We start from the raw sequence: 72,089 nt of genomic DNA on the forward strand, positions 1-72,089 counted from the left end.
ATTTTACCTATTTTGTTTACTTATTGCTAAAAAATGTTGACGGTGGTTAGACATTTGGAATAGGTAAACTATTTTTTTACTTTTTTAAGCTAGTATATTTAATATTTAAACATGTATTTTAACATAATAAATGTAGAATAAATTAAAAATAACATTACATTAAATTATAATCAACTAAAATTACCATAAATTGAAAAAAATAAAATTACATTAAATTAAAATAAATTAAACTAGTCTTCGTTCGAATCAACCAACAGGAGAGGTAAATCTTGACTTGCGAGATGATTCATAAGATCGTGTTTTAGTCTCTAATGTGTGTCTTCATCCATCAGCTCGTCCAACACCGTATCGTCTAGAGCGGGCTCGACCAGAGGATCCCAAATTTGTACCGGTGCTATCGCGTTTCCGTCGTCTTTTAAAATCATGTTGTGTAAAATAATACATGTGTACACAACATTCCTAATTTTTCTAACGCTACTTGCTCGCATTGGCCGACTCAATACACCCCATTTCGACTTTAAAACACCAAAAGCATGTTCGACGTCTTTTCTTGCAGCCCCGTGTTGCCTCTTGAACTTCTTTTCGTCTACTTCGTGAGGGCATGGGATCGATTTCACAAACACGGACCATGTTGGGTAGATTCCATCCACGAGCAAATAACCACGTTTGTATAAATGGTTATTAACGTAAAATGGACATTTAGGAACGGTTCTATTTTGTTTCGTTAAAAATAACGGAGATTGTTGTAGTACATTGATATCGTTTTGTGAACCTGGTGGACCGCAAAAAGCATGCCAAAGCCATAAATCTTGAGATGCAACCACTTCGAGTATAACAGTCGGGTATCAGTGATCTCCTCACATATACTGTCCTCGATACTTTGTGGGACACATTCGCCAAACGGAATGGGTGCAATCAAAGCTACCAAACATACCTGGAAGGTGATATTTTTCCTCATTAGCTTCGTATAAAAGTGTCATGTTGTGGCTTGTCGGTCTACGTAAGAACTCCAGAGCCTATATTTTGCAAACCGTGTTGCAAAAATATTCTAGGCACTCACGGGAAGTTCTTTCGGCCATATGCAAGTACTCGTTGTTCTCGTCTGGAGTGCTACCAGTTGCGAGTTGTTTAATAGCCGATGTAACCTTTTGCAACGATGTAAAGCCCTTCCTACCATGCGCATCGAAGGCCTCTTGAAACCACGAGTCGTTCGCTTCCACGTCGCTCACAATTTTTTGAAACAAACATTTCGACATGCGGAACCTATGCCGAAAAATATCTCCGTTGTATTTCGGGTCTTCGACAAAATAATCCGCCATGAGTGTCTCATGCCCCACCTCACGTTGACGTTCAATATATCTCCTTCGGTTAGATGTGTCCGTGTCTTGAAGTTTGCCTTCTTCGATGAGATTTTGAAAAAAAAAGAATTCTACTATCGGATGATTCGTCGCTACTATCGGGTGGAAAAAACAACGGGAGTTCATCCGCCATTTTTGTTTTGGAATGATTGGGTAAAAGTTTGGTATTTTTTTGTTGGGTTATTGGATTTTATCACCCCCAACTATCGGCCTTTGGCCGTTGCCACCCACAACCAACACTTTGACACCCGGCACCCCCAACTTGACTTTTTATTTGCATTGGCACCACCCAGTTAAATCTGCTCTAACTTTGTTAGTTTTTTGTCCGACGTGGCACAATTTTGCTGATGAGTACATGATTACGTGGCTCGTGATGTATTATATCCCTTCTCTCCTTTTATAACACAGAAATCCCACAAAGGTATAACCAACCTTTTCTTCTCAATATCACGATTCTTGATTCAATTAACCATCAACGAATTCTGTTTCAGGATTAAGTTCCTATTGTTTAAAGTTTGAATCGAAGGGAAATGCTAAACAAGAACGAATATGACCACTTCATGAATTCCGGTCAATCTTCAGGGGATGCCGCAACACATGAATATGAACTTGAGTTGATCTCTGATTCGTCAACCATGATTGAACCCATTAAATCTCCTCCTTCGCCGCAACAACCTACGCCCTTGAAGTCAAATGACAAATTAGGGCTTTCGGAGCGTGCTTTATCCGCTGCTGGCGCCGCCGTCCTCTCCGCCGATATCGTTAAGCCTCTTGATGTCGTCAAGGTATGCAACTTTAGGGCTTATGTTTTGCTTCTAATGTTTTTATTTCGATAAAATCCAAACCGACGTCGTTTCGGTTTTGTCAAAACCTTAGCTTTGATATACCGCTACTGCCTCCTGTATCATCAATCATCTACTTGGAAACATTATATTGCCGGAGATTGATATGTTAAATGGTTTGATAACATCATCGACGGCTAATTTACCGCCAAAGTTTAATATATCTAGCAGCATTTCGCCGTTTCGGTTGCATCACACTGGCAGGATCATGGAGAGTTTAAACGTGGAGCAGTAGCATTGGATGGTTACGGAAATACGACGTCGGTTGAGTATTCCGATTTGCCAGAGAAGATGACTGATGGTGGAGTTGGTACAATGGAATAATTGTATGGATCAAGCATTGTTCGATTTAACTTGAACTTTTGATTAGTCATTGTTGTGGTGGTCGTGGCAGGAGGTTGTGATGGTAGGAGGCAGGTCATGGTGGTAAGATGCAAGTCCAGGTGGTGGTAGGAGGTGGTAGGGGTGATGGTGGTGGTGGTTTTTAGGGTGAGGAGAGAGGAAGGGTGGAGCTTGGGGTTTTTTTTAATCAGATTTGAAAAGGAAAACAAGTTTTTAAGAAATATATATATATATAATATTTTACACCTCAGCGTGACATGTCATCAAAAACCAGCCACATCATCAAAAAATGGCCACATAGGATAAAAAATCTAACTGAGTTAGTACTCAGTTAACGATGTGGTGCCATCACAAACGAAATGTCAAGTTGGAGGTGCCGGACGTCAAAGTGTTAGTTGGGGGTGATTAAATCCAATAACCCTTTTTTGTTTGGTTTGGGTATGAATTTGAGTGTGTTTGGGTATGAATTATGTTTGGTATTTATAGTTAAATTTAAAAAAAAAAAATTTGTTTTGAATGGCTATATAGCCGTTGAATGTCTCCAACGGTCACATCTTTAACATTTGTCGATCAGTATAGTTTCACCGAACCATCAAACATACCGAGCAGTAAAGAGGGTTGGCGGCGGTGTTACCGCTCGGTAAAGGAGTTTACAGCTCCCCTTTACCGCCCACTCCACTCACCCTAAGTTAACTGAATTTATTTAAATCCTCCCACCAGAAGATATTGGTGTGCTTAATAGATATATAGTAATGAAATGAAACTTACATATTGTGACGGGACTACCAAAAAGCAATTAAATCATTCCTTTCACTGTCATTCTTTTTATTATGATGGCCCCATACTTTTTTAGCTTAGATCCATAATCAAATTTACCATGTCCTTTTCAATGTTATCATCTCTTCCCACTTTTAACAGTGATATTATATACCAATAAAAAAAGACGGTGTCCAATTTCGAATCAAACTGATACATGAATTTAACTTTTGTATATTAAAAAATGTGATGTGATGGTTTCGGGTAGACGACACTTTTTTATGAGAACGCATATTAAAAATGGTTTGCATAGTACGTGCATTTATAAACCACTTGTAAAAATTAAACGACTTAAGTTTGTTTGTTTTATTACAATAATTTAGTATTCTATAATAAACTTTGATGTATAAATACACACCCCCACACACATATAGTTACTAACAGGTACATCCACACTACACGATGTGATAATGCCTTTTGCTATGCTACACTTGGTTGTCTTTGAATATAACTAATAACTAATGCATGATCAGTTTCTTTGTTCATTAGACGCATTTTTGATTGGTTATCGTTTTTTTAACAGTAAATTTCTTTTATTTGTTTCGTCTGTGAGACTTAAACCTAAGACCTCTCTTGTAAGATTAAATATTATTATGTTTAATATTTAATCTATAGCCATTATAATCATTTACATGATAGAGATCAAAATATATTAGAACCTATTAAATAATTAGTTGGTAATTGTTGATGGACCATATTACCCTTAGTAACTAATTAGGTTTCCTCCTGGGTGCTTATATAAGGAGAGTTATGTGGAGGTTTAAGGGTTACTCAGTTTCACAATTCACACCCCATAAGCCATAACATCATCACGAAACCTCCTCTCCTAACCGATACCCTTTTCGGTTTCTAAGTCACCATCATCAGTCAGCACCCTAAGGAGGAACCGAATCAAGATGACAGGCATGTCGAACTCTCTCACGGGATTCTCCTCTGCACTATCTGCTGTGACAGGTATGATTTATTTGTTTTCCTTCATGCACAAACAGAACTGAACCAACATGTGGTATCAGAGCATATGTTGATTAGTCAGTTTTGTTTTCGTATCCATAATTCTGGGATTGAAACTTGGAAAACGGAATTTTTGAAACCTTTAAAACCTTTAACAGCCGGTTTCGAGTCATAAGAATCGACTCGAAATCATGATTTTCGATGAAAGGATTAATTGTTTGTTCACCGAATTAACTGGATCATGTTTTAGCCGAAATCTGTTTAGTAAAATTATTAAAAATTCAGGTTTTGGGTTCCAGAATTTTATTTTTTATGATTAGGGTTCATCATGTTCATGTGAAAATTCGAATATTCTGTTATGTTTTGGAATATGATTTGGATTATTAAGTGTTTTTCCTGATTTTGATCTAATTTTGTCCTCTAAATTTTTACAAAAACTGTTAAAAGATAAGCAGATTATAATTTCGAAATCTGTTAACAAAATTAGATCAGCTTAAACAGGAAAGGATATCTCTTAATCCCTTAGATTTCGAATTTTCGGTTATGATATCACAATTACAGCTGTTAACGAGGTTGCTACTCGCAACCATGAGGTTGCTACTCGCAACCACGAGGTTGCTACTCGAGACCACGAGGTTGCTACTCGCAACCATAACGTCATTAGTCGAGACCATGAGGTTGCTACTCGCAACCATAACGTCATGACTCGCAACCATGAGGTTGCTACTCGCAACCATAACGTCATTAGTCGCAATCATGAGGTTGCTACTCGCAACCAGAATGTCATCACTCGCAACCGTAGTTGCGACTCGCAACCATAACGTGACTAGCCGAAACCGTAGTTGCGACTCGCAACCATAACGTCATTAGTCGAAATCGTGGTTGCGACTCGCAATCTCATTATTTTAAGCTGTTTAAATGTGAACTAAGGAAAATTTTTTTTTTCGGGGCCCCGCCCCGAACCCCGGGCGGGGGCACGCTGTCCCCCGCAACCCCCAGCGAACTCACCGCGGAGTTCGATCCGCGCTAACGGGTGATTTGCTATTAAATAAATGGTTTTGTAATTTACTTAGTTAATTAATCAGAATCAGATAATGTAATGTTTTACAAAACCAGAAATAGCTTAACTTGGATGAGCTTTTGATATATCATTTCTGGCCAAAGCTGACTTGATACATCTACTTATCATTCAAGTATTACGAAAGCTATGCTATGTGTGCATCATAAGCATGAATGTTTTAATATCTGGCCAAAGCTGATTTAATTCTTTCATAGATGGCATACTTAGCAAGTGCATAACTAAAGTGATTGTTTCAATTTCTGGCCAAAGCTGATTTGTTACAACCACTTTGCACATATGCTTAAATGATTACACTTCTGGCCAAAGCTGTTTTGTTTTCGTTTAAGTAGAAATTTTTTAGTTAAGTCTATTATTTTGATGTTAGTAATAGACATTATCACAGCTTCATTATGTAAAATGGTCATTATTTTGCCTGCCTTAGTTTAACGTGCCCATAGATCACATTAGAATTTCTTCCTTAGTATCATAACTTGCTCATCTTATTTCCACTATCAGCACCCAACTGCGGGATTCCACCTTTGACTGGTGATAACTTTGCTGCATGGAAGGATGCTCTCATGCTTACTCTCGGATTGCTTGATTTCGATTATGCTCTAAGAGAGAAAAAGCCAGCGGACCTTACCACTCAAAGTACTGCTGCTGAGCAGTTAACTCATGAAAAGTGGACTAGGTGTAACCGCATGTCTCTCATGTTTATGAAGCAATCCATAAGCAATGCAATCAGGGGAGCTATTCCTGATTCTGAAGATGCTAAAACCTACTTGGAACATGTGGAGGCTCAGTTCAAAGGGACGTCTAAGGCGCACGCTAGTACTCTTATTCTCAAGCTGGTGACAACTAAGTATGATGGGAGGAGCGGCATTCGCGAGCACATAATGATGATGAACGACATGGCCAATAAGCTGAAGGGGCTGGAAATGGAAATCAGTGATGGTTTCCTTGTTCATTTCATCATTACTTCGCTTCCTTCTTCTTTTGAAGCATTCAAGATCAACTACAACACTCAGAAGGAAAAATGGACGATGAGTGAGCTGGTCGCCATGTGCGTACAGGAGGAGGAGCGCATGAGGATGGATCGCACTACTGATGTTGCCAATTTCACTACCTCCAATCCTAAGAAAAGGAAGAACAATTATCAGAGGAAGGATGCTTCTAAAGTCCATAAGTCTAATCCTAACACTAATGCAAGTGCACCTTCCAGCTCTAAGAACTCCTTAGGCAGTATCCGCTGCAAGTTCTGTAAAAAGACAGGACATATGCAGAAGGAATGCCCTGACTTTAAGGAGTGGCTGGCTAAGAAAGGTAACGATTATTTTATGATACTTGAGTCCTATAATTTAAGTGTTCCTGCTAATTCTTGGTGGTTTGATTCTGGTTCTATGGTTCATGTTACCAATTCTACTCAGGGATTCCTTTCAATCCGGAAGCTGGAAAGAAACCAAAGAACGCTTAAGGTTGGGGATGATCGAGAATTAGAAGTGAAGGCCATTGGAACATTACAATTAGTTATGAAAACTGGTTTATGTATTAAACTTTATGATACCTTATATGTTCCCGAGGTAACTCGGAACCTTGTATCAGGACCAAAGTTAGACATGGACGGTTTTATTGTTTCCCATGGTCATCGCCAACTCTCTATCCATTATGATTCTGTTCTTTATGGTACTGGTGTTCTGGATGGAGGTCTCTATAGATTAGAACTAGATGATGGCTTTTCCAAATCTTTGTTGTCATATAACATTAATGAATCACTCACAAAGATGGAAGAGAAACGAGACTTAGAGACTTCATCCATGTTGTGGCATCAGCGTTTAGGCCACATTTCAAAAGAGCGATTAAATCGTCTCGTAAAGGATGAAGTCTTACCTCCTCTCGATTTCTCTGACTTTGGAACATGTGTCAAATGTCTTAAAGGTAAAATGACATTAGCGAATAAGAAAGGTGCCACTAGGAGTTCTAATTTATTAGAACTCATTCACACTGACATTAGTGGTCCCTACCAAATCGCTGGCATAACAGGACATACTTCATTTATCACTTTTATTGATGATTATTCTCGTTACATGTACTTGTATCTTATTAAGGAGAAATCTGAATCTCTAACAACTTTTAAAGATTATAAGGCTGAAGTTGAAAAGCAATTAGATCGTCAGATTAAAGTTGTGAGATCAGATAGAGGCGGTGAGTATTATGGAAGACATACTGATGTGGGTCAAGCTCCTGGTCCATTTTATGAGTTTTGTAAGGGCCAGGGGATTGTGAACCAATACACCATGCCTGGTACACCTCAGCAGAACGGTGTCGCTGAAAGAAGAAACCGTACCCTTATGAACATGGTGCGCAGTATGTTAGCCAACACTAACTTACCATTATTCCTCTGGACTGAAGCGTTAAAAGCAGCTGTTCATATACTCAATAGAGTTCCTTCTAAGTCTGTCCCTAAAACTCCTTATGAACTTTGGACAGGAAGGAAACCGAGTCTTAAATATATGAAAGTATGGGGCTGCATTGCTGAAGCAAAACTTTACAATCCTTTCCTAAGGAAACTTGACCCTAAGACAGTTACCTGTTTCTTTATCGGGTATCCTGAGAACTCTAAGGGTTATCGTTTCTATTGTCCTTCCCATGTCACCCGTATTGTTGAAACCAAGCGTGCAGCGTTCCTGGAGAATTTCAAGGTCAGTGGGAGCAGTACCAACCCTTACGAAGAATTGCAAGAAGTACAAGACGCGGGGGGGAGAGACTCGTCGCTTACCATTACTCCGATTACTCCTCTTGTACCCAATGCAACTATTGTTCCTGAAGCTACTGCACCAACTGCAAATTCACCTCTACAATCAGAACCCATAATACCTCATGACGAAGGCACATCAAACGATCAAAACCAAGACAACGCTGAACCCGATAATCTACTCAGGAGGTCATCCAGGCAAAGAAGGCCTCCTAATTTGGGATGATTATGTTACCTACCTGACTGAAATGGATCCCGGAAAGCTAAATGATCCTATCTCTTACAATGAAGCCATTAGCAGTGATCAGTCTTCCGAATGGAATAAAGCAATGATTGATGAGCTTGATTCCATGAAGAAAAATGACGTTTGGGATTTGGTAGAATTACCCAACGGAGTCAAACCCGTAGGATGCAAATGGGTGTTCAAAACAAAACTGGATCCGAATGGTAACGTTGAACGCTACAAAGCGAGATTGGTTGCAAAGGGCTACACTCAGAAAGAGGGAATTGATTATCAAGAGACGTTTTCACCTGTCTCTCGTAAAGATTCATTAAGGATCGTCATGGCCCTAGTAGCTCATTTCGACTTAGAGCTGCATCAGATGGACGTTAAAACCGCTTTCCTTAACGGAGATTTGGACGAAGATGTTTACATGAAGCAACCTGAAGGCTTTGAGCCTGAAGTCACGTCAGTGGTACCTCAAGTTTGATGAAGTCATGAAGAAGCAAGGTTTTGTGAAGAATCAAGTGGATCAATGCACCTACCTCAAGATGAGTGGGAGCAACTTTACTATACTTGTCCTTTACGTTGACGACATTCTATTGGCAAGTAATAGTTTAGACATGTTGCATGAGTCGAAGCGGTTACTCTCGCATAACTTCGACATGAAGGATCTCGGAGATGCATCTTACGTCATTGGCATCGAAATTCACCGAGATAGAAACAAAGGGATCTTAGGATTGTCCCAAAGGGCCTACATAAATCGTGTCCTTACACGATATAACATGCAACAGTGCAAACCCTCCATCGCTCCAGTAGTTAAGGGAGATGTTTTCGGTTCGTTTCAGTGTCCGACAACAGAGGTTGAGAAGGAGCAAATGAGCCAGATACCTTATGCATCAGTAGTCGGGAGCTTGATGTATGCTCAAGTCTGTACTCGTCCAGATATCGCTTATATTGCTGGAATGCTAGGCCGTTATCAGACTAATCCTGGCCTAGATCACTGGAAAGCAGCTAAGAAGGTACTTCGATATCTGCAAGGGACGAAAGACTATAAGCTGACTTATAGAAGAAGTGATCATTTAGAAGTGGTGGGCTATTCTGATTCTGACTTTGCCAAATGCAAAGATGACAAGAAATCCACTTCGGGCTATATCTTTATGTTAGCAGGCGGCCCTATCTCTTGGAAGAGTCATAAACAACAGTTGACCACAACTTCCACAATGATGGCAGAGTACATTGCTGTCTATAACGCAACCTGTCATGGAATGTTGATTAGAAATCTGGTCACTGGACTCAAAATCGTAAATTCCATTTCTAGACCATTGAAGCTTTACTGTGATAATTCAGCTGCCGTTAGTTTCTCGAACAGTAACAGTTCGACTGGAGCTGGTTTATATCTCGATACGAAATATCTGTTTGTACGTGAACGTGTTGAGGAAAATAATCTTTGTATCGAGTATATTAGTACTAAGGATATGCTTGCGGATCCGATGACTAAAGGTCTCCCTCCTAAGGTTTACGAAGAACATGTTCGGAATATGGGATTATGTAAAGACCTTATTTGAGCATATTGTACTAGCTTATGTTTTATGTTTAATGAAATTTCCTCAAGTTTGATTTTGTATGTCTATTAGAATATGTTCAACCGATATAATGGCATATAGACAAATAAAAAGTTACAAATCAAACAAAGGGCTTACGCGTATTTTGATCATAACGACTAGGTTTTAAATTAAGGCTATAGTATGATTAATGGGGGTCCTGAGTCGCATAATGATTCAACGGCTGTATTTCTCTGCTATAGTACTTGTTTAAGGCTAAAATGAGTGTTAACTCCTGATCAGGCTTATCTAATACTCATAGTAAATGATTACTCGGCTAAGTGGGAGAATGTAAGATTAAATATTATTATGTTTAATATTTAATCTATAGCCATTATAATCATTTACATGATAGAGATCAAAATATATTAGAACCTATTAAATAATTAGTTGGTAATTGTTGATGGACCATATTACCCTTAGTAACTAATTAGGTTTCCTCCTGGGTGCTTATATAAGGAGAGTTATGTGGAGGTTTAAGGGTTACTCAGTTTCACAATTCACACCCCATAAGCCATAACATCATCACGAAACCTCCTCTCCTAACCGATACCCTTTTCGGTTTCTAAGTCACCATCATCAGTCAGCACCCTAAGGAGGAACCGAATCAAGATGACAGGCATGTCGAACTCTCTCACGGGATTCTCCTCTGCACTATCTGCTGTGACAGGTATGATTTATTTGTTTTCCTTCATGCACAAACAGAACTGAACCAACACTCTCTCTCCTAAGGTGTTTAAATGTTTTGTCTTTGCCAATGGACCACCACCCTATTGGTTAGTTATTGTTTTTTTTTAAATTGTTTATGGTGAAACAACAAATCGAACTCTCTGTTTATTAAATATTTTAATAATATTATAACTCTTTAGAAACATTAATGATACTTATAATAAAATTTAACTTTTAGTGTGACCATTGTAAACGGGTTAGGTTTTTTTAGTTGAGTGAATTAAAGAGTAAATGATATGTTAAATGAGAAGCATACACTTTTTTATGTAACACCCTTCATTCTCCCTCATCTAATTCTATGTAACAAGATTTTAGCACAATGACAACTCAAAAGGTAAAAAAGAAAAAAAAACAAGGGTGTTTATCATAACTATTTACTAACTTCCATGTTGTTTTTTAGGCAATTAGGCTGGAGGGTGTAGGATGGAGTCCTTAGGGGCTTTATCAAGACACATTAGTGTTATCTAAGATCTACGTCTGTCAAGGGGCTTTATCACGCCTCCTTTAACTTGCATGGTGTGGAATGGAGCCCCTTATTAAACAAAATTAAAAAAAAATTATTGGCTGAAATGATGTGGGCCCCACCTAATAAAGCCCTTCTTCCTCGTTACCATGATGAAGCCCCATCAATGACGCCCCGGTTTAATTTGCATGGTGTGGATAGTAGCGTTGAGGGAGGCGCTATAGGTGGTGAAGTGGCATGATAAAGCACCCACACCCTCCGTCCTTAGGGTGTCGGCAGCACCCTCGGTGACCCCATGCGGGGAGTTTGTTTGCCGTGCGGGAAGGGTGCCGCCATCCAAGAGGGGAGGCAAATCGGGGAGGATGTGAGGGGAGTGTTCACCGCATGAAGGAGAGAGGAGATGGTGGGCCACCCTAATTTTCAACCAATCAATTATTTTCTTTTTTGAATAAAAAACAAATCCCCCAAGAGAGGAGTGCCGCCATCAAATTGAGGGTGTGAGGGGAGTTTAAGAGGGGAGTTGACGTGGCATAACCTGATTGGATGTGTGTAAGAGAGGGGACTCCCCTAAGGGTGAGAGGGGCACTCCCCTCTTAGGGGAGTCCCATCTCTTACGCACACCCAATCAGGTTATGCCACGTCAACTCCCCTCACACCCCAATTTGATGGTGGCACTCCCCTCTTAGGTGACTTGTTTTTTTATTAAAAAAAAGGAAAATAATTGATTGGTTGAAAATGAGGGTGGCCCCACCATCTCCTCTCTCCTTCTTCGGTGAAACCTCCCCGATCTCCCTCCCCGCTCCCCCTCCCCGCACCGATGGCGTCGGTGTTCCCGAGCAGTGAATTGAGTCACCGCATCTACTCCCCTCGAGTGCCCCGATCACCCTAAGAGGGGAGTGCCCCTCTCACCCTTACTAATTGAGAAATTTGGACCTCATGTTATCCCAAAAGGTCATTAAGAAAGTAGCCAACAATTGGGAAAATGTGAGACGTGGCCTTTTGTGGTGGGTGAATAAATCATCACTCACTAGTCACTATCCTTTCGAGAGTCAATAGGGTTTAAATTTGATAGTATGAGTTGACACGTATATATCGGTTTAAACGTGGTTGAAGGTTGGTACTCGGTAGTCTTTCATTTCATATCAAAAGCCCAATATAAGACCTTTTTGAATATTCCACTATTTCATCACTTTCTGCGTGTATATCATTTAATGAAGCAGTTTTATCAAGATTTACTTCAAACCACCTTTCACACTTTATATTTTGATTGTAATAATATACATGATTTTATAGCAATGTGTCTAGTTTTACTCGCATATAATTATTTAGGGCGATAATAATACATTTTTTTTTTTTGAATGGCTAACGTTACCCTCACAAACTCCTATATTTACAAATAACTAACATTTGCTTGGGATTGAACCCAAGACCTCCCACTAAGAGGCAAGAGCCTCTACCAAATGAGCTAGCCCTTCTTAATGATAATAATACATAGATTACAAGTTATGTTAGTAAAAAGGTAGATATTCGAATCAGATTCGCTATCCTTGTTTTTCTTTGCTAGTTTTTAAGATTCATAGGATATAAAAGTATTATTAATAATGTTTGAACATATAACAAGGTTTTGGATTTAACTTTTTTTTAAATAGTTTTTTTTATTGCAAGAACCGCGAGTACCAGTATGAACAGAAAAAAAAATACTTAAAATATCTAAAAAACACACAATTTTTTAAATATTGTTTTATAAAAATAACTACTTTTCATTAATTAAAAATAATTTTTTTCTGGATACTAAAAGTAGCGATTTTTATAAAAATGAATTAATGTCATTTGAATCAACATCAATCATTTAATGCAACTTGACAAAATTAGGCAATTAATGTCATTTGCATTTAATAAATAGATAAGAAACAAAAAGAAAAATAAAACTGAGGACACCAGAACTAGAACCCGTGTCTTCTTATTATTAAAATGACTTTCAAATCATCAAACCAAGTGCTTCAAGATGGTATTTTTACGATTCATTACGTATATATTATAACTTAAAGTGTAAAACTAATATAAAAAAAATTAGGCCCCCAATGGGTTTGGGCCCTGAGCTGTCGCCCATTCCGCACACCCTTCAGGCTGCCCCTGGTAGAACGATCTTAAGGCGCATTATTAGAAAATGATAGATCTATTTAATTTTAAATTTTATCCAGCCGTAAGTTCAACCGACTAAAGGAGATTTGTAGTTTCCCCACTACTTCTCAATCTATAAAGAATATAGGAATCAAATTTATTGTAGGATTTGGGTTATGAAATAGAATCTTTTCGTTACACCAAAAAGAGAGAAGCCTAGGCTATGGGGTATGGTGGGGCTTGGGTTGGGGCATTTGTTGACACGTGGAATGGGAGGTCTTCCACCACTTAAACACACGCCCAAGGGGTATGGTGGGGCTTGGGTTGGGGGCTTGGGTTTAGGGGCATGATTTTGGTTTGGCCATTGAGAGCCTGCCATGTCATTTACTACCCCGCCCCACGCCCGGCTTCAAACCCACGCCATTGGGGCCACGCCCCAATACCACGCCCCAACCCAAACCACCGGGGTGGTGGCTTGGGCGTTTTCAGCCAACCCACGCCCCAACCCCCACCCCATACCCCACGACCTTATATACTACATTACTACTAAAAGTCTAAAATCTACTTTTTGAATCACGAAAAGGAAAAGGGACATTCTTCTCATGATACATTTCCCATTTCGTTGCAAGTTCGTTGCCTTTCTTAAGTTTTAACAATCACAAACCACAAAATCCCGCTTAAACACATCTCATACTTTGATATTGGATTGTTCACAAGCTGAACCAAACCGATCGGACCTTTCTTCTTTCGATCCAAGCATTTTTCGAGCTAATGTCAAGTGAGTATCGGGCATCGCATAACAAAATGGGAAAGTAACGATGAGGGTGTTATTTTTTAGAGTAAAATTAAGTTTTCATCCAAGAGGCTTCATCTAATTAAAACACATGTAAAAATTTAGCACGTAACATGCATAAATGTAACAAATAATAAGGAAAAAAAAAACTAGTTCTATCGAGATCAATTGAGCGGGAAGATGAATTGTCGACCGATTGAAACAGGCCCTTGTTCTATCGGAAGTTCAAAATCGAATGAACCGACCGAAGCAAAACCATTGGTGAGTGGCGACGAAGAAATCGAACAATGATGACCAAGGGGGAGTTTCGATGATTATTTTGTACTTCTAAATCGAATAGCGGGTTGAGACTCAAGTATCGATCGACGCTTCACATTTTGATATATTACATTTTGGCTCAGTTACTCAAATAAACATTGGAGTTTGGACAATGCTTCCACGTCTTAACCTTCGTATAACAAGTTAAGATTAAATATTTATAACGAACTAGTCTGATTCCCGCACGTTTCGTTGTGGGCTTCCGGTCATTATCGGTCCAATTCATTGCACTACCAGTATGATACAAGTACTCGGCATTGTCACAGCCCCCAATCCCTAGTTCCCGGGAACGGGCGGCCGTGAGCCAGTTTCGGTGGTATCACATTTATTTATCCAATTTGGCAGCGGAAATTTTCATCAGGACCGTAGTTAGGAAATATTTTAATCAGAGTAAACCACCATGTTTTATAACATTAAACATATGGGTAAAACCCAAGTTTTCAATACACACGTTTCATAGGAATAAATCCTATTTATTTGAATAAAAACATCCATTTTATTATTAGGTAACTTTATTGCCACTTTTCCAAGCCTCCAGTGCTGTCCAGCTGGCTTCTATTTGGCTTTCACATTTTGTTACCTGAAACGCGTTTTAAAAACATTTTGTCAGTGGGAAATACTGGTGAGTGATTCCCAGTATAATCAAGTTTAAGTAAAAACCAATTTGCAGTATTGAGGGCACATCCGCAATTACATTTGTATCCAAGACATCACAATTAACATTAGTGGTACGGTCATACTCAACATATGGGATGTTACCACGCCAGTAACCAATTTTGTATACAAAACCCCAACATACCCACTATAATTGTATTCTTTACAAATACTCAATAACTGCTTTGTATATATTTAATTAAGTGAGGTTTTTTAAAAACAATAACAAAAAGGTTTACAAAAAGTGAATCAACTCACAAAAATGAGTATATAAAAAGAAGGATCAACTCACATTGCTGTTTTAGGTTTTTCGTAAGGGTTTCCTGGAGATAATCTATAAATTACACAAATGCACGTGTGTTAGTATAATAACCCATTTTAACATTAGTAATACCCTCCCCGAGACGGCATTCCAACGACTACGTCGGGCAGAACCACGACAGCCGTTACGGAACCCTAGATCAATCGGGCAGCGTATCTAATACGTCTCCAGGGGTTATAATACTTACATCGTAGCAGAATCTCGCTATTTTAGGGGGTATAATGCCCGGGTATAGTGTATACTATTCAGAAAATTAAGAAAGAAAGAAAGAAGTGAGCGATCGGAAATGAAATCCCGAGGCTTCCTTATATAGGGCTGAAAACTGGTCCTCTCGCGGCCCGCGTGGGATATGGGCTGGGCTTTACGCGGCCCGCATGGCCTAGGGGTCTAGGCTAGCTGATCCGGGTCACCACCTAGGTTCAACGCGTGTTGGGCCACGTGGCGGCCCAAGGCTGCGCCACAATTCAGGACGCTCGCGGCCCGCATGGACTTAAGTAATCTTGTACGCGGCCCGCCTTAACTTATGGTTTTGGCGAAGTCTGGCTATATCCTCGCGCGGCCCGCGTTAAGTTGAGGTGAGGCCCCATGCGGCCCGCCTCAACTTAATTTTTATTGTTTTTATTTATATTATATGTTATTTTGTATTTTGGGCTCGGTTTTCACATACGGGGCACATATAAAGACACATTGAGATATTTAAAATATATTAGGGTGTCGGAAATATTATGAGGGTGTCGGTTTTATCGAGGGTTGTTATATCCTCCCCACCTTGTTTTAGAGCTCGTCCTCGAGATCTACTAGAACAAGTGTGGATATTTCTTTTGCATTTCTGATTCCAGTTCCCACGTGTATTCAGGTCCTCTTTTGGAATCCCATTTCACTTTGACCAGAACTAATCTCTTATGCTTGAGATTTTTAATTTTTCTATCTTCAATCTGTAGAGGCTTCTCTACAAATTTGAGTTGTTCATTAACCTCTATATCCTTGAGAGGTACTACGAGTGATTCATCAGCTAAACACTTTTTGAGATTAGATACATGAAATACATCATGTATTCCCGCCATTTCCTCTGGCAGTTGTAGCTGATAGGCTACAGGTCCTATTCTTTTAAGAATTTTGAAAGGTCCAATATACCTAGGACTTAGCTTTCCTCTCTTGATGAATCTTACTACTCCTTTCCAGGGAGAGACTTTCAATAATACTTTATCTCCCACTTGAAATTCTAATGGTTTGCGTCTGTTATCGGCATAACTCTTTTGTCGATCACGTGCTGCTTTCAGTCGTTCCTTGACTTGAATGATTTTGTCAGTTGTTTCTTGTACTACTTCAGGTCCAGATAATTGTTTTTCCCCAATTTCTGCCCAACAGACTGGGGTTCTGCACTTTCGTCCATAAAGTGCTTCGAATGGTGCAGCATTGATACTTGTGTGATAACTGTTATTATAAGAAAATTCTATTAAAGGTAAGTGTTCGTCCCAATTACCTCCAAAATCAATTACACAAGCTCTAAGCATGTCCTCCATTGTCTGAATTGTCCTTTCACTTTGTCCGTCCGTTTGAGGATGATAAGCTGTGCTTAGATTTAACCTGGTTCCCATTGCTTTTTGGAAACTTGACCAAAAAATGAGAGGTAAAACGGCTATCCCTATCAGAAACAATTGATAAAGGAATGCCATGTAATGAAACAATTTCATTTACATACAATTTGGCTAATTGTTCCATACTAAAGGTTTCTTTCATTGGTAAGAAATGAGCTGATTTGGTTAACCTATCTACAATCACCCAGATTGTATCATTACCTTTCCTTGTTTTAGGCAATTTGGTAACAAAATCCATTGTTATCAATTCCCATTTCCAAACTGGTATTTCTAATTGTTGTAACAATCCTGAGGGTTTCTGATGTTCAGCTTTAACTTGTGAGCAAGTTAAACATTTAGAAACATAAGCTGCTACATCCTTTTTCATTCCTATCCACCAGAAATTTTTCCTTAAATCCTGGTACATTTTATCACTTCCTGGATGCATCGTATATTTAGACTTATGGGCTTCTTCTAATATACGGTGACGTAAATTTCCTAATTTAGGTATCCACATTCTCTTTTTATGGAACCTCCAAATTCCATCTGTTCCTTGTTCTAATTCCTTAATCATTCCTTTTAATTTTTCAGTATCCTCCTTGATTACTGGTTCTTGTGCTTTTCTAATTTGATTGTTTAAATCTACTTGTAGATTTAATTTAAGAGAACGTACCCTTTTTGGCTTTTCGTGATATTTTCGACTTAAAGCATCAGCCACCACATTGGCTTTTCCTGCATGATACTGGATATCACAATCATAATCACTAAGTAATTCCATCCAGCGTCTCTGTCTCATATTCAATTCTTTTTGCCCGAAGACATATCTTAAACTCTTATGATCCGTGAATATTGTAAACTTACTACCATAAAGATAATGTCTCCAAATCTTAAGGGCAAAAATTATGGCTCCTAATTCCAAATCATGGGTCGAATAATTTCCTTCATGACTCTTAAGCTGTCTAGATGCATAAGCTATAACCTTTTTGTCACACCCCAAACGATGGCGGAAACATCGGGATGAGACGAAGTGTGTATAGATTGCTAGAGACTTCATAACACTATGTGACAATATTTAATTAAATTCAAATTTCGTTTCAAAACTAATTTGTCATACAAGATTCAAATAGAAATAACAACATAGTTTCAAATTGTAACATAACAACAAAAGATAGATTAATCTAGGTGTGTATCTAGTCCACCCTAAATCTTGTTTCGTCTTGAGTATCATCTCAATAATTAACCTGCAACATGTATTAAAATAGAGTTCAATGCAAAAGCAAAGGCGAGTATACAAGTTTGACTACATAGCATAATAGAATAAAACTCATATCCAACATGTTACTAAGTGAATAAATTTACTAGCAATGCAATTTTTGGCGTACAATATGATCAAACCCATGAATACAACGCATAAAAATAGCCTAATCCCAATCGTTCAGCGGGGTGGTAATGTTTAACTTAACAATACCCAATTAGAATAGCGGGCGGGGCGTTAATCCTATAGCGCTATAATTGTTAAGGTGGGCTAGCAAAGTTAATGAGCATATAACGTTCCAAATCGTTCATAGAGCATACAAGCATAGCAAATATTCATAATAGTTTCATGTCACGTTCATAGATAGAGTATGTTTCGTTTAAGCATAAAAGTTGTTTTGAATAGGTATACATGTTGCGTCCCAAAGTGTAAAGGGGAAAAAGGGATCGAGTATACTCACAAGGCTTGCATATGCTTTCCGATTATCCAATTGTTGACGAGTAGAGATTTAGAGTCCGAATGTATAAGGGTTAAAGTTCAAGTATGTTTAGAGTCGAGATTCGGAATAAAACAACATGAAAATAACATATGAGAATAACATGTGAAAATAATCATCTAATACATATGATACTTGTTCTTGACACTATGTACTCCAAGGAGTTTATATGGTTTCATGGAGCAAGGTTCCATTAGAATCGTAACAAGTTATCATACTATAGGATGATATAATCTAGTACTTGGACATATGAACACTAATTCATCATCTAAGATTCGATTATTTGGATTATGTGTTTATATATTACATATATTATATACATATTATTAAGTCCAATATTTCAAGCATGAGGTAGAAGATTAGGATCTTCATTTAGGTACCTCTAAGTATCATGGAAATCATGTAGGAGGTAGGAAGAACAAGCTCCCATTTAGGTACCTCTAAGTGTTCACCACTACACTTGTTGTAAAAACATACAAGGAGGGTCATGAACTAAGATTATTACAAGTATGTAAACAACAAAACTATGAGAAATCATCAAGTGATGTGGGGATTTTATATTAGACAACTCAAGTTAGTCCATAATCACACCTTCATCAAGCTTGAAGCTTGAACATCACTTGTGGGTTAAAACCCTTGAATAAAACAGAAAATATGTGAGGTTTACACCTCTAATTTAACATTTCTCAGCCTTGTTTTTAAGCCTAACTAACCATAGGAGTGGTTATAAGCATAAGGACATAGGTTTGAGTGAGTTAAACTCATGTCTAAACAAAGATTAATGAAAACAAATTTAAACAGTAGACTTTGAAGCCTTTTTGCCGGAGTTCCAGGGGCTTGTTTGCTGTGAAACACCCCTAGAATCGAAGCCAAGGTCAAGCCAAGCGTTCTGGAAAAAGAATGGACCAAAACGGACAAGAAATGAAGAAGTTATGTTCATTTTCGTAAAGCTCGATGAATCTGTCCGAACCTGAACTTTCAGCAACGATTTTAAGTGATTGAGAGGGATTTGGAAGTGTTTGTAAAGTGTTTTGAGCTTGGAGGAGGTGTGGTATTTATAGGGAATGATTAGGTTAGTTTGTGGTTGAGTAATAAATGTTAAAAATGAGTTTAAAACTCAAATAAGCACAAAACCCCGCTAAAACGCGCTGAAAATGGGGTCTGGTCGCTGATCAGGCCCTTTTTAACGTGTGTATTAAAGATATATTGGTCGGGTTTTGTTCAAAGAGGATTTCCAGCTCAACTGGTCTGCGTGTGTGATTATGAGGCTGCAGACCCGGGTTCAAGTCCTGTGGTCTGCAGTCTTTTCTTTTGATGGTTTTTGTGTGCTGAACAGAGTCCCGTTTGTGAGAGGTTAAAGGTTTTGCGGCTCCGGCTTTGTTCGATAAGGAGGCTGTAGCCGAGTGGTTAAGTGTGCGTTTGTGGAGGCTGGGGATACGGGTTTGATCCCCGTAGTCATCATTCTTTTGTTTGTTTTTTTTATTTAATTATAACCTTATACTTTCAGAAATTGCACAATTCATCCCTGAACTTATTTAACCAAGTTGTTTAAAAGAAGGAACAATTTTATATTACAAACTAACTAGGTTAGTTTACTAACGTTAATTTCTAACGAAACTAACTAGTTTAAAAATAAACCTTTAAATGGTAAAATTAATTAATTTAATTAACTAAACAATTTATAAGTAACCATATTTATAACGAAATAAGGATAAAAGATTTTCGACGATTAATCACTTCGGGAAACCTTCTAGTTTTCATTATTTTACGAGTTTCAACTAGTTTAACGAGTATCAAGTGTTGATAAATAAAGAATCCTTGAATAATATTTCGTTCAAACGAGAATTTCATTGTGATTCAAGTCTCGGATTTTACAAAGGTTACATCGAACGACGATTACGAGAACGCAAATTTTCCAAGAATAGGATTATAAACAAAGGTTTCCAAATATAGAGGGTACGAAATAGCAAGGTGTTACAGTCTCCCCCCCTTTAGAAAATTTCGTCCCGAAATTTATTCAAGAGGAAGACTTGAAAGAGGGTTTTTTTTTTGACAAGAGGGTGATTGTTTAAATTTGAGACTTGAAAATTTTGAAACGTAAAAGGTATGAAATTTTGAAGTGCGACAAGATGGGTTTGTAAAAGAAGTTGTTTGGCTCAAACGATTTGAGGTATCGACATAGTTGAAAGCGTGTAGGTGCGTATGTAGTTAAAGCGATAAGTTAGGTTTCGTTCGTTTAAAAAAGCTTGAGGTTCATATGGAAGAAAAGAATAATGGAGAATAATGAGAGTATGGAAGTGAACGAGTGACTCTTAATGAATGCAAGTATAAGAATAGCATAAGTGTTGGATAGATGAACGTAGCGTGCTTAAGAATGAATTCTCGTCGTGGATAATCGGGTATAATGCGTTTGTGAGTTGTTTAAAGTTGAATTAGGTCCAAAGGTTTGCAAAGCACTGAATTACTCATGGCACGTTCTACGAAAGTTTAGTAATATGGTGAAAACAATTATATATAGAAAGTACCAGCGGCGTATCCACCACGTTTTGACCATATTACGTCCGTCTCGTATTAGGTGTCATGTTACGTTCCGTGTCTTACCATACACAGTAGTACACTCTATGGTTCTCATACGCCCATCACTATAATCCCGTGTGCACCCGCGATTATAACGATCGTCGCATGATCTGCATAGCTTGTACTGGTTGCGTATGATTTTAAGGTATTCATAGGGATGTAGCATATAAGCGCGTTTGCATTCCATATAGTATAACAACGTAAGCGAATCCCTCGGGTTTCACCCGCGTATAGGTGCGAAAGTATAAATTTTGAGTAAAAAGCATGAGCATATTATAAGTTTAAATATAAACACGAACGAGAGCAATAACACAAAACGCATGTAAGGAGTATGAGTAAAACTATAAGCATAACGTGTATGAAAATGAGTATAAATGTGGATACGAATTCGAGCATAAACGAATGCACGTGAGCATAAACGTAAATAGTATAAATGAGAGTATATATATGAGTACGAGTATAACATATATTGTATAAATGCGAGTATCAATATGAATATAAGTGTAATCATAATTAATTTAGTATGAATAAAATAGGTGTACAGAGTGTGAATATAAGTTTAAGCATGGTTGTACAGATATAGGTATAAGTAGGATGTATGAGTGTAAACATGAATATGAATATTAGTGTAGACGTAATTGTATAAATGTGAGTGTAAGTATAATTGGATGAATATGAATATAAATCTGAATATATGTGTAACATATGAGTATAACGTAAAATGTATGAATATGAATATCAGTGTAAGAGATAAGGATTTTGTATACGGTATTAATAGTATATGAAGTTAAGTGCGTAAAAGATTAAGAAGTTTTGAGTATAAAAGAAAACAAAAATGAGTAGTATTTGCGATATTGACGCGAGATATAAACTAAAACACGTAAGATAGTATGCATGTATAGTTGTTTGAGCAAAGCGTGAAGTTTAATTAAAATCAAAATAGATTGAGTCGACATGAAATATAGAATCTAGTTTGTAAATGTAAAGAGAGTATAAAATATATACTGGTTATATGTGTTGTACTTTGTGAAAGAAAGGAAATGCTACTCTTGTTTTAAAAAGGATTTACATACGCTGAAGATGGTTGGTTCTTATGAAGTTTCCTTGCCCACACATTTTGAATTAAATTGGCGTATTAAATAATGGTTGAAAAGGTTCTAGAAGTAAATAAGTTTGCATCATTTTAAATGATCTTGCATTAAAGAAGAATTTCGAATTTTAGATATTTTTGTGACAACGGTGATTCTTAAGAAAAAGGATTTTGGTATACGATCTTAGTGATTGTTGAAAAAGCGTCTTTAATAAAAAATTTTATTGATTTTGAAAGAAAATTTAGAAAATGATTGAATAACACTGGTAGTATTTTATAGGTGTGCTTGAAAAAGCTGGTTTGATTCCCAATTGAAAATAGAAAATCTCTAGTTTAAGGGTATAAGATGAGCCTTTTTCAATAGTTACGTTGAATACAAAATTTCATGGGCAATAGATTTATTAGACCAACTAGGTTGATAAGTAGCATTTCGTGAAATTTTGAATATTGAAGAACAAGCGTCTACGAAAAAGTTAAAAAAATTTTGGGTATGTGAGCTATATGAAAATAGATGGTAGGGTAAGAAATTCCTTTGTATAAATAATGCATTTTGAAATAATTAGAGGTCTGATTAATGATAAACGATTTAGATGTAAACATGATCGGGTTTACATAATATAGTCTATTAAAAGAAAGTATCGGTAACGATCACCAAGGTAAGGGAATCACCCCTAACCCATTGGCGAGGTCGTTGTAAGATGAGAAAAAGAAGCGAAGTTAATCGTCAAGGTAAGGAAATCACTCCTATCTCGATGATATGTCTCCACTTGTCGTTACAAAAAAAAATGTAAATAAAATTACGAGAAATTATGCATGCTAATGATGCATAATCGTACGAAAAGTAATAGTATGATGTATGCGCAAAAGTGAAATCTCACAAATGGTTCAAAATTGACAAGATAGAATTTCATCATAAAAGATCAAAATAATAAAGCGTAAGTTCGATTAAAATTTTGGATGGTTCCAAAATGGAACGTTGACTAACCAAAGTGGTCGAAAGGTCTCTTGAAATTGAGAAGCATGCTTTGGCCTAATAGGTGATATACTCTCGCCGACAGGTCGGTTAACGGTATTCACCCTTCCGGTTACTACATGCCCCAATTCAATCGAAAATTCGAGACTTGGCGGGATCTTTAAAATCAAGGAGTGGGACTAGTCGACGAGGTGCGGGTTTCACCCCTAACTTGACAACTTTGTACCTAAGTGTGGTGGTACTCGTCGGGTCAAAATTAAATTTCGACACGTTGACGAGGGTCCACTAGAATTTGAAATTGAAATTTCCATTAAGATGTGGGTTTCACCCCTAACTTAATGGTGTAATTTCATGCAAAAAAAAAATAGAATTTAAACTGAATGAGAGTCATTTGTATAATATGAGTGTTGTCGGAATTATAATAATCAAGCAAAATCTTAGAAAGCGCGTATGTTAAGGGAATAAACGAACAAGTATAAACAAGTCAAGAATAGCACATAAAGAATAAAACAATTTCTAGCATATAAAAAGTATGTCACGAATAACACATGAAGGAGAGAACAATGAAACAAATATTAACGCATAATAAAACAAGTATAGCACGTCAAGTGTTAACACATAAGTGACGAATCATGCTTAAAAGATCAAAAGAGAATAAATAAAAGCAAATAAAGTAGCATGCAAGTAGTTTCAAGCTCTAAAACTATAGACTAGGTTAAAGCATTCCTACTTTTCCTAATTCCCTATAGTTATGGCTCTGATACCAATCTGTCACACCCCAACCGATGGCGGAAACATCGGGATGAGACGAAGTGTGTATAGATTGCTAGAGACTTCATAACACTATGTGACAATATTTAATTAAATTCAAATTTCGTTTCAAAACTAATTTGTCATACAAGATTCAAATAGAAATAACAACATAGTTTCAAATTGTAACATAACAACAAAAGATAGATTAATCTAGGTGTGTATCTAGTCCACCCTAAATCTTGTTTCGTCTTGAGTATCATCTCAATAATTAACCTGCAACATGTATTAAAATAGAGTTCAATGCAAAAGCAAAGGCGAGTATACAAGTTTGACTACATAGCATAATAGAATAAAACTCATATCCAACATGTTACTAAGTGAATAAATTTACTAGCAATGCAATTTTTGGCGTACAATATGATCAAACCCATGAATACAACGCATAAAAATAGCCTAATCCCAATCGTTCAGCGGGGTGGTAATGTTTAACTTAACAATACCCAATTAGAATAACGGGCGGGGCGTTAATCCTATAGCGCTATAATTGTTAAGGTGGGCTAGCAAAGTTAATGAGCATATAACGTTCCAAATCGTTCATAGAGCATACAAGCATAGCAAATATTCATAATAGTTTCATGTCACGTTCATAGATAGAGTATGTTTTGTTTAAGCATAAAAGTTGTTTTGAATAGGTATACATGTTGCGTCCCAAAGTGTAAAGGGGAAAAAGGGATCGAGTATACTCACAAGGCTTGCATATGCTTTCCGATTATCCAATTGTTGACGAGTAGAGATTTAGAGTCCGAATGTATAAGGGTTAAAGTTCAAGTATGTTTAGAGTCGAGATTCGGAATAAAACAACATGAAAATAACATATGAGAATAACATGTGAAAATAATCATCTAATACATATGATACTTGTTCTTGACACTATGTACTCCAAGGAGTTTATATGGTTTCATGGAGCAAGGTTCCATTAGAATCGTAACAAGTTATCATACTATAGGATGATATAATCTAGTACTTGGACATATGAACACTAATTCATCATCTAAGATTCGATTATTTGGATTATGTGTTTATATATTACATATATTATATACATATTATTAAGTCCAATATTTCAAGCATGAGGTAGAAGATTAGGATCTTCATTTAGGTACCTCTAAGTATCATGGAAATCATGTAGGAGGTAGGAAGAACAAGCTCCCATTTAGGTACCTCTAAGTGTTCACCACTACACTTGTTGTAAAAACATACAAGGAGGGTCATGAACTAAGATTATTACAAGTATGTAAACAACAAAACTATGAGAAATCATCAAGTGATGTGGGGATTTTATATTAGACAACTCAAGTTAGTCCATAATCACACCTTCATCAAGCTTGAAGCTTGAACATCACTTGTGGGTTAAAACCCTTGAATAAAACAGAAAATATGTGAGGTTTACACCTCTAATTTAACATTTCTCAGCCTTGTTTTTAAGCCTAACTAACCATAGGAGTGGTTATAAGCATAAGGACATAGGTTTGAGTGAGTTAAACTCATGTCTAAACAAAGATTAATGAAAACAAATTTAAACAGTAGACTTTGAAGCCTTTTTGCCGGAGTTCCAGGGGCTTGTTTGCTGTGAAACACCCCTAGAATCGAAGCCAAGGTCAAGCCAAGCGTTTTGGAAAAAGAATGGACCAAAACGGACAAGAAATGAAGAAGTTATGTTCATTTTCGTAAAGCTCGATGAATCTGTCCGAACCTGAACTTTCAGCAACGATTTTAAGTGATTGAGAGGGATTTGGAAGTGTTTGTAAAGTGTTTTGAGCTTGGAGGAGGTGTGGTATTTATAGGGAATGATTAGGTTAGTTTGTGGTTGAGTAATAAATGTTAAAAATGAGTTTAAAACTCAAATAAGCACAAAACCCCGCTAAAACGCGCTGAAAATGGGGTCTGGTCGCTGATCAGGCCCTTTTTAACGTGTGTATTAAAGATATATTGGTCGGGTTTTGTTCAAAGAGGATTTCCAGCTCAACTGGTCTGCGTGTGTGATTATGAGGCTGCAGACCCGGGTTCAAGTCCTGTGGTCTGCAGTCTTTTCTTTTGATGGTTTTTGTGTGCTGAACAGAGTCCCGTTTGTGAGAGGTTAAAGGTTTTGCGGCTCCGGCTTTGTTCGATAAAGAGGCTGTAGCCGAGTGGTTAAGTGTGCGTTTGTGGAGGCTGGGGATACGGGTTTGATCCCCGTAGTCATCATTCTTTTGTTTGTTTTTTTTATTTAATTATAACCTTATACTTTCAGAAATTGCACAATTCATCCCTGAACTTATTTAACCAAGTTGTTTAAAAGAAGGAACAATTTTATATTACAAACTAACTAGGTTAGTTTACTAACGTTAATTTCTAACGAAACTAACTAGTTTAAAAATAAACCTTTAAATGGTAAAATTAATTAATTTAATTAACTAAACAATTTATAAGTAACCATATTTATAACGAAATAAGGATAAAAGATTTTCGACGATTAATCACTTCGGGAAACCTTCTAGTTTTCATTATTTTACGAGTTTCAACTAGTTTAACGAGTATCAAGTGTTGATAAATAAAGAATCCTTGAATAATATTTCGTTCAAACGAGAATTTCATTGTGATTCAAGTCTCGGATTTTACAAAGGTTACATCGAACGACGATTACGAGAACGCAAATTTTCCAAGAATAGGATTATAAACAAAGGTTTCCAAATATAGAGGGTACGAAATAGCAAGGTGTTACACTTTTGACGTTGCATCAATACGCATCCATAACCTAACTTAGAAGCATCACAAAAGACTACAAAGTCTTCAGTTCCTTCTGGTAACGCTAGTATGGGTGTATGGGTTAATCTTTGCTTAAGGATTCTAAAGGCTTCTTCTTGTTTTGGTCCCCATTCAAACTTAACAGATTTACAGGTTAACTTAGTTAAAGGAATGGCTATTCTAGAAAAATCTCGAATAAATCTTCTATAATAACCGGCCAATCCTAAGAAACTTCTAACTTCAGTTGGTGACTCTGGGGTTTTCCATTTGGTAATTGCCTCGATCTTTGTTGGATCTACATGAATTCCTTCATGGTTAACTAAATGTCCGAGGAATTGTACTTGTTCTAACCAAAACTCACACTTTGAAAACTTAGCATAAAGCTTCTCTTTTCTTAATAAACTTAAAAGTAAGTGCAAGTGCTTTGCATGCTCATCTTTACTTTTAGAGTAAATTAGAATATCATCTATGAAGACAATTATGAATTTATCCAAATATGGCTTACATATTCGGTTCATCATGTCCATAAATGCGGCTGGGGCATTGGTTAAACCAAATGGCATGACAGTAAATTCATAATGACCATACCTTGTTCTGAATGCGGTTTTAGGAATATCCTCTTCCTGTACCTTTAATTGATGATATTCTGATCTTAAATCGATTTTAGAGAAAAATCGAGCTCCTTGAAGTTGATCAAACAAATCATCGATCCTCGGTAATGGATACCGATTCTTAATTGTGACTTTGTTCAATTCACGGTAGTCAATGCACATACGCATTGATCCGTCCTTCTTTTTAATAAATAAAATCGGCGCTCCCCATGGTGATGAACTTGGCTGTATAAATCCTTTCTCCAACAATTCGTCTAATTGTTTCTTTAGTTCTTGCATTTCAGCGGGTGCCAAACGGTAAGGTGCTTTGGCAATCGGTGCTGTTCCTGGTAACAGATGAATTCTGAATTCAACTTCCCTGTCTGGCGGTAGTCCTGGCAATTCTTCTGGAAAGACGTCTGAAAATTGGGACACTACTGGAATGTCTTTTAATTCTTTTCCTTTAGTGTTAGTGATTATAGAAATCAAATACACTATAGATCCTTTCCTTATACAACTTGCAGTTTTCATTACAGAGATGAATTTAGTGGATCTAGATGGTTTATCTCCTTTAATTGTGATCTTTTCACCTCTTGGTGATTTTATCTGTATTGACTTTTGATCACATAAGATATTGGCTTTATTGGCTATTAACCAATCCATTCCTAATACGACATCAAATCCTACCAGATTCATTGGGTAAAGGTTTGCAATAAATTTTTGATTAAAATTTTCTATTCTCGCTCCTTGCAAGATTTCAGAAATCTTAATGGTTTCTCCATTTGCTGTTTCTACTAGACATTCTTGTGGTAGTTTAGTTAATGATTGATTTAGGAGTTTGCAAAATGAAGTATTAATTAGGGGTGTTCAAGATCGGATTATCCGGTTTTCGGATATCCGAAAATCGGATATCCGAAAATTTCGGATAGTGAATATTGATATCCGAATCCGTATCCGAAATTTCGGATATCCGATTTTCGGATATCCGAAATTTCGGATACGGATTCGGATATCCAAACGGATATCCGAATTTATAAAAAAAAATCAAAAAATCCGTTTCGTGTATAGATTAAAACTAAACTTAAATTCGATTTTATAAATTTCTAACATTTAAAACTAAAAACAATCATAAATTCACACAAATACAAATAATTACTACTTTTTTACTAACTTTTACAATACTTCAAACAAAATATAATGCTCATATAATATATATATTTATAAAAAAATAATTAGTTTTCGGATATCGGATAATCGGATTATCCGAAATTTTTGAAATTCATATCCGAATCCGAATCCGAAAATTCGGATTATTCGATTTTCGGATATCCGAATTTTCGGATATCCGAAATTTCGGATATTTCGGATACGGATTTTCGGATATTTCGGATTCGGTTTCGGATCCGGATTTTTTTGAACACCCCTAGTATTAATAAAACTTTGGTTGGCACCAGAGTCAAATAATACTTTAGCAAAAATATCATTAACTAAAAACGTACCAGCAATGACGTCCGGAATTAGTCTAGCTTCGTCTGCAGTTAGCACGAATGCTCTAGCATTTTTAGGATTTTTGTTGGTTGCAGCTGGAGCCAATTTCGGACAGTTTGTCCTAATGTGACCTTTTTCTCCACAGTTGAAACACAATCCATTACTGGATTTCTTCTTGCAATTCTCTTCCTTGTGTCCTGGGGCCTTGCAAAAATTACAGTAAGTAGAGCATCTTCCAGAATGCTTCTTTCTGCAGGCTTTGCAGTAGGGTGCAGAGGTAGAACCTACATTCCTACGATTGGAATTCCTATAACGGAATTCTTGAGTAAGCCTTTGGGTTAGGTTTCTCCTCTGGTCTTCTTCTCTAGTACGGATTAACTCATCTGTCAAGGTATTGGCTAGTTCTACAGCTTCCTCTATGGTTTGGGGTCTAGCTGCCTTGACTACATGTCTAATCTCTCCAATTAATCCCCAGATATAACGGGAGATTAATACCGGTTCAGGTGATGCAAGGGTAGGTACTATCCTAGCATATTCAAAGAATGTGGTAGTGTAACCCTTACTGTCTACCCCGGTCATTCTTAGATTCAGAAACTTATTTGCTATTTGTTCCTTTTCATTGGGAGGGCAGAATTTCCTTTCTACCATATTCTTAAATTCCTCCCATTCCATGTTATAAATCCTATCACTTCCTCTTGACTGGAGGATAGTGTTCCACCATTCTAAGGCTGCGTTTTTAAACAGATTTGAAGCAAACATTATCTTATCTTCTTCAGCACATTTGCTTATTTTTAAAACGGCCTCAGTTTTCTCCATCCAGCGTAGAGCTGCAATGGGTCCTTCATTGCCCGAGAATTCTATTGGTTTACAGGACCAGAATTCCTTGTAAGAACAACCATATGGCATGGTTCTTCTTCTTTTGGGAATGGGCGCTTGAAGTACGGGTCCATTGTTCACGCTGTGTTCCGGTTCACTTGGTCGTTTACTGCTATGCTTACTTTTATTATTCGCTTCTTGAACCGTTTGAATAATAAATGGCATTGCATCTATAATTCCTTGTGCCACTATATGTTGAACGGCACTATTATCCATTTGGTTTCCATTGTTATTATTGTCCGGATTCTCATTAACCACGTTAATGTTACTCTGGTTATCGTTATTCAGATTATCTTGATTTCCTTCGTCGGCCATCTGAATTTTAAACATTTACCAAATATTAATATCACAATTAATATTTGAATATAGCCAATCACATGACATGTACGTTTAACCAAAAACGTCGAGCATTGCGACTTTTACTCTATTTATATAGTATGCATCATTACACACTAGTACTGAAATTTAAATTACAATACCGGCTGAAATGTAAAGCTACAATACTAATAATAAGCATCCGTAGTTTTTTTTTTCTAACACATACACACATATATTATTTTATTATTATTATTACTGTTTCTACCATCACCTTCACTGATATGGATTCATCCAAAAATCCATATTACGCTCATCGTATTTCCATACGAGGCGTTCTCCCACCTGTCGCATACGATCACTGCTTTCTAAAATTTCCTCCCCAAAAGTCCTAAGTTCTTGGACATTTTCTGCACTCATTGGGGGTGCAGGTTCTAGGACTGGGTTTGGAAACTGAGGTACGGGTTCCTGATACGGAGGCATAGGGGTCTGGTACGGGTATGGATTCTCTAAAATTTCCCTAACGTATGCATCACTAATGTTGTAGGGATCTTGAGGATCTAACCCTGGGTAAGCTCCTAAGTTGGGCATTGGCATATTTTCCTGTATTGGGTTTTGTTGCACGTAGTCCCTAACATCATCCCACCAGGGGTCGTAATTGTTTGGGTCTAGAGGATCAGGTGCAGGTACCCTAGGTATCTCCTCCGGGTTGTAATCAGGCATTTCTATCTAGTCTTCTACTTCCATGGGTTGGTCAGGATTTTGTGGTTGTGGTGCTAGCATTTGTTCCAGGTTTGGGTCAGCAGCAGTGGTTGCTAAAATATGGATATTAGCGATACCCCTATTGAGCATATCCTGATTATAAGCATCAGTTTCTCTTTTTGCTGCGGCTAACACTCGCCGTTCCTGCAACTTTTTCATTCTTTTCCTACACTCGTGCGCTCCTCTACTGAACCATCCCCTCTTTTTCTGAGGAAATGGCTCTTCAGACTGAGCCTTAAACACAAAGATCCCTTCTTCTGTGTCAGCAGAATACCCTGAGAGGGCAGGCTGAGAAGAGGAGGTGCCTTCGCTCCTAGGCGAACAAGACAGTTGACGATAGGCGTCAGAAGGTCCTTGGTCACTCATACTGTAAACTAACAAATAGTCAGATAACACATAGCAAGAAATACAATCATACACGTATTTCCATAATTTATTTCCTAACACTTTGAATTTTGATGTCAGCAGAACACTTCTGTGGCTGAATCAGTGGCATAGCTCTGATACCACCTTCTGTCACAGCCCCCAATCCCTAGTTCCCGGGAACGGGCGGCCGTGAGCCAGTTTCGGTGGTATCACATTTATTTATCCAATTTGGCAGCGGAAATTTTCATCAGGACCGTAGTTAGGAAATATTTTAATCAGAGTAAACCACCATGTTTTATAACATTAAACATATGGGTAAAACCCAAGTTTTCAATACACACGTTTCATAGGAATAAATCCTATTTATTTGAATAAAAACATCCATTTTATTATTAGGTAACTTTATTGCCACTTTTCCAAGCCTCCAGTGCTGTCCAGCTGGCTTCTATTTGGCTTTCACATTTTGTTACCTGAAACGCGTTTTAAAAACATTTTGTCAGTGGGAAATACTGGTGAGTGATTCCCAGTATAATCAAGTTTAAGTAAAAACCAATTTGCAGTATTGAGGGCACATCCGCAATTACATTTGTATCCAAGACATCACAATTAACATTAGTGGTACGGTCATACTCAACATATGGGATGTTACCACGCCAGTAACCAATTTTGTATACAAAACCCCAACATACCCACTATAATTGTATTCTTTACAAATACTCAATAACTGCTTTGTATATATTTAATTAAGTGAGGTTTTGTAAAAACAATAACAAAAAGGTTTACAAAAAGTGAATCAACTCACAAAAATGAGTATATAAAAAGAAGGATCAACTCACATTGCTGTTTTAGGTTTTTCGTAAGGGTTTCCTGGAGATAATCTATAAATTACACAAATGCACGTGTGTTAGTATAATAACTCATTTTAACATTAGTAATACCCTCCCCGAGACGGCATTCCAACGACTACGTCGGGCAGAACCACGACAGCCGTTACGGAACCCTAGATCAATCGGGCAGCGTATCTAATACGTCTCCAGGGGTTATAATACTTACATCGTAGCAGAATCTCGCTATTTTAGGGGGTATAATGCCCGGGTATAGTGTATACTATTCAGAAAATTAAGAAAGAAAGAAAGAAGTGAGCGATCGGAAATGAAATCCCGAGGCTTCCTTATATAGGGCTGAAAACTGGTCCTCTCGCGGCCCGCGTGGGATATGGGCTGGGCTTTACGCGGCCCGCATGGCCTAGGGGTCTAGGCTAGCTGATCCGGGTCACCACCTAGGTTCAACGCGTGTTGGGCCACGTGGCGGCCCAAGGCTGCGCCACAATTCAGGACGCTCGCGGCCCGCATGGACTTAAGTAATCTTGTACGCGGCCCGCCTTAACTTATGGTTTTGGCGAAGTCTGGCTATATCCTCGCGCGGCCCGCGTTAAGTTGAGGTGAGGCCCCATGCGGCCCGCCTCAACTTAATTTTTATTGTTTTTATTTATATTATATGTTATTTTGTATTTTGGGCTCGGTTTTCACATACGGGGCACATATAAAGACACATTTTGATATTTAAAATATATTAGGGTGTCGGAAATATTATGAGGGTGTCGGTTTTATCGAGGGTTGTTATAGGCATAGCAAGCGACACATGTTTTACAACGAAAACCATAGTAACGAGTACATGCACCGACACCAGTGTTGTTCGGTCGGTATCGTTTAAGTTCATTACGGTACCGGTATCGTACAGATACTCGATATAGCTTACGATACCCAAAAAACATTTTGTTGCATATATAACTTTGTGTTTAACAAATTTTATATCGTCATGTCGAGAAAACTATGAAATGAATATGGTACGGTACCGATGTTTCAGTTCGTGATAATAAAAATATATAACTATATATGACCCGTGGGAACATAACTTTTAATGAATCGTATATAATAATTAGCACATAACATTGGTGTATTCGAAAATTTATAAAACATTACATTATTAAATTAATAAAAACGAAAAGGGATAATCGACGTCTTCTTATAAAAAAATTAAATCGATGTTATACGATACCAGTACTATTGTTGGTAATATTAAGAAATTAAAATCATTAAAGTTTAAAATCATACTGTGTCATAAGGTTAACAAAGCCAACATGATTAATAAATTAATAAACAAATTCTTAACCATCAATTCCCAAAACTTCAACTATATATCACTTGTTCGAATTGAACTTTTATTGAACCGTACATAATAATAAGCGCATAAAGACGATGTATAACTGGAGTTTTATAAAGCGTTATATTGTTTCATTAATAAAAAAGGAAAGGGATAATCGACGCCATTTTATAGAAGAAAACTAAACCAATGTTATACAATACTAGTATCAATGTAGTTCAGAGGGTATTGGTAACATTAAGAAAAAATAATCATTAAAAGTTTAAATTCAATTATGTTTAAGGTTAACAAAGCCCAACATATTATTGAGCCTTAGTGATCAAGAAAAAAATATAGAAAAGGTAAAAGATCATACAAAACCCCCGAGTCTCGAACCTATGCCAACCCCTTTTCATGAGGTGTGCAAGACCCGTACTTATAATATTTAAAATTCCACAAAAACTTATATGATTTACAAAAGTTGGTTTAAAATAGTATAACATGCTACTTTGATTTTATAATACAGGTCGATTATAAACTTCCAAAAACATGAACAGAAGTGGGGACTTGTAGACATTCGGGTATGTTCGGTTCTTCAAGTAGCTTGATAATCCACCCGGTGCTTTTTTTATAAGTCACCTATCACAAAATTTTATTAAATGATTAGTAAAATCAGTTGAAAGAAAATGGTTTTGCGAATCTAGGATGCCTCGCGACACTCGGAGGGCTTAGGTCTCTCCCCCGCGTGGCTCAGGGGAGCCTTGATGACTTTTCTCGTTGACCAGTTCCCCCACGACACTCGGAGGGCTTAGGTCTCTCCCAACGTGGCTCGGGGGAGGCTGTTTTACAGCAGATTGCCAATAACTTCCTGCATTTCCACACATAGCCAGTTTTCTTAGTATTTTCACATGTTTTACCCAACTTGGTCCAAACTCATGTTGTCATACTTAGGAGTTTTCCTTTCAAGCTTCAAATCCAAAATCCATGATTCGGACCCGAATTCATTGGTTATTTGGTTTTATATTCATTTCTTCGGTTCAGTGTTTTACCCAAACCAACCTATTAATAGGCATTGAGCATTCTAGCTCAATCCTCCCATACTCATTATTTTTCTCATTATTTCCCAATCACATCCGCGATTGTGCTTGGTAATAATGGACAATACCTTAGCTTCTACGACCCGCGAGTCGTTTATACTCAGTTTTACATGTCCAATACATTGTTTGTGCCTTATAGACCACAAACGACCTGTTTGGTTCACTATTTATAGTTTTCTTTAAAACCATTAGTGTGACTATCATCCATCAATTCTCACCATGGTTCGTGACCATGGTTGTTCGCAGTACCTTCGTTTCTATGACCCCGCGGGTCATTTATACTCTAGTTTTACATGCCCTTATTGTGATTTCTCCAATAACCGATTATCACATGACCCAAAGGTCTTTCATTCCACTCCTTGAGAGTGTTTTAGTTAATATGTTTCAACATACTAGATCATAAAAAAATGTACCCACGTACCGTAGAGATCACCCTTGACGTGTTTCATTCCCAGCTCGGCTTCCCGAAGCCTCACTTCAGTTGCCTAAATTTAACCCAGGTGATCATTAGAACACATAATCATTTATGGCCCGTTCATTCAAAGATTACTAGCAATCATTCCTGTAAGAATAATATTCAACTTGCCTTGATTCATTGATACAATGCCCTATAAATAATACATCATCAAATCTTCTAAATATGAGAAGATATTGATACAATAAATGATACAATCAATAACGTAATTACAGAATATTCTATTACACCCTCGCAGTCGAAGCGTTGGGAGGTCTAATGCTGAGACTGGCACGAAAGTCGTCAAATAAAACTCGGGGAAGTCCTTTGGTGAAAATATCTGCTATCTGATGGCGAGATGGCACATGTAATACTCGAATGCGGCCACGTTGAACCTGTTCGCGAACAAAATGTTTGTCGAGCTCTATATGTTTTGTTCGTTGGTGTTGAACGGGGTTACCTGAAAGATATATAGCGCTCACATTGTCACAATATACTAGAGTAGCGCGGGTGAGAGGATGATGAAGCTCGAGAAGCAGATTACGTAACCAACATATATCAGCAACCACATTTGCCACACCCAGGTATTCGGCCTCAGCACTGGAGCGTGAAATGGTGGACTGACGCTTAGAAGACCAGGAGAGTAAATTGTTACCCATGTAAACACAATAGCCGGAGGTCGAGCGACGAGTATCAGGACATCCAGCCCAATCAGCATCGGTGTAAGCAACTAATGACATATTGGTGACCGAGCCGAGATGCAGACCGTAATCGGCTTTGCCCTGAATATAGCGAATGATGCGCTTAAGCGCATTCCAGTGCTCGAGCCGAGGAGCGTGCATATGCATACATATCTGCTGGACAGCATACGATATATCTGGGCGAGTGAAAGTAAGATATTGAAGCGCGCCTGCTAGACTACGGTAGGTAGATGGGTCATCATGCAAGGGACCGGAGGTAGCGGACAGTTTGGACTGAGTGTCAACCGGTGTAGCAACTGGTTTACAAGAGTCCATGGATGCTCGATGAATAATGTCTTTAGCATAAGCCTGTTGAGACAAAAACAGATCATTGCCGTTCCTGGTCACCTGTATACCCAAAAAATATGATAAGGGTCCCAAATCCTTCATAGCGAATTCCCCAGACAATGTAGACATTAACCGTGTACGGAGAGCCTCAGTCGACGTGGTAAGGATAATGTCGCCGACATAGATTAGAAGATACGCGATATCATGACCATGATGATAAATAAACAAGGAGTTATCGGAATTGCTTTGCCGAAAACCTTGTAAAGTGACGAAGTAGGTGAATCGCTGATACCAGGCTCGCGGAGCCTGCTTGAGACCGTAGAGGGATTTGTTGAGACGACACACATAATCAGGAAAGTCGCGGTGTCGAAAACCCATTGGTTGATGCATGTACACCATTTCTTCCAGATTGCCGTGTAAAAATGCATTAGTGACATCCAACTGGTGAATCGGCCAAGACTTTGACAATGCAAGAGAAAGAACCAGACGGATAGTGGCAGGCTTGACAACGGGACTAAACGTTTCGCCACAGTCAATGCCCGTTTATTGCTTCCGACCATCACAAACCAGCCGAGCTTTATACCGTTCCAAACTACCGTCCGACCTGTATTTATGTTTAAACAACCACATGCTGCGTATAATATTCATGTCAGGAGTCCTGGGTACAAGCTCTCAGATCTTGTTTTTAATAAGAACACTAAATTCATTAGACATAGCATTATACCACTCTGGTGAGGACAAGGCAACCTGCGGGTTTTTGGGAATAGGAACGACAGTGGAGGTATGTAAGTTAAAAACCTGTTTGGGTTTAGTGATGCCGCTCATAGAGCGGGTTCGAATGGTCCGAGTTGGGGGAGGTGGGGGGGTGGGGGAACAGTAGGAGAGGGCGGTGGTGCGGTTAGGCTGGGTGTTGGAGACGGGCTGGCAAATGATGGCGGGTTGGGATTGAAGTGGGCTGGTGTTGTGGGATGGTCCAAGGGGTGTGGGTCGGTAGAGGTTGGGGGCTGTGGGGGAGTGAAGTGGGCTGGTGTGGTGGGATGGGCCAAAGAGTGTGGGCCGGTGTTGGTGTGGGACTGTGAGGGGTCGGACGAAGGAGGTGGGCCGGAAGGTGGGGCAGAAGGTGGGCCGTGTGGTTGTGGGCCTTGGGTAGAGGTATTGGGGGAGTGTGAGGTGGTGGGGGATCGAGTGGATTGAGGTGGTGGGGACTGTTGAAGATAGTCCCATACAAGAGGATGGTAGGTGGGGTTTAGGAAATCATATGCGGGGGGGTTTAGTTGGGGATTGAATGGTATAAGGGAATATGGATTCTTCAAAGTGTACGTGACGGGAGATGATAAGTTGATGTGTGGTGAGATCGAGGCATCGATAGCCTCGATGATTCGAGGGATACCCGAGAAAGACACATGGGTGAGAACGAAAATCTAGTTTGTTTACGGTAGTAGAAGGCGCGAGAGGATAGCAAAGGCACCCGAAAATGCGAAGGTGAGCATATTCGGGGACACATTTGTAAAGCATCGTGGTGGGGTTTTTAAATTGGTAAGATTTGTTGGGTAGAATGTTAAGGAGATAAGTAGCGGTTTCGAGCGCGTGATGCCAAAAATTGGGAAGTACGGAAGCTTGGGCCAGAAGGGTACAAACCATGTTATTTATGGTGCGGATTTTGCGTTCCGCCTTACCCTTTTGTGAGGAGGTGTAAGGACATGAAAATCGGAATTGCATGTCGTTTTGATTGCAAAAATTATAAAAATTTTGGTTGGCGTATTCTTTTCCGTTGTCACATTGAAACTGTTTAATTTTTCGGTCAAATTGAGTGTGAATCAAATTATGTAGGGTGGAGAAGGTATGAAAGACTTGTGATTTGGTAGCTAGTGGAAAAGTCCACAAAAAATTGGTGAAGTCATCCAAGAAAAGAATGTAATATTTGTGGCCACCCGTACTAAGTACGGGTGATGTCCAAAGGTCACTGTGAATAATGTCAAATGGTGCACGAGTATAATTAATAGAATCATAAAAAGGCAATCGCACACTTTTACCAAAAAACACAAGCTTGACAAAGAGTTTTATTAATTTTTCCATAATCCACAAAAGACGAAATTTTCAAAGACTGTAATAAATCATTGCCAGGGTGGCCCAAGCGTTGATGCCAGCGATCTTGTGAAACAGCAGCAAAAGCGGAAGGTTGTGTAGAGTTGAGGGAAAGAGGTTGTGTCAGTGGATAAAGATCGCCGGTGCTGTTACATCGTAGGATAGGAGCCTGAGTTTTGAGATCCTTCACAAGAAAACCAAAGGGGTCAAATTCAATAGACACTAAGTTATCAGTGGTAAGACGGCGAACAGAAATAAGATTTTTGATAATATTAGGAGCAAATAAAACATTGTTCAGTTTGAGAGGGGGGAAGGGTGGGGGTAGGACCTGGTTGCCTTGTGCCAAAACAGGGATAGACATGCCATTACCAACGATAATGTTTTTATTAGTGCACTTATTAAAAGTAGACGGGGAGTATATACCTTGCTCATTAGCCGAGTGAGAGGTGGCACCGGTATCCATTATGCCGCGATCTGGAGAATTGAGTGCCAAGGAGTATAGTGCCTGCTCGATGTCAGTTGGAGAATAAGTGGAGTGGTTAGCTTGATCGGGCCGCGGACCAAGAATGCCTTGAGAGGACGGCGAAGCAGGCTTGGAAGGATATGGGCAAGGTGGTTGGGCTGAATTGTTGTTGTGGAGAAGGCTGGCCCATTGTGAAGCAGTCCAATTACTTGGAAATACTATGTATGGATGGGCCTGATTGGGTTGTTGGTTGGTTTAGGGCCGGTTGCGGCCAGACGACGATCTACCACGACCGCGGCCACGACCCCCACGGGTGCGACCACGGCCCCCACGGTCATAGTAGGGTGTGAACTGGTTGGTTTGTTGCTGGGTGGAGGCAGTGGCGGTGAGCGCGGTAGCGGCAGAAGAAGAAGCACGGGCAACCTGTCTTTTTTTCTTGCTTTCTTCAAGTGTGAGACGCGAGCGAGTTTCATTGAAGTCGGGCAGCGGCTCGCGGTTCTGAAGAACAGTAGAGATGTCGTCATATTGTTTGGTAAGACCGGTTAGGATTTTGATAACGAGCATTCGATCGTCAACCGGAGAACCAACGCTCTCAAGTTGATCGGCCAAGTGCTTGGCATGCTGGCAATAGTCGGCCATGGAGGAGAAGTTATCCAGACTGAGATTAGAAAATTCTTGGCTGAGAAACACAGCACGGGTGTTCTTGTTGTCACTGAATTCGGTTTTAACAGAGGTCCAAGCTTCGTTTGCAGTTTGTCCGGGTTTGAGAATGATATGAAGGAGTGTAGGAGAGATAGTCGCATAGATCCACTGGAGCACAATGGCATCCAGTCGAGACCACAAAGCATCGGCGGCAGCGGCTTCAGCCTTGGTGACCGCTGCATCAGAGGAGGAGGCGGCAACGGCTTCAGTCTTGGGTGCGAGGTGATGAAGGACCTCATAGGCTTGGCAGTGGACCTTGAATAAGGTTTTCCATGTAGTGTAATGAGTCGAATCTTTGTCTAGAATGATCGGGATGTGGGTCTTGATGTTGGAAACTGTTAGGGCTGGATGAAGTTTGGTATCCATGAGATGTAAGAGTGAAGAAAACGAGAGGGAAGGGTAGCGGCAAGAAGGGCAGCGGCGAGAGGGTTGGGAAATAAAAGAGGATCAAGGGCTTCATACCATGTAAGAATAATATTCAACTTGCCTTGATTCATTGATACAATGCCCTATAAATAGTACATCATCAAATCTTCTAAATATGAGAAGATATTGATACAATAAATGATACAATCAATAACATAATTACAGAATATTCTATTAATTCCTCAAACTTTCACCAAGGTTTTCATGAGTTATTAACAATCAATTTTCATATAGGCATTTTATCAAACACTTGGTGGACATTATTTATAAGCTATCATATTAGCTTAATTTGCCAACAAAATTACTATGTTATCGCAACTAAACAAGTTCATATATTCCTTAACATCTAACTAACACAAAATTTCAACCATCAAGGTAAATTCATATCAATCATCATAATTTTTGTGTTTTTATTCCTATGTTAAAACCCACTTCATCACATACATGAACACTTATCCAAACATTCAAATTCCTCAAGTACTTCACAAAATTTTGTAAATATGATGGTTATAAGCACTACTACAACACCAATTTACGTTTTATTGCTACAATCATTCTAGACCCTCATCTTGCAAGGATCCTCTTAACAAGGTAAACCCACCAAAAGAGAATTCATAATATATCTTAGGTTTGATAATTCTAGTTGTTCAAAATCTTCAAACACCTAAGGATTTATCACTAATTTTCCTTATGATTTGACTAAAATTTTAGAACTGGATTGAGAAAGCCATACCCCTCGCTAATTTCGACACCCACCCACCCACACTACATATGTGTGTTAATTTTTCTCAATTTTGATTCATCCAACTTTCTACAATATACTATTTCAGCCCCTGAAGTTTAGTTAGTCATTTAGTTTGAACATAATCCTCCTATTTCTACTAATAGATAACAAATATTTTAGTAGGTTAAACTAATATTCCTAGTTATAGAACATTATCATAAACGTGATAACCAGAATTCATATTTTAGTGTGTTACAGCGTACATCTGACCATTCCATGATTTAATATTTTATTCTGCATGAATTGTATATATCCTCCTAACAAAAAGTTCGAAAGAAAAACCCCTCTGAACCAATATAGTTGATTAATAGGGTTGTAAATGAAACGAACGAACACGAACAAGACCTTGTTCGTTTGTTAAAAAATATATGTGTTTGTGAAGCGTTCACGAACACTTATCAAATGAGATTTTATGTTTGTGTTCGTTTGTTAAGGAAATGAACTTGTTCGTGTTCATTTGTGTTTGTTTGTTAATTTTAGGCAACGAATAAAAACGAACGTTGACGAACACAAATGAGCACAAACTAATGTTCATGAACACAAATGGAAACAAACGAACACACACAATTGTGCATGAACAAAATATATAATACACGAACACTTATTAGATATTTAATTTGTCAGAATTTTGAAGAATTTAAAACACTAATGAGTTATCGAACACAAACGAACACGTTATCGAATGTTCACGAACATAAACGAACGAAAATGACCCTTGTTCATGTTTGTTTATTTAACTAAACTAACAAAATTTCTTGTTCGTGTTCGTTTGTTTGATAAACAAACAAACTTCCCGACGAACAGTTCACGAATTGTTCGCCAAACGTTTGGTTCGTATGCAAACATATTTTGATTAACATTAAACTTTTTATTTTCCGTTTAGTTGAATTCAACAGTTGGTAACTTTTGGGCCTAGCAAAATAATTGGGCCCATTCTACCTTCTCTAAAAACCCGTTGGCCCATTTCCGATCACAAAAACCCTAGAATTGGCTAGATCGTCATTCTATTCCGCGCAGCTCTTCAGTCATCACAAATTCATCCTAATCACAGGTACGATCATCGTTTTTCTTTCTAAATCTTCATTGAGACATCAGTAGTATCCATAATCTCGAAAATTTATACAGACAAATCGATTAAATATCGTGATTTTGACATTCTAATTTCAGAAAAGTATGTCGATCGGAGAACTTGCTTGCACTTACGCTACCTTGATCCTCTCTGACGATGGCATCCCTATCACGGTGATCTGTTTTTACTTACTTTTGATCTACAGCGTTTTTATGTTTTTATAGTAGAAGATGTTACGTAGATTTTTAATTTATCTGACCTAATTTCGTTATCTGCTTCTTTTGTGTGTTATTTTGTTTTTGTTATGTGTAGTTTAAGTTTATTTACGAAATTGAGCTGAATGAATGGTGATATTTGTTATCAGTTTATGTTTTGATCTCACTCTTTTGTGGTTAATTTTGGTATTATTTGGTTTTGAGTTGTTTTGGAGATGCTTTTTAGGTTTATACTTAGGGCTGCAAATGAACCGAACAAATCTTGTTCGTGTTCGTTTGTTAAGAAATATATGTGCTCACGAACTGTTATTGATTACTTACCGAACGACGTGTTCATTTCTTAAGGAAATGAACCCGTTCGTGTTCGTTTGTTAATTTTAGGCAACGAACGAAAACGAACGATGATGAGCACAAATGAGTAGAAACTAATGTTTATGAACGCAAATGGAAATAAACGAACACGAACAGGCATTCATGAACAGAATTCATAATGCACTGACACATATTAATTTTTTTTTTTTTTGGAGTTTGAAGTATTTAAATAAAATATAAAAACTAAAAACACTAATAAACTATTGAACATAATCGAACACAAATGAACGCGTTACCAAACGTTCACGAACATAAAAGAAACGAACGTGGCGTCTTTTCATGTTCTTTTGTTTAACTAAACAAACAAATTTCTTGTTTGTGTTTGTTAGTTTAATTAACAAACGAACACAGACGAACTTCCCGTTGAACAGTTCACGAACTGTTCGCTGAATGTTTGGTTCGTTTGCAGCTTTATTTATACTAATTTTGATAGTTTCAGGTTTTGAGGATACACTTCTGATTGTTTAATACAGTTAGGATTCCTGCATTTTTATGTTTGATTTTCCTCTCTTTTTGTGTTGTGTCTACATGTTTGATTTGATTATGTGCTTTTGTGATTGGACTTTTTTTTACAAATTACCAACATTATTATAAAACACATTTACAGATATGTTTAATGCATAGATACAGATAATATTTCGTTGTAAGCCCTTACCCTTTCTGTTAAGTTCTTGGTGATAAAAGTTTGAGGCGTTTGGTGATAACTTAAGTTTTTGAATGATGATTTAATATTGTTGATTTAGATTGTTCAATTGAACGGCGAATATTATATTACCAAACATGAACTTATTAGGAACTTGTATATGTCACTATGTGAGCAAGATTTATGACCGTTAAAGTAAATATGCAACTGCAGGCGGAGAAGATTGCTACCATCTTGAAAGCAGCCAATGTTGAATGCGAGTCGTACTGGCCAAGCTTGTTTGCCAAGCTTGCAGAGAAGAAAAACATTGAGGATCTCATTGTTAACGTTGGCGCTGGTGGCGGCGGTGGTGCTCCAGCGGTTGCTGCCCCTGCTGCTGGTGGAGCTGCAGCGGCTGCCGCCCCTCCTCCAGAGGAAAAGAAGGTACAGTCTTATAATGTTTGCGTTTTTGTTTTTCGATTAAGTTTCTTACGTGTGGTTTATTATTAAATTGTGGTCGTACAGGAAGAGCCCAAGGAAGAGAGTGATGACGATATGGGATTCAGTTTGTTCGATTAAAAGCTATCTTTTAGTAAATTTTAGTTACTTAATGGTTGCAATAGTTTGAGCAGTGCGTCTATTAGTATCCTCGTGATTCTTTTGTGGTCTATATACACGAGGATTGAGTTATGGTGTATGGGATTATTTTTGCGGCGTATTACGCTCGTTACTGGATTATTGTGGCCTAGTTGCCATATTATGTGATGTCTTGTGTGATCTTTATTTGTTATAATATGGGTATGGCTTATCGCTATGGTTTTTTAATGGGGCTGTGTATAAGCAGTTGAAATTGTTATATGGTTTGGTAGTTCAGGGTTTGGAACTTGAAACCGGTTATGTGAACAAAACCGGTTGTTTAGTTATATAATTGTTATTCATATTTTTCATTTTTGGATTATAGAGTTACACATGTGCACGATATCTAGATTAAGAATTTTCCTTTTTTAGTTCATGTTTTGGAAATTGAAACTAGGGCTGTTTACGAGCTGGGCCGAACTGTGCAGATCTTTGCTCGTGCTTGGCTTGTTTACAACCGAGCGCAATCCGAATGAGTGTATTCGAGTGCGCAATTTTCCAAGTGAGCGAGAAGCGAGCAAGAGCTGATTGACGACTGATGAGAGAAAGAAGTCAAATATTGTCGCTTCACCATCATGACTTAGAATTTTAGTTTTAAGTTTAGAGTTAATTTTTTTATTGGTTAGATTAGACTAGTAGGTTTAAATATAATTGTATATTAGCATACAGTGGATCAAATCTAATAGAGCCGTATGTATAAAATATAAATATAAATATACATGTAATTTGTGTGTGCATATATAATAAAATAAGAAAAATTAATTCGAGCCGAACCCAACCCAATCAAGCCAAGCCAAGCCAAGCGGATCTTTGCTTGTGTTTGGCTCGTTTGCAAAGCGAAGCAAACCGAGCGAGCATTTTCAGAGTGTTTTCTGAGCGACGAACAATTTGAACAACCCTACTTGAAACCCGTTAGGTGAACAAAACCGATTGTTGGATTATAGAGTTAGACATGTGCATAATATCTAAATTAACAATTATTCTTATTTAATCATAATTATTGATTTTAGAATTCCAAAACAAAGTAGTTTCAACATGAGACGCATTAGCTCAATCAGTTGGCTCACGAGTTTAAGTTTTGAATCGAGTTTGAGTTGCTGTCTCTGTATAAAAATACTATAAATATATATAGTAATAGTAAATTACAGTTTTTGTTCATTAGGTTTGTGTTGGCTTGCAATTTTCGTTCTTTAGCTCTAAAAATTACAAGGATCATTCTTTATGTTAATACATTATCACACTTTTCGTCTTTTTGTCAGTTGTTAGTTTTAGAGTTAAGTGCAGTCATGTGCATTGATATCGAGGGAAATTTAGTAATTTTAGTTTAAGTAACCTACTCACCCATTGCTTGTGACCGCTGCCGAAAGTTGTTTTAAAAGCTGATGCAAATTTGGCGGTACCGAAAGTTTAAAACACGCAGTAATACAAATTGGGGATACGTGACCACCGAATGCACTCCACTCCCTTCACCATTGCCATTATCTAAAGACCCGATACTCGGTTAGTTTGAAACGGGGTAGGTGTTGCTATAATACGCAGATTGGCGTACTTACACCACTTTAGCATGAAGTTGGATGTATTGTTGATCTCTTGTTTTAATCAAATATATGAATATGTAACTTTCTATATTGGTGAAGGAACTCAGATTACACATTATGTTATCAACAGTGGCGGAGCTTGACTTAATATAACATGGATAAATGATGAAGTTTTTATTTATTATTATTTTTAATGTACTTGTTTTTTTTTTAATTTTATGTAGTTTTTTATAGTTAGTTTGTTAATTTAATTAAATGAAATTTTAATTAGTTTTTTTTAAATAGCAGTGCCACATGTCCACCCACCCACGCCAGCTACCACACCCCACTTTTTTTTGGGGTGGCCTGGTGGCAGTGGCGGACCCAGGAATTTTTCTCTGGGGGTGCGGAATATTTTCAAAGATTTTAGGCCCCTAGCTGTATAAAAATATCGGTTCATAGTGGGCCGGGTCGGATCATGTAAGACAAAAGAACATCAAACTAAAATTTATAAATCATCAAAAACACATCAAACGTCATTACAAATTACAAACGTATTTAAAATTGTGCCCTACATGTTTTTTTTTTTTTTGAAATATATCCAAAATATCATCTAAAGATACTAAACACACCATAAGTTCATTACATTCTTACTCATTGTTCCTAACACATATAATTTGTTCTATAAGTTCATAAAACAACACTAAACACTTAAACAAAATAAACAATCATGTTCAATCATAGCCCATAACTTTCAATTATATTTTTAAACATTCAAGCCCTAATATTAAATGTTGATTACTTGTAACCAATCATTTAAACAAACAAAGCTATAAATAAAACAACAAAATCAATTAGCTACAAGTATAGAACAACAAAAAAATCAAAAAAATATAAGAAGATTAAACCCTTACACATCTATATTTTCTCCTAATCATTACATAAAACAAAATAAATAAACCATACTAGTTCTATATTGGAACTCTGATGTAATATGAGTCGGTCTAACCGGAATTTTGGTTTTTCCGGTAAAAAAAAAACATCAGGTCGTGAGCAGTGGCGTCAAGTCGCTGGGAGTTTTTTTGGGGGCGGGATTTGGAAATGGAATGGGTGGATGGGTTTGGGTTATTTTATTTAGTTCAAATTTCTTTAGGTTGGGTTTAGGCTTGTGTTAATAAAAATTGATTGCAGATTGGGCTTTGATTGGATTAAATAATTAACTGAATAAGTGGTTGATAATTATTTTTTTTCTAAGTGAGGCGGTTGAAAGTTTTCAAGGGGTGCGGGTGAACAATTCCACGGGGTGCGGTCGGGATTTCCGGCGAAAAATAACACAAAAATATATTTTTTCATGGGGTGCGCCCGCACACCCTTGACTTAGGGTGGGTACGCCCCTGCCTGGTGGAGCCCATCTCCGCCACATGTCAACCAAGCCCCCAACCCAAGCCCCACTTCCAGCAATCTTACCTGACCGCTACTGTAATGGGCATGCTCTCAATATAAGGCAATAAGCAGACAAAGCGAATAAGATGATATACTTTATCCACTTGCAGCTTTTATGAAGGAAGATTTGGAACATGAAAAATCAATCTTCTTTTACCAAATAATGACAATAAAAAAATGTGTGTGTGACACCTTGGCATACATAGCTTCAAAAATGTTCATTTCATGTTTTAATACAAAACAATTACAAATAGTCTGACCATCTTTACAGCATAAAGAAAATACATTATTGAATTATAAATAAGAGAAATCCAAATTATGTTGCTGTTTTGTGTAAGGTAATAAAATACATTGGTTGAAATGAGCAATAATTAAAACTTATTACTAGTTGATAACATATAACATTGCCTAAAAACAATGCTATCTTTCTTGTGCTCTAATTTGTTTTATTCAAATTTGCATGAAAATAGTCTGCAATATTTCATTAAAAATATAAATATAAATATATGAAAATTCAGAAGGTGCATTTTGATTGTGATACGAGGGAAATGGTCACTCAATCATGTGTTTTTGGCATGTTGTGAATGGCTGTCTAAATGTCACAATCTCTTTATTATAAAATTATACAATGTATTAATTTCATTATCTTGGGTGCATGCCAACATTGTGGATAAGCACTAAACTCTTGCTATTACCCACCGCAAACCTTATTTTAGGTATATATTTTGTGGGCAATATGCCTTTACATAGTTTGTATACATACAACTAATAATCTATTCATGACATGTTAAAAAACATTATCAACATATTCATCTCAAAGCCATGTAGGCATAATATTAGTTTCACTGTCTCGGCATGAGATGAACGGAACCAAAAAGAAATCATTTTGATTGGGTAACGGGATACAATTGGTCGTAATTTGTGTTGAAAATAAAATTAGTTAATTGTAAATATAAATATAAATACAAATATAATAATATAATTGAGTTAAGTTTACTTGGTAATTCATAAACTGGTCGAAAAACATCACATGAAAATAAAAAGGTAGATTGTAACCTTGTATATAAAATTTTATAACTTCATTTTTTTTTATAATTTAGAGGACTAGCGAGACGTGATAAGGACTCGTATAAAAATGCATTGTTAAGTGTCCTGTGTGTTAAAGGTGTATTGAAAAGTGTTATTTTCTATGAGTTCGATACTACAAGTTTCACGGTAGGTAAATATAGATTTAAAAGCAGAGTTTAAAGGGTGTGTGTTTACGGTTAAAAGAAAACACTAACAAGGGGTGAATGTAAAATCAATAAAAACTGGCGAGGTTAAATTGTATAACATATTAACATATGCCTGTGAAGCCAGTTAAACTAATAGGGGTGTGGTGGTGTGGAAAGGTGGCATAGCTGAGGTGGCAATGGTGTAACGGCATGGTGATGATGTAGCCAGTGTGGCATGGGTAGTCCCACGCGGTGTGGGTTTGGTTCAAACGGTTACATGACCATTACTTTGATTAAAAAAAAATTAAAATCTATTTAAACAAACCCCATCATCCATTTATCAAAAATTCAAACCTTAGGGTGTAAGGGGCACTCCCCTAAGAGGGGAGTCCCCTCTCTTACGCATAACCAATCCTCGTGTGCCACGTCAACTCCCCTCTTAAACTCCCCTAACACCCTAAATTGATGGCGGCACTCCCCTCTTAGGTGACTTGATTTTTTATTAAAAAAAAAGGAAATTTTTCATTGGTCCTCTCCTCCCTCTCTCCTCCCTCTCTCTTCGGTGAATCCCCACCAATTTCCCCCCTCTCTCTACCTCACCGCCTTGATGGCGGCACCTCCCCTAATCGGCAACAGGGGTCCCCGAAGGGAGTCCCCGCAAGTGCCCCCCACACCCTTAGAATCATTTCATTTCGTCAATTATCAAACCTCAACACACATTAGAATTGGCAAATACAACACTATGACACACATTATAATCTTCTAAGGGATTTGGTTGAACATCTCGTAATATTTTAGGCCAACCACTAGTTTTTAATTAATGTAATTTTTATTAACAATAATCTTGTTTTTACTAGATAAAAAAACTTAAGATAAAAACGTGACAACACCACAGTGAAACCACACTCTTCTACAGTAGAATGAGCAAATGGTACCGGGTTATGGTTTAGAACACGTATCGAATTTTCCGTACTGAGTTGATTTTCGATACCGGTTCGGTACTGACATTTAGCGTTTTCAATACTGGTTTGGTATGGTACCGGCATTTACCGATTTTTACCTTCAAATATCGGTCCGTAACCGGTACTGGTACTGAACCGTACCAAGTATTTTCGGTACCGGTACCATACCATTTTTTTGGGATTTTTGGTGCCGGTACCAGTACTGGTAGGTACCATGTGACGGAAAATCTAACGTAACGATGAGGTAACGCCGAAGTAGAACCGCACAGGGACGCAACTTTGTAGGGGCCGTGGGGAGGCGCTCACCCCCAAACCTTTCGTTCAGTAGTGTCCGGAATATAGTTTCGTATAGAATTTTTTTAGACCATGTGTAGTGGGGCGTGATTTTTAAAAAAAATTGCATTATAACGCCCTAAAACGCCCCCACTACCACTACATGGGGCGTTTTATTGCAAAAATTTTGAAAAAAAAAGGATTCAGCGTTTTCTTCAAAACGCCCATACTACAACAAACTTTTGCATGTGATTTTTGATGGGCCAATGGAAAGGGGACAAGTGGGCTGACACACTTAACTTTTGCATGTGATTTTTGATTTCTTTTTTTTTTTTTTTTTTTTTTATGATTGAATGGGCATTATGGGGCATTATACCCACTACACCACTTTTGCTATAATGCCCCCTTGCTGACTAGGACGCCACGTGTCGTATAATGCCCCATGGTGGGGGCATTATAAGGTTCTTCCACTACACATGGTCTTAGGTATTTACGTTTTCGACCTCTAGTCGAAAAGATTCGCCACTGGAACTGCACCAGTTAGTCAAATAAATTGGGCATTCTCATCTCAGCACTCACACTGCATATCAGCTAGGGTTTCATCAATCACTTACCAACTCTTCAATCATCTCTAAGATTACAGTGTGTTGTCAATTAACCCTTTTCAGCTAAATATGGCGGATTTCAACCATAATTAAGCTCTTTAGCTATTGCAAAACACTAACTTCTCTGTTATCACCAAAAAAATGGCTACAACAAACCCTTTCGATCTGCTTGTGGATGACGATAACGATGATCCTTCACAGCTTGCGCAGAAGATCGTTTCTGCACCGGTCAAAAAGGTTCAAACCGGTTCAACTGTCGGTAAACCGGCGGCTCAGCCGGCTAAGCTTCCTTCTAAGCCTCTTCCTCCGGCTCAAGCCGGTAAGTTTGTCACTAGTTTTATTTTATTTTTTTTAATTATTAATACTTGTTTTTGTTATAAATTGAAAAGTGTAGAAGCAGTGAACAATAAAATGAACCAGCAGTTTGTTTATCCTTTTTTAGATAGAATTAGTATTAGTATAGTATAATAATGTTGGATTATAGAGGTTTGAAATGATAATATATGTAAGTAATGGGCTTGCAAGATTTTAGTTTATATGGGTCAGGTTTTGTTGTATGTTTAAGCTGTTTTGGGATGGAGTAACTAACTAATTATTGGAAGCATAGTTGTCAATAGCGATCGCTATAGCGCGATATGTAGCGTATGGATATAGTATTGCTATTAGGGTTGTAGCGATGGATAGCGAGTTGTAGCGATGGATAGCGAGAATAGCGACACCTTATTATTATTATTATTTTTTTTTGTTTTTTTTTTAATATAATAGCAATTAAATATAGCTATAAAAATAGCTGGATTTTAGGTTTTTGTTAAATATACATATAAAATAGCATATATATACCAGGTATTTTGATATAATATACATATAATTTTTTTTAATTTAATTTTCTAGTGTATCGCTATTTATAAAATAGCGCCCGCTAGTTATCGCTATTCGCTATGTAGCATATAGGTACCTAATCGCTATTTGTCGCTATTCACCATTAACAACTATGATTGGAAGTTAATCCTAACTGGGTTTGGGTCTACATGAGATTATGAGAAGCGGGTTCGAGATAAATCAAAGGAAGGTTTCGAGGTAATAAAGGAAAGGAAAAGGATAAGTTAGGAGTTTATTTCATATTTGTTTGAACAATTTGAGTTACTGGTTAGGAGTTTGTTTAGTTTTTTTAATGTTTTAGTTAAGTAGTTAGGTCCTAATAGGTTTAAGTTTGGGTTTATTTAAATAGGGAGCGTATTATCGGTAAGATGTGTGGTTTTGTTTTTCGGTTACCATTATAAAAGAGTTGAACAAAGTTTGTTCAACATCTTGTGTTTTTTTCGGTTATCATAATGTTAGAAGAACAAAGTGAAGTTGGAAGACATGGTGGAAGCAAAAGTTCCTAACAGTTGTAGTAAATGGGAATTCCGTTGGATTTAAAGTTTTATATTTTCATGAGGAACTTATGTAGAAATCATAAAAGATAGATGCTCTTGTTTAGCTCGGTGCAAAATATCGCGCTTTTTATTTTTCTGACTAGGTTGACTGGCATTTGATTACTAATTGATACATAATGACCCCATAGAGATACAACATTTGAAGTTCATGAATGTTGAATCCCATATTCCCATAAATAAAACAATTAAAAAGTTTAAAGCTTTTTTAACGGTGCCACATTAAGAGGGACGGTGCTGTTGACTATTATTCGTTGACTTGTTATTCATCTTACTCTTTTATCTTGTGAAAAAACGAAGTTGATTTTCACGTTTCCAAGTGTATTTTGCGAGTATGAAATAAATCAATCGTTTTTGCACAATGCTAAAGGTCTCCTTGGTGTCAATTAACAACAGTGTATGTATTGGTAAATGTTGGAGAATTTTATATACACTGATGATTTTTCATCATGTGGCGTTTGTTTTTCTGCATTCTCGTATAAAAGGATTATTTTTTGAGCAGTGAAGGAGGCTAGAAATGAAGGTGTGCGTGGAGGACGTGGCGGTGGCCGTGGGTACGCACGGGGTCGTGGCGGTGGGTTCAATAGAGACTCAGGAAGCAATGAGCAATCATTTGGTAACCGAGGGTTATCTGGTGATCAAGGTGTCATTGAGGAGCCTAATGGTGGGAAAGGTTACGAGAGACGCGGTGGCAGTGGTTCTCGTGGCGGTTTCCGTGGTGGTCGTCGTGGCGGATTCGCTAATGGAGATGTGGAGGATGGTGATCGTCCTCGCCGTCCATATGAACGCCGCAGCGGGACAGGCTATGGGTAGTTTTTATTAGTCTGTTTGATACATTAGACCTTTTTTTTTCTATATTTGGATCATTGACTTATAAATTGCTCATCATTTTTTTAATTTTGTGAATTCTTTGTTATCTTACGTATAGGAATGAATTCAAACGCGAGGGAGCAGGTCGCGGGAACTGGGGAAGTCAGGCTGATGAAATTGCTCGGTATCTTTTTTTTTTTTTTTTTTTACTTTCTATATAATTATTAAATTTAGAGGTGGGTAAAGGGGTGGCTTGGGTAATGAGCTAAAACGGGCTTGGGTCAAAGCATGTAAATTACTTAAAGGGAATATGGCCAAACCGCCAAAGTCACCTAAAGTAATCGACTTATTAAAAAGTTATAAAAATAATAAAACTTTTTAATAAGTCGATTACTTTAGGTGACTTTGGCGGTTTGGCCATATTCCCTTTAAGTAATTTATATCATTTGACCCGTTGGGAAATAAAAGATGAGCCCAATTGGCCCATTATTAGGGATATGGTTTGAAAGTTTCGCCGATACTTGATACTTTTATTTTCTTCGAGTTAGTAATGCTTGTTATGCTTCCTCACAGGGAGACTGAGGAAGTGGTGAATGAAGGGGAGAAAACAGTGGTTTCTGATAAGCCGTTGAACGAGGAAGATTCAAACGATGAGAAAAAGGAGAATGCTGTAAATGAGTCCGAGGAGAAGGAGCCTGAGGATAAGGTAAATGTAAATCTAAAATGTGGAAATCCACTTTTAGAAGGAGAAACAATGCAAGATCTACTGAAAATGTTTTACTATGTTAACAATCAAATTGGGTAGTTTTGTGATGGCCAATACGGGTTGCAGTCGGTTGGGTTCGGCTCTTTTTCATGACCTGCCAACGCTTTTTGGACTGTTTCTTTCGAGTGATATAAATAGTTAATGTTTTACATGAGATTAATTAGGTATAAAAATATAACCCTTTTACCGTTTTTAAGGTAAACCAAGCATGTTTACTGACTTTTTATTTATTTTATTTTATTTTATTTTATTACAGGAGATGACTCTTGAAGAATATCAAAAGGTTCTCGAGGAAAAGAGGAAAGCTTTAGAGGCACTTAAGACTGAAGAAAGGAAGGTGGAAGTTGACAAAGAGCTTGCATCCATGCAACAGCTCTCCAACAAGAAGAGCAGTGATGAGATCTTCGTTAAATTGGTGACAAATTTATATATTAATAAATATTTGTGAATTCTTTAAAGCTACATTTTGTAACCATTTAATTTTTTGTAACCATTTAATTTTTTTTAACCATTATATTTTAATTTATTTTTCTTAGGGGACTGACAAGGATAAGCGTAAAGAGATTGCTGAGAAAGAAGAGAAAGCGAAGAAGGTAATGCTTGTTACATAGTGTGTGGATTGTTGTCATGTTAGACTGTTAGTGATATTAGGCCCATAGATAACTAAATGGGTCAAAAGCATAACATTTAGCCCATGTGTTGAGAGTCTGTTTTGGTGTTTGCAGTCACTCAGCATTAACGAGTTTTTAAAACCTGCTGCTGGTGAAAGAAACTACGGGGGGCGTGGGCGTGGTGGCCATAGAGGTGGAGGTGGACGTTACAACCAAGGTTCAAGCTATGCCCCTGAAGCCCCAAAAATTGAAGATCCGGGTCACTTCCCCACTTTAGGTGGCAAGTGAGCTGTTCTTTTCGCCTTCTGACCCGTCATCAACTTTTCAACACCCTTAGTGATGGCAGAAGCAAGCATGTTAGAAAAACCGAGCCCTATGTATTCGAAATGTCTCAGAAGTGTATATTTCTTTTTTTTTTTCATGTGCTTTCCTGTATTTCTTAAAGTCTTATATTTAGAGATCTTCTGGAATTTTTCTTTCTTTTTTATAAAGCATTTTAGGGCAACAGTTTTAGTTTTTTTTTGGAATAGATGGATAACACTTGATAAGTTTTTTGGATGTGCATTAAGCATTGAGGATTTACTATTTAGTGGGTGTTTGTACGATGCAGCGAGAGTGATGTAGGCTAGAAAACGGGATACGAAATCGGACCTATTGATTCTCACAGAATGCCAAGAACGATTCTTCCAAAATTCGTTGATTCACGACGAATGCCGAAAATTGGAGGTTTCACACACAAAACACTCAATAGTGAATTGGGAGAGAAAAATGACTTTTCATATAACTCAAAACTGATTAGCTTCCTCCCATTACAATCATATAATAACGGAAATTAAAAACGGGCCTCAGAAAAAAATTGGGCCAAAAGCTAGAGCAAAATAAAAGTCCACCAAAATCAGTAAAAAACATAAAAAGATAAATAACTCATAAAAATAAGCGTTTTTAGGCCCGAACGATGACCCAAACCGCCGTAGGCGTTTGTAGAAAGATGGAGCTCGTTCTCACGATCGTTTCGTCTGGTCGCACGCCCAAAACGGACCCTCGTAGCCCAAGTTAGAGCCATTTTAGTGAAGCCTCTTTTGTCACACGATCTTGGGCCTCCAAATACAAGATGGCCCGCTCCTCCACACTTGGGCCTGCATCAGAGAGACACCGACTAATCGTGTAATATGTATTTTTTTTAATTAAAAAAAATTATAGCAATATCATATTCAAATTAAAGAGAATGAAATGCTTGTTTTTATTGTTTAATCTAAAAAAAATATTAATGTATGAAAAAGTTATGGTCGTTTAAAAATTACAGGAAAAAGTTGGTTTAAAAGTCGGCAATATGTTTTAAATGATTTTATTATATGTTTTAAAAGTTGTAATTACTTTCATAAAATTATGTTCTTATTCTCCTTATATATATAGTATAGATATAGTTATTATCTCTATCAAGATTCAACAGTATCGCCGGAAAAGTTTGCCAAAACTTGACCCCCAACGCGGTACAGTCCTTGCCTATTGCTCGGTCTCAAACGCAGGCCATCCTATTCTGGAGCTACTTCGTTACTGGGGCAACCCTCCTTGAAAAGACTTGGAAAAATTACGATCACCTGGAAGAACAGTTTCCCACGTTTCGACTTGAGGACAAGTCGTGTCTCTGGGCGGGTAGTACTGATAGAATCCTCGCTACTTTAATCATAATGGGCTGAATCTGTTTGGGCCTAATTGGAGAATCCAGCTGACCCAATCAATTAGAAGTTATGAACGTGGGAAAACCGTATTACTGGATAGGGTTGTTAGTGGGGTAATCAGTTAGATAGGGTTTTATTTAATACATGTTTTGTGTTAGATTAGGGTGTCGATGTTTATGTTTATATAAAATTAGGGTTTTTACTCTAAAATTGGAGATCAGGCCTTTCTCAAATGTGTGACAACCGGTACTTAACGGCTTCTAAATACGAGATTAACAAATGTTTAAGGCGATAATAAATAGCGTTTAAGACGCGAATTAACTGAATTAGGCTCTTGGTATGCCTAGGAACGCTTATCTGGCGCCATAGTACGCATATGGTGATTTTCGGAACAACTTCGTAACGATAAACGATAACGAACTGACACCGTACAAACTACTGACAACGCCGACAAATACGAAATTTATACGTATAACTTATAGTTATGAATGTGGTTTTGCGAAGTATTATCCTTTCGAACGACACAAAGCGCAAACGTGAACGAAAAACGCGGAAATAGTAACGTACCGACAATCAACGCCGAAATGGAAGCACCGGAGTCGAATTTCGTCTCGATATTAATATATTATGATATATTTAGCTTCGTTTTTAAATTTCATCATCCGTAGTTGGAAACGGATCGAAAAACGGGTTAGAAACGACGACCGGAGTATTATACGCGATTTAACACGACTGAACAACGTATGCGTTTAACAACAACGTACGACATAATTTCACGAACCTTCGACCCTAGAACTCTATTTTATAACATTACACGATGATCGGGTTTGAAAAACAGGCTTCGGGAAGGTGATTGGGCCGCTCACAATACGCTAACGGGCTCTGGACCCAACCCCTTTAAAAAAAACCTAAGTATAAATAGAACATCAAACCAACTTTATTACTAGAACCCCAGCCCCTATTCTTATTTTTTTAATGTTTCCTATGAATGGGTAGATCTTTTGATAAAATAAATAAGGTGTATAGATGTATTATGTTACATATCCATCATCCCATTCTCCTAGAAACATGTTCCATGACTTTTCCATTTAACTAACAAATTCTGTAAGAAGCTTTCACATACATTCATTTCGGCTAGACATAGTCGGTAACATATACAGCGAACCTCCGGCCGCCGGTGTGCTCGACGACTAGGCTCTGATCGGAATAGCGGGTAGGGTTTCTCGACATTGCGTCTTGAGTGACCTTGCTCTCTATTCGGGTTAGCGCTGAATCCATTCGCCACTGGGGCTGGTGTTTCTGTTCCTGCTGGGGTGGCTTCTGTTGGATCGGAGGGTCGTGCTGATACGGGTTCTTGGTTGGGTGATTCATGGTGATAACTAAGTTCTTCGTGACTAACTTGCCGGAGGGGTGTACTCCGTGGGACTTAAGGAAGTGTTTGGAAGGCTTTGGGGAGATCGTTGGAACGTATATCGCAAAGAAGAGAGACAAAGGAGGTAGCAGATTTGGTTTTGCCAGTTTTGCTAACGTTAAAGATAGAAGTGAGTTCGTGAAATCGTTGAATGGGGCTAGGATGGGAGCATGCAAGCTGAAAGTCAATGTTGCAAGATTCGCGGTTGAGAACGCTGGGGTGGATGAGCAGAAAGTAGAGAGGCACGCTGAGAGACCCGCTGTTCCTGGTCCTGCAGGGTTGAATGGTAAGAGTAACACTTATAATGTCAGGGATTCAAGGTCATATAGAGAGGTGCTGGGTAAAGCTAAAGGTTATGGGGATTCTTCAGTGAATTTAGGGGGTGGTCAGGGGTCGCAGGTAGAGAAAATGGTGGTGGTTCCTGATCGCTCTCAAGCTTTTGCTGGTTCGTCCGGTATAGCGTTGGTGGGAAGGACAGTGGATTTGGAAACCCTGGTTGACTTTGATCGGCTTCTTAGGATTGCCGGTACTGAGGTTAGCAACATTCGGTATTTGGGCGGTCTCTCCTTGTTTATCTCGTTCAATGATAAAGAAGCGGCCCGAGAATTCCTGGATGCTAAGGTGATCTGGGGTCCTTGGTTCTCGAAACTTGAATTGTGGAATGGTCAATCTCTTTCGTATGAACGGGTAGTTTGGTTGAAGGTTGCTGGGGTTCCTCTGCATATCTTAGAGCCCGGGACGTTGGAGCAGATTGGTGCATTGTTTGGTAAGGTTCTTCATACCCCGAAGCTAATGGATGGAGAGCAGGACCTTTCTGTTTGTAGGGTGGGTATCTTGATGGGTGAGTCGCCCAGAATTAGTGAATCCGTTGCTCTCAAATGGAAGGATCGTTGTTATCGGGTCTGGGTGGAGGAGGATAAAGATGACTGGATCCCTGATTGTTTGGGTCGAACGGAGTCGGTGGCGTTTGGTGACCTCTCGCCGATGCAATCATCTCCGGTGGGGAATCCGCAGGTCGATCGGAACTCGGATATTGAAGGGTCGGGTAAGCTGGTCGGTCGTGTGGAGGGTTTCGGGTCATTCGGTTCCAGAAAGTTTTATGGGGAAGGGGAATAGTTTTAATGTGGAGGCTGATAGTAATGTTGGCTCAAATCTCGAGGAGGGCTCTTCCAAGGTTGTTGGAGATTCACCTAGGAACATTTTTTACTTTAAGTCTAAAAAAAGGTCTCGAAGGTGTAGGAGGAAGGTGAATTGGGCCCACTCCAGAGGGAAGAATGTGAATACAGGGGACAGTTAGGATTCTTCTGAAAAGGAAAGGCCCAATAAAAGGAATAGGGCCCAAATCTCTGTAGCGCGTGATGACTTGTTTAATTTCCGGGCCCAGGAAGCGGTTACTAGAGATTTATTTTCTTTGAACCGGCTTCTTGACCAAGTCTCTGAAGATAAGGTTGAAAAGGGGGTTCCAGAACCGGAAGGTCCTTCTGTTCCCGTTGCTCCTCAACTGCAGCCGAAGGATATGTTGTTTGATCTGAATAACATGGCCTCGTCTTCGGTCTCGGGAGGTGCAAATTCCATTGCTCGAGCTTGCAGGAATTCGTCTGGTGCAGGAGGAGATGGGGCTGAGGTCCCGTGTGGGACTTCAGAGGTTGATTCGGAGGTGGAAGCTACAATTAATTTAGGCAATCAGCTGGGGATGAAATTGGGTAACTGTGAAGGCCTTGTAAGGAACGTCATCTTAGGCAAAGGTATTAATGAAGTTTCCAAATGAATTTTTTATCGCTTAATGTTAGAGGTTTGGGGGCCGATGTTAAGGCCAGATGGATTAGAGACATCAAAGTCAAGTACGAGATTAATTTTATTGCTTTGCAAGAGTCTAAATGTGTGTTGGGGTCTAGTGTGGGGTTGAGGAGTATTTGGGGAGGTAATAACTTTGGTGTGGAGTGGGTGGACTCGTCGGGGCTGTCGGGTGGTATTATATGTTTATGGGATCCCGGAATTCTGGATTGTGTTGATGTGGTCAAAGACAAGAACTATCTTATTATAAAAGGCAGGCTGAAAGGTAGTGGCAAGAAGATTAATATTGCTAATGTTTACGGCCCTCAGGATTATCAGAATAAGAAGTCGCTATGGGAGAGGTTGAGTTTGGAAATGGCCGGTTCGGATGGGCTATGATGTCTCTTAGGTGATTTTAACGAGGTCAGGTATCCGGAGGAGAAACGAAATGCCAGCTTCAGTCATCGATGTGCTTCTTTATTCAACGACTTCATTTTTAATGGTGGTCTTCTGGAATATAGTATGAAGGATAGGATCTTTACTTGGCAGTCGAGTAATGGTAACAAATTAAGTAAGATTGACCGTGTGTTAGTTTGTTCGGAGTTTTTTGGGTTATGGCCGGATGCGTGTCTGAGGGCTTTGCCCAAACGGTTCTCGGATCATTGTCCTCTCATATTGGTCTCGAAGGAGTCGAATTTTGGTCCTAAGCCCTTCAGAATCTTTGATTCGTGGATAGGTCGAGAAGGTTTCGAAGAAGCGGTGAGGTCTGCGGCTAGTTCGTTTGTTTTTGATGGTCCAGCGGATTTATATCTGCTGTACAAGTTCGAGGCCATTAGGAATAGCGTTAAAAAGTGGAGAAATTTGATGATTAAAAAAGAAGGGGAGAAGGAGGCGTTAGTTAGAGAAGAGTTAGAAGAACTGGAAATTACTTTGGAAAACAGAAGTCTCTCGGAGGAGGAGGAATGGATTCAAGCGGAGAATCTAATGTTATTAAAGGAGATGGAGGAGAACAAATCCAAGGATATCAGACAGAGGTCTCGGGTGAGATGGGCCAAAGACGGGGATGCGAATTCTAAGTTCTTTCACTCTATGGTCAATTGTCGGAAAGCAAGTAACAAAATTCATGGTCTAAGGATCAACGGGAGTTGGTGTTCTAAGCCCTCGATAGTAAAGAAGACGGTTTTTCAGTTCTTCCGGGATAAGTTTAAAGAAGATCTGGTTCTCCGTCCAGAGGTGGTGTGTGATAATTTGAAGACTTTGGACTCTGCGGATGCTATGTTCCTTGTGTAGGAATTTAGTAAGGAAGAAATCAAGACTGCTGTTTCGGATTGTGGGAGTGACCGGGCTCCTGGGCCTGATGGTATGAATTTCAGATTTTTAAAGCATTTCTGGGATATCTTTGAGGAGGATTTCGTTAACGTTTTGAATGAGTTTCATGTTGGTGGAACGGTTAATAGAGGTTGTGCGTCCGCGTTTATTACGCTTGTTCCTAAGGTGAAAGATCCGGTCAGCCTCAACGATTACCGGCCCATCAGTTTGGTTGGTGCCATTAATAAGGTTATTTCCAAGGTTTTGGCTAATCGTCTGAAGAAGGTTCTGGGTTCAGTTATTTCTCATAATCAATCCGCTTTCCTCAAGGGGAAGTTTATTCTTGATGGCCCGATGATCATTAACGAAGTTATCAACTGGATAAAGAAGAGGAGGAAGAACGCTTTTCTCTTAAAGTTAGATTTTGAGAAAGCGTATGACAATGTTAACTGGGGTTTTCTTATCTCTACAATGGGCCAAATGGGGTTCCCGGAGAGGTGGTGTAATTGGATTGCCGGGATTCTTTCCTCTGCCAGAGCTGCGGTCCTTGTTAATGGATCCCCAACTTTTGACTTCCAGTGCCATAAGGGTTTGAGACAGGGGGACCCTCTGTCCCCGTTCTTGTTCTTGTTCTTGTTAGTGATGGAGGTCCTCTCGAGTTGTTTTGACAAGGCTGTTGGTATCGGTTTTGTTGATGGGATTCAGCTTCCTAATAATGGCCCCAATTTGTCCCACCTTTTTTATGCAGACGATGCGCTGGTTATTGGAGATTGGTCGAGGGTTAATGCTCTTAACGTGATCAGGATTTTAAGAGGGTTTCACGTGTGCTCAGGCCTTAAAATTAATCTGGCTAAATCTAGTTTTTTTGGAGTTGGAGTTTCGGAGTCGGAGGTGGCAGATGTGGCTGGTGTTATTGGGTGCAAGGTGGATAAGGTTCTGTTCTCCTATCTTGGGCTCCCGGTTGGGGCCAATATGAACAGGATTGCAAGTTGGAGTCCGGTTGTTCAGGTCTTCGAATCCAGGTTGTCCCTTTGGAAGGCGTCAGTTCTGTCATTTGGGGGTCGCGTTATTCTGATTAAATCGGTTCTGGGGTGCCTCGCCAACTATCCATTCTCTCTTTATAAGGCACATGTGGGTGTTATTAACAAGTTAGAAGGAATTATGAGAAAGTTTTTGTGGGGAGGTGCGAGCGGGGATAAGAAGCTCCATTGGGTTGCATGGGCCCGTGTGGCTTCTCCGATTAAGAATGGGGGCCTGGGTATTAGGGACTTATCCTCTATCAATATGTCTCTCCTCCTCAAGTGGGTGTGGAGATTCAAGTCAGAGAATGGCAGTCTTTGGGCCAGAGTTGTTTCGGCGGTCCATTCGGCCAGTTGGAAGCCTGATTTCCTTCCTGTGAAGAAATCCTTGGGTGGTATTTGGGGTAAGATTGTAGAGTTGGCTTCATCTCCGGTATTCTCAGGTATCCCGTTTAAGAGTATGGTCAGGGGCTGTGTTGGGAATGGGTCTGGGATTTCCTTTTGGTCCGATCCTTGGCTTGGTAATGGCCCGATTATGGATAGATTTCCGGAGTTGTTTCGGTTAGAAAAGGAAAAAAATTGTATTGTTCGTGACAGGTTGGTTCGGCCGGTGCTGAACCCGGTGGCTAGGTGGTGCTGGAAACGTCCCCCAAGTTCTAATGTGGAGTTGGCTCAATGGTTAGCTCTGGATATGGAGCTAAGGGATGTGGTTCTGTCGGACAAGAATGATAGGTGGGTGTGGTCCGGTGATGCCGAGGGTGAGTTTAGTGTGGCATCGGTTAAAAGTCTCTTCGACAATGGTAGGGACTTCAGCTCGGTATTCGTTTGGGATTGGTGTCGTTGGGTGCCGTTAAAATGCAATCTTTTTATCTGGAGGGCCGAATTGGATAGAATTCCCACGAAGGTTGAGCTTCGCAAGCGGAATGTTCCTATTCCGGATGAGTTTTGCCCTTTGTGTAAGGCCGATACAGAAACAGTTGAGCATCTCTTTACGGCTTGCCATTTTGCTTCTCTGGTGTGGTTGAAGATTTCGTGGTGGTGTAGAGTTCCTGACCTGATGACGTTTTCTTTTAGGGATATTGTGGAGTTTCACAAGTTTTGTGGTCTCAAAGATAGGGCCCTCGAGGCTTTCAAAGGCGTTATCCTTATCTCTTGTTGGCAAATTTGGAAGGCCAGGAACGCTCTTGTTTTCGGGGAGAGAAGCATGAAAGTGGAGGAAGTGGTTGGGGCTATTAAGTCTATAGGTTTTCTTTGGTTTAAAAATAGGTCCAAATATAAAGATATAACATGGGACGAGTGGTGTAAATTTGTATAGTGGTGTGGCTGGCTCTTTTTTTCATGGGCCTGGCTAGTTTTTAATGAAGTTTTCCTTTAAAAAAAAAAAAAAAAAACAAATTCTGTAATGAGCTGCCTTTCACCAGCCAAGTTCCCCATGATCAAACATGATGTGACTAGCCATTGCTAAATAAATCAAACACGCAAAAGATCACTTCATGTCTCATGCACATATTTTAATGATGGGTATGGTACACACATGCTCAAGTTAATTAATTTAATAACTTAAGCATGCTCACTACCTAATTTTAAATGCACACATACAGTACACTAAACCTTCAAAGATCCCTATCATACCCACTCACACTCTCTCAGGTCTCTCTCTCTCTCTTTTTGCAACCCCTGGCCAAATTTTACAAGTAATCCCACAATAGGTGAAGTGTTGTTTCAAGTCCTCAAGGTTCAAGCTTGGAGACCAAGTGTTTGTAGCTCAAGCGTTTTTTTTAATCTCTTCATTCTCCTTGCTTGTTTTGGTAAGCAAACCAGTTAAACCATCTTTATTTCATTTGTTGATTCATGTACATGTCCACCCATATAGTGTTTAATGAGTTAAAACTTATAACCTTATCGAACTACATATTTTTTTCTACGAAATACATGACAACATTAAGAAGTATTACAAAATACAAAGGTTATGGATGTACATATATGAGAATCATGACCCTTTTGGATGTTCTGTGAGATTTATTATACAATCAAGCCTTATATCAAGGATTCACGTTGGATTCTTAATATATAGTTTGCTAGAAAACTTGTTATAAAATCATATAGCTACTTGAGTTAGTCTTTAAATTTCAAAAACATTTATATACATACGTTACCTGTGTGGACTTATGGAGGATCTCACAATAATATTTGGAATATTCAGTTCATAGTTGTGTTAATATGTTAGAGTTTTTTTTTTTTTTTTTTTTTTTTTTTTTTTTTTTTTTTTTGACATATATACATTTACTAAACTATTTTAATAAATATTAAAAAAAAGTTCACACACTCAAGAATTTGTTATGAAATTATGTATATATTTTTTATAGATATATGTGATTTTTTTTATGGTCGTACAACTCAAGTTCTTATGAACACAAATTCATGGGAATTTTATGAGTACATATCTATGAATTATATGATTTAGGGGTGTGTGAAAACTATTTATATATGTACTAGTTTGAAATGTGAAATTTCCTTTATCGTGCAAGTATAGTATTGTAGGGGAATACATGTGTAGAAACATGACATATTATTTCTACCCTAATACAAGGTTATTTCAAAGTATAGTTTTCTAAAAAAGTATATAATGTTATATATCTATTTTGTTGATCAAGACGAGTCACGACTCGGGATAAGGTATTTATTTTATTCATTTTAGAAGCCCAAACATGTTTTTCATACAAGAATCTAAGGACGATAATTTTTCATCCACATATATATTTCGAGGGTATATCACCAACGGTTCGTCGTATCGAAAGGTTTATTTCTATCAAGTCTAACTAGTTGGGTGAAAATTATACATGAACATGTATGTTAGGGTATTTCCATTAGATTTTAAGGTGGTATTTACTTGTAGTAGGTCACGACAAGGTTATTTCAAGCTTTGGGATTTGTTTGTCTTTGTTTGGTATATGGAGTATTATGCTTTGCCGATCAGGTGAGTTCATAACCCCCACTTTTTACGGTTTTACATTTTATTAAATGTTTTCGGGGGTGGAAAGACATGCAAGTTTTTGCAAAAGAAAACACTATTTCTAGGGGTGCAAATGAGCCGAGCGGCTCGCGAGCTACTCGAGATCGGCTCGAGAAAAAACTCGAAACGAGCCGAGCCTTATCGAGCCTGAGCCGAGCTTGAGCCTAAAATAAAGCTCGTTTGTTTATCGAGCCCAAGCTCGAGCCTCGCATGTGAAACTCGTTAGGCTCGTCGAGCCTTATCGAGCCTTAGTGTAAACGAGCCGAGTCGAGCCGAGTTTATTCAAACTTGTTTACAAGCCGACCTCGAACCTAAAAATAAGCTTATTTAGTAAACGAGCCCGAGCCCGAGCTTCACTTATCGAGCTCGCGAGCCTAAAAAGTCTATTATTTATATTATTTATATTTAATATATTAATTAATAGATAATAAACGAGCCGAGCTCGAGCTTGAGAAAATACAAACGAGCCGAGCTCGAGCCTTGAAAACAAAGCTCGAATCGAGCCGAGCTCGAGCCTGGTCAAGCTCGTGCTCGGCTCGGCTCGGCTCGTTTGCACCCCTAACTATTTCGATGAACGAAAACACATATTTATAAACCATGTTGCAAATGAATTTCAACAAACTCGAAAGGTTTACGAAAGATTTATACTAAATATATCGGTTTTACAAAACAAACGTGTATTTTCGCAAACGTGCATGATTTTCATGACTAGTGACGGGAATGTCCTAGTTACTACAACGGGATTGGGTTGGTCTGCGTACGAGAAACGAGACAACCAATGGGTTTATGTCCCCCTTTTCTTTTGAAATACATGTTAACTAGGGTATGTTAAGCTAGGGAATGAATCCTCGGATCATGTGCGAATAGGCGCTAACTTAGGCACCATTAATCCTTTTAAGGACTACGGAACAGGGGGTAGATCTATCGGGTACGGGCGAGCCCCACTCACGGTCCTTGTGCGGCCACTTAGAGTGCTTTTGTGACCCTGTCGAAGTGAATTGACACTTAAATCGTCTACCGGGTTGAGTGCTTCTTATGTCGGCACACATATTAATGTCTTAGCTACACATTAATGATCATTAGGTTCATAGACGCTTACATACCAACTTTCGATACTCATAACTTTCAAATGTTTTTAAGACTCATTTGATGAAAACTCACAAATATATGGATTTACAAAGACTCTTTTGGGCTCGGCCTATTCTCTCTCGTGCAATGCACAAAGACTCTTGTGGGCTAGACCCACAGTTTTCATATAACATGCCGAGAAAATGATTTTACTAAATTTTCTCCACAACTTTTAAACCGGTAAACAAAAAGATTTGTTTAAAATCTTTTTCAAAACAAACTATGAACTCGCTCAACTTTATGTTGATTTTTCGCATGTTTCTTTCTCAGGTTACTCTTTCAAAACTATGGCACGGTTGGAATAGGAGAACCATGTGGAGTCGAGTACTTAGTGGGCGTTCGTTTCCTAGAAGTCTTAGCTTTTTGCTTCCGCTGTGCAATGAAGATACCGGTCCAGTCACGCCAAGCTCTAACATTTCGGGGTGTGACAGATTGGTATCAGAGCTATAGGTTTCAGCGGATTAGGTTTCTGTAGAGATATCTATGCTTTAACCTCACTATCCTCTGGGGACTTAGATATCAAGACTTGAACACATACGGAACGCCCAAGACTCGAACATGGGTTCCAACTGTTGCCAAGAACAATGAGTCAACAGTTTTGATCTTAAACATGCACAAGAGTTGTGTTTGATACACAGTACACGAAACGATTACATACAGAAAGCAAAACCTTAAGAGTTTTGATAACATGCATCTAGGACCTTTGGAGAACTTATGTCAAAATCCATTAAAGGTCATTACGTAGGAACTGCGACTATTAACTCGGGCAAACGCCATTATATTATGTCGTCTATGATATCTTACTTACCCGAGCAGGTAACCTACGCGGAACGAAATGGTAGTGCACAAGAAAACATGAAACTCAAATTATACGTCAGCGGATGTCGGAGCACATCACATTCTACGCAGAACGAAACTCTTGTGCACAAGGATACATGAAACTTAAACTATACATCAGCGGACGTTGGAGTATATCACACACGACTTTCGAGGCAAGGCCATTGGAAAACATGATTGGGCATGAGAAAAACGATGTTAACTCCGTCAATGGGAGAACTACGGATCGAAATGCGGCAATTTGCCACGCGATCATACAAGCGACATGAATCACGTCGAGGTACGTTTAAATGGGATTTCACAACGATCGATACTTAGTCTGTAGAGACTCACAATTGTTGGCGCTGCAAAGGAAGTCACATGTCTTCGTATTCCCCCATTTCATTATGGCGATTACGCTATGTTCGACATTCCATGGTAATGTCACCTAACAACTGGTCATCACACGAAATTCCAGGTAAAGTCCTTAAATTTCTTTTGTTGAAATTTCGACTTTTTGCATATAGTGAGTGGATTCTCACAGTTCTACTCCTCCTAATGGTCATTGTACCACGAGAATTTCTTTTATGATAGTGAATACTCATTTGCTTGTTTCTTGACAAGTTCGTATGTTACACATGCATTGTTTGTTACGCATATGGTTTCACTTCGGATGGTTGTTTTATCAACATTTCATATATCGTTTCGCTATACTTGGTTCTTTGCATTGTGATCTAGATGAACCGCATTATTGCAAAGCGTTGACTCTTTGATATCGAGTCGACAAATTTCTTGGAAAACTCATTTTCTTTTGAGTGGTATACATGGTTTTTCGTTGTGGCCATGTTGAGACTATCTTATTGATACATGAATTTATTGTTGGATTGTGTTTCTGCCAAGTTCAATTGATTGAACTTGCTCATAATATATATTCGATTCAAGATTCCATATGATGGATTGAGGCCATCATATTTGAAATAATCCCAACAAGCACTTCATTTGCTTTGAACCATAACATGCTTGTTTGGTCTTCGACTTCACTGAATCGTTTCTTTAATCACGATCACCTTGTGGCGACTTTTTTTTTCACAAGTTTGAAGCTTGCGCTAATCTCGTTGCTCACCTCATGTACGGATTTAATTATTTATTTATTTGTTTATTGATATTAAATCCGCTTTGTTGATTTATCATATTAAAGCAATCTTAACACAATTGTGTGTTAAGATAATGGTACACAAATTTATGTCATACTTCGGTGTACCTCTTAACGATTCTTTCAACATCGATCGAACATTTTGTGATATTCATTTTTTTTCATCTTCGATCGAGAAAATTATTGGATTGTTGTTTCGATATCAATTGAAAATCCTATGAGAATTTTTTTACTTCGTTGAACCTTGCATCTGATTTCAAAACACGATGATGCTTGTTCGATCACCACTATTATTGAATTATTTCGATCACTACGACACCTCGTGGTGTCGGTATGAACTTGTAGCTTGGGCTAATCGTGATCGCGCGTTTCATGCAAAATACGGTGATACTTGTTCGGTCACCACTATTATTGAATTATTTCGATCACTACGACACCTTGTGGAGTCGATATAAACTTGTAGCTTGGGCTAATCATGATCGAGCGTTTCATGCAAAACACAGGTGATATTTGTTCGATCACCGCTATTATTGAATTGTTTCATTCACTACGACACCCTGTGGCGTCGGTATAAACTTGTAGCTTGTGTTAATCACGATCAGCCATCTCATGCGAAACTGTATATGCTTAAGACGATGATACACCAGGTTCGGTTGTATTTCATTTTGGTGTATCTTTGCATCACAATAATGTCAACACGTTGATTTTATCTTATCCATTTGAGCTTGTTGATTCAAGTTTCAATCATACAACAACCAACGCAAGTTTCCGTTGGTAGTAAATTCTATTATTTCAAAAATTGATTGCATATTGTGAATGTTCATTTGGAATCATATTGGTCGAAATTCCTCTTTTGTTGAACCCCGTAAACTTGATCACATTGGTGATAGTATCACTACGCTTCGTTCACTTGATTTCGATTTCTGGAACAAACTCAGTTGAACCATTGGGTTCTTATTGATGCAGAATGTCTTTACACTCACGTAATCCGAATAAGTCTAGATTCGATTACGCGGTCATTCACTTTGGTATTATTCGGACTTACCTAGGAACGACACAACTCTAAGGAGATAACATAGACTAAATTTCGAGGACGAAATTTCTGCAAAAGGGGGAGAATGTGACAACCGGTACTTAACGGCTTCTAAATACGAGATTAACAAATGTTTAAGACGATAATAAATAGCGTTTAAGGCGCGAATTAACTGAATTAGGCTCTTGGTATGCCTAGGAACGTTTATCTGACGCCATAGTACGCATATGGTGATTTTCGGAACAACTTCGTAACGATAAACGATAACGAACTGACACCGTACAAACTACTGACAACGCTGACAAATACGAAATTTATACGTATAACTTATAGTTATGAATGTGGTTTTGCGAAATATCATCCTTTCGAACGACACAAAGCACAAACGTGAACGAAAAACGCGGAAACAGTAACGCACCGACAATCAACAATGAAACGGAAGCACCGAAGTCGAATTTCGTCTCGATATTAATATATTATGATATATTTAGCTTCCTTTTTAAATTTCATCATCCGTAGTTGGAAACGAATCGAAAAACGTGTTAGAAACAACGACCGGAGTATTATACACGATTTAACGCGACTGAACAACGTATGCGTTTAACAACAACGTACGACATAATGTCACAAACCTTCGACCCTAAAACTCTATTTTATAACATTACACGATGATCGGGTTTGAAAAACAAGCTTCAGGAAGGTGATTGGGCCGCTCACAACACGCTAACGGGCCCTGGGCCCAACCCCCTTAAAAAAAACCTAAGTATAAATAGAACATCAAACCAACTTTATTACTAGAACCCCAGCCCCAGTTCTTATTTTTTTATGTTTCCTATGAATGGGTAGATCCTTTGATAAAATAAATAACATGCATAGATGCATTATGTTACATATCCATCATCCCATTCTCCTAGAAACATGTTCCATGACTTTTCCATTTGACTAACAAATTCTGTAATGAGCCTGCCTTTCACCAGCCAAGTTCCCCATGATCAAACATGATGTGACTAGTCATTGCTAAATTAATCAAGGGAAAATTGCCAAAATAGCCAAGTATTGGTCAACTTTTCCAAAATAGCCAAGTCAAACGTCTTGTGGAGACGCCAGAAAAAGGGTCTAGCGTCTTGGCGGCTGACCAACCATACGCTGCCACGTGTCCGACACTAAGCTCAGACGTCTTAGCTGAGACGTTTCAGACGGCTTGAGCCGTTTCCTTTACGACTGCACATTGCGTCATATGGCTTAAGACGTTTTAGGCCGGCTTGAGCCATTTCACCCTCTTAGCCGGCTTCAGCAGCTCAAGCCGGATTGCTGTGTTTAAGACGTTTCATGTTTAAATTTTAGCCATTTTGTACGATTTTAAGACGTTTTGTACCAATAGAAGACGTTTTGTACGAATTTTCGACGTTTACTTATGAAGAGGGATCCCTTATTTAAATACTGTACTTATGAAAAACTGTATTTAAAGTATAAATCTAAGAATTTTGTTTTTTAGTAATTATCTCACAACATGAGGGTCAAGTTTGTTGTTTATACTGGGGGGAAGTGGGATGTTATTAACGGAAACATTGAGTATGTTACTGATGGCGATTCAAGGAGACGTGGTTTAGAAATTGAAACATATCATTCATATAATAGTTTTTTAAATTATGTTTCTAAGATGTGTGATACTCCAAACATTACACGCTTGTCATACCGGATGTCTACGTTTACTGATCCGATTGATATAATTAATGATCGAGATGTTAGATTTTTTTTTGATTTGGCGATGCAGAATCCTTTTGAATTATATAAATTATATGTTATTCAAGAGTCTGGAAGTGGTTCCTCTGGTTTTTCTTCTTTAAACAATTTCAAAACTCCAGATCTAAATATTTCAGTTAAAGAAAGTGTTGATGTTTTAAACGATGAGTGTCCTATTTTAGAAAATAATTTTGAAAAATCAACCACGTCTAACAACGAATCAGCTTCTTCATCTATAGTGTTTGAGGCCGGTCATATATTCAATAACAAAGAAGAGATGAAGCTTGAGTTGGGAAAGAAATGTTTGTTAGAGCATTTCGAGTTTAAAGTTGATAGATCATCTAAGACACGGTATGAAGTGTCATGCATGGGTGATGGTTGTGAATGGCGATTTAAGGCATACGCTATTCCTGGTGGTAGTTTATTTTTTGTTAAACATATGAACGATAGACACACCTGTTCGAAGACGCAAACACACCCACATTTCCGTCAGGCTAACCCAAAGGTTTTGGGTCACTTTTTAAAGGAACAACTAAAAGACAGTGGAAGGATATATCGAGCGAAATAGATTGTCAAAGATTTTAGACAAATGTTCGAGGTTGAGATAACAAACCTTCAAGCTTGACGTGGTAAAAGCCATGCACTTGAACTTCTACAAGGAACAACCCGAGACTCTTTTGCCGAACTACCAATATACTTTTACAATTTGAAGCTTGCAAATCCTGGAAGCGTTACTCACATCTTGGTTGATGAGCAGAGTCGTTTTGAAATGGTTTTTGTTGCTTTAGGTGTTGCGGTAATTTACACCTTTTCTTTTGTACTTGCTCTTATTTTTTTAAGAGTAAAATGCCCGGATAGTCTCTGTGGTTTGTTGAAATTTCACCTTTAGTCCCCAACTTTTTAAAATTACACACTTGCTCCCTGTGGTTTGATGAGTTGTTACTCGGATAGTCCCTGAAGTGGATGAAGGTTAATTTTCTCAGTTAAGTGTGTGTGAAATGACCAATTTAACCTTACTATTATAAATAAAATTAAAACAATAAAGGATAAAAAGTTAAACTCGAGTGGCCCCACCACCCCACTTCTCATGTCTTCTTCAGTTCTTCTTCATGTTAATTCCGGTAACCAGAATCATTTTTCCGGTGATACTCCGATGAGAGTCACCACCACCTTTACAATAGCTGCCACCACCTAGTGCCGCCACAACCACCACCTAGTGCCGCCACAATCACCACCACCACCACCGCCATCATCACCACTGCCACAACCACCACCGTCGCCATCGGAGTATTTTTGGGAAGTTTCGTTGGGGGATGATTCTTTTTGCTCTTTCTTCCTCAAAGCTCTCATTGAAGCAGAAAGATTCTTGGTTTTTTGTTTGGTTTCATCGATGTAAATATGTTCTGATCTACAATCTTCACTGCAGAATGGTGTGTCACCTCTGCAAATTCATCAAGAACACTTATCAAGAAATGAAAACAAACATACCCATATAAAAAATCATCCAGATGGACCAGATTTCATCATTGTTTTGATAAAAATCGAAACTTTATTCAAGCCCCATATTAGAAATGAAAAAAAAAAATCAAACGAACCCATGTTGCAACCTCTGACTCTAACGATGATTCAGAAGAAGACGAAGCTGACGTAATCGACAATGACGGAATTTGATCAGCGAGTGAGAGAAGTGCAACGTTCTTCAACTGATCGGCGACAATGTCTTCGGACTGAAGAAGAGTGTTGATTGGTGAGGGTTATATTGGGGGTGGGTTGGGTTGGATTGATGAAGATATAGATGGTGGGCCCCACTTGATTAAATAAATAATAAAAAGATATATATTTCTTTTAATGTTTATGTTATTATATTTAATAATAAGGGTTGTTTTGTCATTTCACATCCACTTAACTAAGAATACTAACCTCCATCCACTCCAGGGACTATCCGAGTAACAAACTGTCAAACCACAGGGAGCACCTGTGTAATTTCTAAAAGTTAGGGACTATAGATGTTATTTTACAAAACCACAGGGACTATCCGTGCATTTTACTCTTTTTTTAAAGTAACATGGGTTTTGATCTTATTTTGTTATTATTAATTTTCAGATTCGTAGCTTTATGTTTAATCTAAGACTGGTCGTTATCATTGACGCGGCACACCTAACGGGTGAATTTAAAGGGACGTTGTTTTTAGCAGTGGCCATGGATGGAAATAATCAGATTTTACCAATTGCTTATGGCATAGGAAAATCAGAGGATGGTGAATCTTGGACATGGTTTCTCTCAAAGCTTAGAGAGTGTGTTGGTGAAATAGCAGATATGGCAATCATTTCGGATAGGGCGAATTCCTATACATGTAGGTGTTAGAAACGTGTTTCTACGTGTTTACCACGGGTTGTGTTGTCGTCATTTAATGATGAATTTACGTTTGCCGTCGTCTAAAAAAAGAATACGAGGCACTATGGTGGAAGACATGTAAATCTTATCGGATGTCTGACTTTAACGAGTCATTCAATGCTTTGTGTCTTGCCGTTCCTAAACTACGCCAGGTTTTAACAAATATTGGGTTTGGTAGATGAGCAAGAGCTCATTGTCCCGGCAATCGATACCACTATATGACATCTAATAGTGCGGAGTCTATTAACTCTTTGTCTAGATTCTTGCGTAAGATGCCGATAATGCAACTTATCGAATTCTTCCTCGAGTCCGTACAAAAATGGTTCTATGACCGTCGACTGCAGGGCATGCAGGAGAGCCACTCACTGACTCACTGGGCACAGAAGAAAATTTTAAAGAAAATTGAAGGGTCTAGAACCTGGACTGTTGCAGGCATCGGGGCAAACACTTTTATTGTTGAAGACGGTATGAAAAGGGGTTTAGTTGATTTTTTGAATCGTTCGTGCAGCTGCCGTGTCTGGCAAGTTTCTGGTCTACCTTGTGGGCATGTGATTGCTGTTTCAAGATTTTTGGGTGAACCTGACTGCAGTCATTATGCATTCTCGTGTTATTCAAACGAAGTATACAAAAAAACGTATGAAGA

At 38.3% G+C, this 72,089-nt stretch overlaps 5 protein-coding genes across 5 annotated transcripts; 2 read left to right on the forward strand and 3 right to left on the reverse strand.

The window, feature by feature from the left end:
* Window positions 1-308: 308 nt before the first annotated feature.
* LOC110944368 lies at window positions 309-1,319 on the reverse strand. Its single transcript, XM_022186028.2, has 2 exons — window positions 1,061-1,319; window positions 309-772 (listed from the first exon to the last, which is right to left on the reverse strand). Exons 1-2 carry the CDS (start codon window positions 1,317-1,319, stop codon window positions 309-311), a joined length of 723 nt encoding a protein of 240 aa, XP_022041720.2.
* A 32,601-nt stretch (window positions 1,320-33,920) lies between these two features.
* Window positions 33,921-36,367, reverse strand: LOC110944367 (uncharacterized mitochondrial protein AtMg00810-like). Its single transcript, XM_022186027.2, has 3 exons — window positions 35,423-36,367; window positions 34,900-34,971; window positions 33,921-34,028 (listed from the first exon to the last, which is right to left on the reverse strand). Exons 1-3 carry the CDS (start codon window positions 36,365-36,367, stop codon window positions 33,921-33,923), a joined length of 1,125 nt encoding a protein of 374 aa, XP_022041719.2.
* Window positions 36,368-38,771: 2,404 nt separating this feature from the next.
* Window positions 38,772-39,584, reverse strand: LOC110944366. The gene has a single exon (XM_022186026.1). The coding sequence runs from the start codon at window positions 39,582-39,584 to the stop codon at window positions 38,772-38,774; it is 813 nt and encodes a 270-aa protein (XP_022041718.1).
* A 1,757-nt stretch (window positions 39,585-41,341) lies between these two features.
* On the forward strand, window positions 41,342-43,531 carry LOC110864631 (60S acidic ribosomal protein P1). The gene is made up of 4 exons (XM_022113743.2): window positions 41,342-41,479; window positions 41,596-41,670; window positions 42,941-43,150; window positions 43,232-43,531. The coding sequence occupies exons 2-4, from the start codon at window positions 41,602-41,604 to the stop codon at window positions 43,283-43,285; spliced, it is 333 nt and encodes a 110-aa protein (XP_021969435.1). The 5' UTR covers window positions 41,342-41,479; window positions 41,596-41,601; the 3' UTR covers window positions 43,286-43,531.
* A 5,746-nt stretch (window positions 43,532-49,277) lies between these two features.
* Window positions 49,278-53,524, forward strand: LOC110864630 (RGG repeats nuclear RNA binding protein A). The gene is made up of 7 exons (XM_022113742.2): window positions 49,278-49,675; window positions 51,292-51,598; window positions 51,718-51,783; window positions 52,173-52,305; window positions 52,622-52,780; window positions 52,902-52,958; window positions 53,091-53,524. Exons 1-7 carry the CDS (start codon window positions 49,498-49,500, stop codon window positions 53,262-53,264), a joined length of 1,074 nt encoding a protein of 357 aa, XP_021969434.1. The 5' UTR covers window positions 49,278-49,497; the 3' UTR covers window positions 53,265-53,524.
* Window positions 53,525-72,089: the final 18,565 nt, after the last annotated feature.

This window comes from Helianthus annuus, chromosome 6, assembly GCF_002127325.2.
Source record: "Helianthus annuus cultivar XRQ/B chromosome 6, HanXRQr2.0-SUNRISE, whole genome shotgun sequence".
Taxonomy (NCBI): Eukaryota; Viridiplantae; Streptophyta; class Magnoliopsida; order Asterales; family Asteraceae; genus Helianthus; species Helianthus annuus.

Excerpts from the sequence above, each read along its gene's own strand:
- LOC110944367 (XM_022186027.2), bottom strand. The coding sequence starts at position 36,367 with ATGGTGTACATGCATCAACCAATGGGTTTTCGACACCGCGACTTTCCT. Across the intron at positions 34,972-35,422 it reads CTCTAGTATATTGTGACAAT|GCAACTGAAGTGAGGCTTCG; the intron begins GTGAGCGCTATA and ends GGTTAAATTTAG. Across the intron at positions 34,029-34,899 it reads GTGATCTCTACGGTACGTGG|GTGACTTATAAAAAAAGCAC; the intron begins GTACATTTTTTT and ends ATTTTGTGATAG.
- LOC110944368 (XM_022186028.2), bottom strand. The coding sequence starts at position 1,319 with ATGGCGGATTATTTTGTCGAAGACCCGAAATACAACGGAGATATTTTT. Across the intron at positions 773-1,060 it reads TATGGCCGAAAGAACTTCCC|GTTCACAAAACGATATCAAT; the intron begins GTGAGTGCCTAG and ends GCGGTCCACCAG.
- LOC110944366 (XM_022186026.1), bottom strand. The coding sequence starts at position 39,584 with ATGGATACCAAACTTCATCCAGCCCTAACAGTTTCCAACATCAAGACC.
- LOC110864630 (XM_022113742.2), top strand. The coding sequence starts at position 49,498 with ATGGCTACAACAAACCCTTTCGATCTGCTTGTGGATGACGATAACGAT. Across the intron at positions 51,784-52,172 it reads CAGGCTGATGAAATTGCTCG|GGAGACTGAGGAAGTGGTGA; the intron begins GTATCTTTTTTT and ends GCTTCCTCACAG. Across the intron at positions 52,306-52,621 it reads AGAAGGAGCCTGAGGATAAG|GAGATGACTCTTGAAGAATA; the intron begins GTAAATGTAAAT and ends ATTTTATTACAG.
- LOC110864631 (XM_022113743.2), top strand. The coding sequence starts at position 41,602 with ATGTCGATCGGAGAACTTGCTTGCACTTACGCTACCTTGATCCTCTCT. Across the intron at positions 41,671-42,940 it reads ACGATGGCATCCCTATCACG|GCGGAGAAGATTGCTACCAT; the intron begins GTGATCTGTTTT and ends ATGCAACTGCAG. Across the intron at positions 43,151-43,231 it reads CTCCTCCAGAGGAAAAGAAG|GAAGAGCCCAAGGAAGAGAG; the intron begins GTACAGTCTTAT and ends GTGGTCGTACAG.